At 40.3% G+C, this 72,089-nt stretch overlaps 1 protein-coding gene across 1 annotated transcript; it reads right to left on the bottom strand.

The window, feature by feature from the left end:
• Positions 1 to 20,688: 20,688 nt before the first annotated feature.
• GYPC (glycophorin C (Gerbich blood group)) lies at positions 20,689 to 51,152 on the bottom strand. Its single transcript, XM_050899802.1, has 3 exons — positions 51,090 to 51,152; positions 23,850 to 23,900; positions 20,689 to 21,429 (listed from the first exon to the last, which is right to left on the bottom strand). Exons 1-3 carry the CDS (start codon positions 51,121 to 51,123, stop codon positions 21,233 to 21,235), a joined length of 282 nt encoding a protein of 93 aa, XP_050755759.1. The 5' UTR covers positions 51,124 to 51,152; the 3' UTR covers positions 20,689 to 21,232.
• Between the last annotated feature and the right edge of the window lie 20,937 nt (positions 51,153 to 72,089).

The following is a 72,089-nucleotide window of genomic DNA, read 5'->3' on the forward strand; positions in this document are numbered from 1 at the left end:
GGTATGCAAGATGGGAGGTAATTTCATTGGGCAACTGAGTTACAAGGCAGCAGCAGAGAGGTCTTGCTGATTTATAAATTGTAAATCTATGTACTTTGCTGTGGGGACCCAGTCTTCTGCTGCCTATTAACTTACATTGTTCAATTTGCAAATAGGCAGACACATGTAAGTTATTTTGGGCATGCTGCTATCCAATTTGCATAGCAAATAGAGCCTGAGATATGCATGAAAAATTCCCTGGACAACTGCACACAAGTTTTTTTTTAAAACTTTGGTTCTGCCTTCAGACATGCAGGTGGCTAAGTGTCATCTCAAGGAATGTAGGAGATTTACAACATTCATATTAGAGATGTTTGCTCAGAAAGTAATATCCTAAGGTTGCTTTGGAGCTTGCAAATCACTTCCTCACCTTAAAGAATTTATGACACAAAGTGTGAGTTCAGTGCAAATTTGGGGAAAAACTTCATGTCCAATGTTGTAGAAGTTTTATTCCTCTTCCCACAGAGGCTGCACAGCCCTGCAAAGAATAATTTCCTTAGAGTCCCAGACCATATTCTTCTGACTTTACACTTTTTAGATGACCATGCTATGTGAATAAATGCAATCTGGAAGGATGGACATACTTCTATGGAGGTCCTGTCCTTTCCATGAGGACTTTTAAAGAGGTGTTCATCCAGATTTCCCCTATTTCACTTAATTAGTGACTCTCCACCTCCTTGTCAAGACCCCTTTATTACATTCTGACTGTCTAATTCCTTTGCTGTGGTTGCAGTTGGACAGGTGGTCTCAGATTTCCAGGGTGTGGACCACATCCTTAAGGAGAGGAACCACCCCTTGATGCACTCTGAGCAGAACAGTCTTCTCTCCTGCTGTCAATCAGCTACTGTCCCTATGGCAACCCATATGGCTACTCAACTGGAAAAGAAACACCAGGAAAATATTTATTCTTTAAGTGTCTTAAAGCAACATTAGCTACCTGAAAACAAGAACAAGCCAGTCTCTCAGAATGAAGTATCCTTGGAAGATCATAGACCTCATTGTAGTAACTTGTGCTATGTATGACGTAGCTGATGTATGACAACCTGCTGCTGGAAGAACTTCCAGCCTTCAGCCACAGGGAAGCCAAATGCTGTTCCTGGAGCCAAGCTGGCTATGGTAATAATCTGTGTGGTTCCTGGTAAATGGATCTTGCTTGCATATCAGAGAGACAACACAAGCAAGATGTACTGCAGATGAAAAGACTACAGTGCCAAAAATGACTATAGAACTTGGAAAAAAGTGAAACAAATTTCAGACCCCTGTGTCACCTCCTTTTCTAAATTTCTAACTGGGATTATTCTCTTCATTCTTCAGCTGTGAAATGAGGCCCACACTGCCTCCTTTCAGTGATTCCACTAAGTAGCACAATATCTCACTGTCAGCAAATTTTCATTAAGAATGCCTAAGTTTTCCTTTGCTCAACTTGGTTTTAATAACCTTCTCTGTCAATTCCCTCTCCAACAGTTAGGTCTGCACTTCCCAGTTTTTCTAATCTTTTCTTACAGATGTTTAGAATAATAATAATACTCCTTTAAACATTTTTTTCCCATTTAGATATATTTACTACCTGGAAAACTTACCTAGGCAGAGTTTGAGGATGTAGGACACTTGTCCAGAATTTCTAGCTATTCCAGACATATGTGTGTGCACAAATGGTCCAAACCAGCCTGTGTTTCACAGTTCCCTCCTGATTTTGTCTATTTATAGTCTGGAAATCCCAGCTTGAAATTTGGGAGTCCCGTTCATCAGGTGTAATCTCCTATATATAGTCTGTCATTGCGTTGAACCTCTTACCTGAGTAAGCAGTCCAGCTCAGATACAGCAGAATTTCTTAGCTGTGGGGTGGACCTCAAGGGTAAGCATAAGATGTCCTTAAGGCAGGGCTCTAGAAGAAGCCATTCTGTTGGCAACAATGAAACAATGTCGTGGTTTAAGCCCCGCCGGCCACAAAGCACCACACAGCCACTCACTCACTCCTCCCCCCTGGTGGGATGGGGAGGAGAAAATACAGCAAAAAAAGCTTGTGGGTCAAGACAAGGACAGGGAGGGATCACTCACCGATTATGGTCACAGGCAAAACGGACTTGATTTTGGGGAAAAATAAACCAATTTAATTTGGTAACAACCAAATCAGAGTAGGATGATGAGAAATAGAACCATATCTTAAAAACACACCTTCCCCCCACCCCTCCCTTCTTCCTGGGCTCAGCTTTGCTCCCAACACCTCTACCTCCTCCCCTCCAGTGGCGCAGGGGGATGGGAATGGGGGTCACAGTCAGTTCATCCCACATTGTCTCTGCCGCTCCTTCCACAGAGGGAGGACTCCTCGCACTCTTCCCCTGCTCCAGCGTGGGGTCCCTCTCACAGAGGTCAGCCCTCCATAAGTTTCTCCAACTCAAGTCCTTTCCATGCACTGCAGTCCTCTGCAAACTGCTCCAGCATGGGCTCTCCCATGGAGCCACAGCCTTTTCCAGGGTCCTTCACGGGCTGCAGGGGAACCTCTGCTCTGCCATTAACCCTCCATGGGCTGCAGGGGGACAGCCTGCCATCTCACCACAGGCTACAGAGGAATCTCTGCTCCAGAGCACCTCCTCCCTCTTCTTCTTCACTGACCTTGGTGTGTGCATGGTTGTTTCCTCTCACATCCCACTCCTCACTGGAGCTCCTCTTCTTCTTCTCTTCCCATCTTCTTCTTCCTCCTCACCTCCTCATTTTTTCCTGTAGTTCTTCCCCTTCTTCCTCCTCCATCTTACTCTCCCCCAAGAGTCTTTTTTTCCCCATCTTAAATATGCTATCACAGAGGCGCTACCGCCATTGCTGATTGGCTCGGCCTCGGCCAGAGGCGGGTCCGGGTTGGAGCCAGGGAAGCTTCTAGCAGCTTCTCTCAGGAGCCAGCCCTGTAGCCCCTCCCTCGCTACACAAACCCAGCACACATGACCATTTGCAGGGGGGAAAAAGGGATGCAAGTTATGGAGCTAATTTGGAGGGGGGAACTGTGAAGTATAGTATCTAGGAGAGACTGAGGCAAATATTTGCATCAGCCTCTACATTTCTGCTTTTGGTGAATTCTCAGCAACAGGACTATTTACTAATTCATCTCTTTCATCACCCTATTTGTCATTCCCATTTTCCTTCTCTACTGACTTGATTCAAGCAAACAGCGGCGTCTGAAGAGTGTGGGGAACAGCATCCGTCTTTAAAGTGATCTGCTTTTCTTTCTAAGCAACTTCTATGCCCTACCCAGGCTTTGGAGGTTCTCTTCTGTATAATGTAAAATGACACTAACTGGGCTATTTATATCACTGCAAAGTGACTACATGATGGGATAATTAGCAGTGCTATATCTGCTAGAGTGAGCGATAACACAGTAACACATTTTTGTGTTAAGCAACACAAACAAAAATGCCTGCAGGTTAAACAGTACCTGAGCAGCTGATAGGCCTCCTGCACTGTTATTTCCAGGAGGCAATATCTACTGGCTTCATTCATGCATGAGGCACGGTTGTAATGCTGGTTTTATTACCTCTTGCAGAACTTGCCTTCTATGCAGGTAAATGATTTTCGCAAGCAAGTTTGCTTTGGGCAAGTATGGGTATTCAAGACATTTTGTGAACAAGTAAGATAGTGTAGATTTGTAGATCTGCTAACTAAAACATGATCGTTGGATGAAAAAGATCACGTTTGGCCAGTCGGTTTCACACTGTTACTCCTGGATGGAGTTCAATAGCTTATGCTGTGTTTCGGCTTAGATATTAGTTGAGAAAACACAGCCAGTCTTGACCTGAAGCCATAAAAGTGTGAGTGTGATCCTTTTAGCCCACATTTAGGTAGAAAGATTCTAGCTTTGCTGATGAAAGCCTTGGCTTCTTTTAGGTATTAGCACAGCCGCAGCCGCAGAGAACAAGAACCTGTTATGCTCTGATTCAGTGTATTTCAATGGTTAATCACACTCATTAAAAAATGTTTAATATGAATTTGCTCACTTTCAATTTCCATAAATTGGCTGTTATCCCTTTCTCTGCAAGACTAAAGGACCATTTTGTATATGCTATTTTCTCTGCAGGAAGGTTACTAATGCACTAATCATGGCTGTCTCAAGTCTTCTTTGAGATAAGATCAAATTTGCTCCCCATAAATGTCTTTCTCCATCCCTTGAGCTATGTTTGTGTCTCCTCCGTACACACCCTGTAGTTTTTCAACATCCTCTTTAAAATGCCAACACCAGAACTGGACATGCCATTCCTTTATGCAGGAAATGTGCCAGCATCAGGTGAGCAGTGCCAGATGGAGAACAAAAATCATTACAGTGTTTGCCTGCTGGTGCATCCAAGGAATGAGTTTGTTCACCCATTATATCACCCTTGCAAAGTATGTTGAGTTGTTTCTTTCTTCTGAACTATAAATATGACTCACTGGTTACTAGGGTTCAGTTCCTCACTTCTTATCTTTAGATCAGTAATATTGCATTTCACTTTTAGCTAAAATGCACTTTGTTTGGATGGACCAAACTTTTGAAGCAAAATCTGTAACTGCCCTTATTGACCTTTATTCATCATGTCACCCTCTCTGATGAGGATCAATTCTATATTTACCTCCAGCTCACCTATGGGATACCCCATAGGAAGGTGGACTAGGAACTCTACAGCTCAGGCTTGTAATTCCCTGGTTCTAATGCAGAGCTGTCTCATGTGTCACGAAAAGACAAGAGAAGTCCTATTTAACCTTGGTAAAGAATAACATGATTGTGAAAAGAAACTGGAGAGTGACGTGTAGGTGAAGCATTCTGGTAATGTTCCCGTGCTGTCAGCTGGTGTGAAATATGTCACCTCCATGACTAGAATTTACCCCATCTGCAGCCTGCAGCTGCTTTGTGTTAGCAGAGATTCCTGCCACCGATTTATCTGGATTCCATAAGCAAGTCCTTCCAAAATAACAAAGACTGGGCTCAAGCCTGTTAGGTATCCATCAGGACTTTGCCTTGCAAATTATCTCAGTTCAGTCCAATGAGTTCTGACACAACAGTTCATTATCTGGGGAAGAGAACAGCTTTTCATAAAGTGGAAGCCAAATATCCATTTTTTTAATATCAAAGCTACACTTGAATACAGTCCTGAAAACCCTCTAGTGGTCTATAATAACATGAAGATTAAAATGCTGTCTGTTGCATAGAAGCCATGGATTGCAGAGTGTTATCTTCTTGAATAAAGCTGCTGCCACAAAGGTAGTGTCTTGCTGACTGTATTATGCAGAGAATAGGTGTCAAGCTTTAAAAGAGTCATTTAACAGAAGTTGAGAACAATAAGAAAAACATCTAAAGAATGTAACTTTCTGGCTAATTTACTCTCACATTTTTTGAAAGTGCAGCTGTAGTTTCCCTCATACAGGATAGGTCATGTTACCGTAGCTGTCTTAAGTAGCCACTTGGAAGGTGGACAGGGCTTCCAAGTGACAGGAGGACCACCGAGGAAGTAAATGGAAATAACTGTTGGTCATCTGTTCTGATGCAAAGACTATCAGGGCTCTGCCGAGAAACCATCAGGGACAGGTTCAGAACAAAAAAAAGGAAGTACTGCTTTATTAAATGTGCTGTTGAGCTGCATCGCTTCTTGCTTCAGCATGTCTGAGACACAAAAAGAATTATGTGAATTCAAAACATTACCCCGTAAGTTAATGGAAGAAAAAGCCTTACAATCTGAGAACACAACCACCTTTCTCTGATATAGGAAATCTCTAAATCATAAATGTTCAGAGTCTATTTTAGAGAAATTGCACCATAAGCTTCTTGTGTTCTTACATTCTTCCCTTATGTATCTGCAATTGGTAAAGATTTGGAGATGAGGTACTAGGTTACATGGACCTTTTTTCTGTCCCCGTAAAGCTCTTTTATGTTATGCTTACCTTCTTACAGAGCTACACACATTCCCTACAATAACGGAGTCAGCCTCTAACTGCTACTGCAGTTTACTGGGATATCAGTATGAGGAAGGTGAGAGAGGTTTGTTGGCCTGAATCAATTAGAGACAAAATAAATAAGCTGAAAGAAAAGCTCACTATACAGGGAACCAGACTTAATATTCACCGGTGGGAAGCAACTGCTCTAGTAGCAAAGAAATAAGGGCTGGATGCAGTCAAAAGGTTAATAGCAGGGTAGCAACATGAGAGTAGGGTAGAGAGGTATTGCCCAGCAGTGTACTTGTCCCTACAACAGACCAGAGTGTGTGAGATGTGCTGGGTATAGCTCATGTCTCAATGGGAATGGTGCAATGCTGAGATCTGACTGAGGCGGCCACACCACACCGGCTGAGGTGTGCAGTGAGAGAGAAGGACGGTGGAAGAAATTGCACCCCCTCTAAGTATTCTGGTCTGCCAGAAAACCAGCCTTACATAGAATAGCCATATAGAATTATACAGAAATATGGACCTGCTCTTCTAATTCAGAGTATCCTGTTCTCCAAGAAGAGCTATTTTTAGGTGCTCTTCACTAAACATCACTGTATTTTCACACTGCAGTTTTTCCTCTTTCAGACTTTTCTCCATACTTCATCTTTGGCTACAAATGCATTCTGAAACCCAAACAAAAAACACTCTGTTTTGCACCCCTCTAGCCAAATCAGAGGATTGACTGAAAAACTTCCTTAGAAAAGCTTCTCTCCAGCTGTGGCTATTTACTAAATAAGAGAGGATTAGCTTCTTAGTGGAAGCCGGCACAGCAAGTTAACTACACCTAGTTGCTGTGTTAGATTGCAAACCCTAGGTGACTGGTAGGATTCATGATTCTTGGATAACAGCAGTATTTTTGGGAATGAAATCCAGGTGTGCAGAGATTGAGTCAGTGTCAAGAAGCAAGTTATACTGGGAGTTCCAAGTCATTGATAAAAAGCTTCTAGTCATTGAAGCCTAAAATAGCTTTGGTAGAATATGAGTTTAGGCTGAAATGAGTTTGAGGCACTTAATGGCAAAGTGCTATTGTCAGTCTTAGTAGCAATGCATAAATAAAGTCTTTGTTATTGACCTTACTAGGCAGTAAATGTAGGCTTTCTGAGATACCTCAAATGCATAGGCTTCTATGTTCAATTTTCTGTTAGGTCTAAAGGATCTGACTGTGTATCTCTATTTCTTACTATGAACCAGTTACTGCTTCTGAAGATAGGGTTCAACTCTGACTTAAAAACTCTAATCAAGCCGGGGGTCTTCAGGCTTATTCTGTTCTCAGTTATCTCTGGGGAAATTGAGTAGCTTTATCAAAACCAGCTGATAGTATAAGAGCAGAGCGGTGGGCAGCATATGCTCTATGTAACTTTGTCTTCTAAATAACCTTCCTTGTACTGCTACTAAATCACAATATCCCTGTTCAAAGAGTATCTGAAATCACTTCCCTGCAGAGCCAAAGGAGCAGCAAAATTTAGAGTATTCTTCTGTTTTCTATTTTACTCAGTTCTGTGCTTAATTAAAAAAAAATAGAAAAAATAACCTAAATATTCAAAAATAAATGAAACTAATTTTGTGAACATTGAACCTTCACTTGCAGTTCACAGACTGAAGGAGCGGGAGAAGAAAGTTGTTCTTCCTCTTATTTTACACTTTAAGTTTAAGGGTGATGTCTTTACTTTGCAAAGTGCTTGGGTTACAGATGATGGTAGAACAAATTCTATTTTCTATTCCTAATCTTCTTGTCTGTGACTAACTCCAAATTTAACCCTCCTTACCTGCCTGCAATAATTTCTGTCTGCCATATGAAGAGGATTACCTACTCTAAGCATTATAGATCCAGCAGTCAATTCCCAGACCTCTGGGAATTCTGAGTCAGTGAACTATATTGTATGTGGCCTTTTAACATTAATAGGCAACTTACATTTTGTTGGCTTTTTAATATATATTTTTAAAAAATCAATGACTTTCCAGGAATTTTAATCAAAAGTAATTACACTTATCAAATCCATATTTTTTTTCTCGTCTGTTTCAATTTCTTGCCATTACCTTAAGCTGTTGCTGTCTGCAGAAAATGTGAGCAAAACCCTGTGCCTTCTTAAGAGAGACTCTCCAGTTTACACCCAATGCAAGATCTTGTGCAACAGATGAAAATCAAAAGTTATTTTTTTAGTCCGCTAAGACATTATATGCTTGTGATGTAGAACTTTCAAACTTTTCCCCTTGATCTGAATATTCCTGTGAGGTAACTAACTTTGGACAGGCCCATAATAGTAAAACTTTGTCAGTAAGTCTTCCTTTTCAAATGAGCAGAAAAACTTGTTTAAAGCACCTTCCATCTTTGAAAGCATTTTCCCCTTCATAAACCTTGAAGTGCTACAGCAAAGCTGGAGCTGTCTGCATACAGAAGCCTGCCTGTCACTTACGGAAAACTCAAATTTCATATATCAAGGGCTTGTGTGAAAATTGCTTTGAGTGTTAATTGCCCAAATGATTCAGCTTTATAAGAGCCTCTCTTATGTACTCAAGTATGTCTCATAGCACGCTGAGTGCCAAGCTCCAATAGAGAGCCAGCTGTGTTCTGCTCCCAGATGTTTGAAGAAGATAATTCTTGCCCATCATTTTAGTCCCCCTCCCAAAATCCTGAGAAATTTGTTTAATGAAGTAATTAATGTACAATAGTGTATTTCTTCTTTTTTTCTGTTAAAAAAATACTCTCCCTAGAACGTATGCAAGTTTGCCTTGGCTTATAATTACAGTAACACATTGTCAGATTAACTGTGCTAAGGAGATAAAACAAAAGCCATCAGTTCTGCAAAATTAAGACTCTGCCAGTGTAATTTAGAAAGGACCTGATCCCTCTGCTTTCAAAGATGCTGTTTGTTTGCTGTGTTTGAGGTAATTTTAATTCTCCAATTTACCTATTGCAACATGAATTGCTGTTGGAAACCTAACAAAAATACACTCAGTCTTAAGTCTTGTATTCAAGCCTTTTCATAACTATTCTTCATCCAGATCTGAATTTGCAACATGTTCATATATCAGATCCTTGACCAATTTGCATTGCTTAGGTTTTTTTAAGTCAAAGTAGCTACATTGAATTCAAGGGATCTGTGTTAATTTATACCAGCTGCCTGTGGGCTGAGCTGAAACCCTGGATCCAAAGAACAAGAAAACAGCCTTTTACAGGGAGATCCTGCCTGGGCTTTGCCTGTCAGTGTGCAGGTGCAGAGAATTTCAAGGAGAGGTTTTCTGTGCTATATGGCAATAAAATATTTGTGAGATCCACAGCTTGATCTTCATAGTGAGTGACTACCATCAATTCCTACTCCTATCTGACTCAGCTGTCAGAAGAGATTTCTCTCAGGCTATGTTGTAACTGAGTTTGAACAACAACAGATAGGTGCTGGGTTAATTCAGCCTGTCTTTGTGGCCAGGCTGCTCTTGAATCAGAAGTACATAGATGTATTTACACAGCACAGGTGCTAGGCAATATGAGTTCACTTTCCATGGTTCCCAAGGTACCATGGTAGAGCTCATCTGACTTCCCAGGTCCATGTGTTTGTGTGTTCATCCACCAACACAGCATTTCGAGCCTACAGATTGCTCTGGGTTTAGAGCATCTTATCCAGCTGCTGCGAGTTATGGACTCTACCCAGCATCTGTAGCCTCTTTCAGCCATTGTTAAAGTTATTGCAAAGTCCATTTTTGCTGGTTCAATCAGAGGTGATAAGACCCTCTGGAAAGCATTTTGTCTGTAGCTGATGGCACTCACAAGCTGGTGGCAGATGTTAATGTAGAGGTTATTGAGGTTGCACGCAGATCTGAGAGACGTGAGACAGTGGAGGTCCTTGTGGTAACAGTGGGATGAACCAGCTGCTCTGAAACAGAGCCACAGCCACAAAAAGCTGCACAAGTCTGGGGCAGCCGGAGTGACTCTAAACGCTTCTCCTCTTTATGAAGCTAACTGAGGCATTTGCTTGTATCTCTATCAAATGATCCATCCAAAATTAGGACATACACACCTGGGGATACAAATCATTCCCTGATCTTGTTCCCACTGGTGTTAATGGGTATAGTGGTGCAAAGCTTAACTTCCTCTATACGGGCTTAGCAAAAGACCTTAAGAAATACAATTTGTATTGCTATCTTGTCCTGTTAGCTGGAATATTCCAAACCAAATTCTGTGGTTTGCAGAGTTGTTTCAGCGAGGTGCTGTGCAGCCAGGGTATGTCGTTCAGAGTAAACGAGATGTATTGCTGTTTCACTCACCATCAGCAAGAACCTAGAAAGCACAGGCAGAAACATACAGGCAGAGACTGGCTGACTCCCAAGGTATGGAGATGTTTTTATTTCCACTTTTTTACATTCAGGTGTTGCCTGTAGGTAGAAATACTATTTGGATTAGACTAGTTTAGCAGCCACAGCAGCCAATGACATGACAACGGAATGAGCGTGTAAATGTTCTGCATCCCAGCAGCTGTGTATACCCTTCTGGTGCAGAAGGCTATGTATCTTTGGAGCGATTATTTTATTTTACTCGTATCAGGAATTTCACCAGCTAAGCTATACTGCTGTTAAAACCCCACCGCCCCCCCTCCCCCCCCACTTTCTTAAGTCCTAGGGCAAATCAAGGCACACTCAGAGGCCTTGCTTGTAGGACTAATGGAGTCCCTCATTCCTGCTTTCCTAGTTCATTGTAGACTCCGTTGCCTTTTTGGCTGGGAATGCCAACTTGGCCAAGTCACCCTGGATAACTCACCTTATAAGACATCTTGGTCTGGCTGCTTGCTTTTGTCCTTGATTTCTTTACAGACTTCCCCTATTCCAGTGTCCTTAACTGGAAGGACATGGGAAATCACAACAATCCCAATTTGCTTGAAAGTCAGTCGATCTTATGGCCCCAAGTGTTTACCAGCTGATACCTTTAGAAAGTTGTTCACCTTGGGGGCCAATAAGGCCAAGGGGCCTTATTTCCTGAGCTCTGCAGTACTGACAATGCATGTCAACTGTTTTTAACTAATAGTGGATTTTTCATATGGGAAATACTTTTAATAGGAGTGCCGGCTCCTTGTTACTCCAGAAACCACTAGAAATATAAGCCAACACTTAACTATTTCATCGTTAATTTGCTGCAAATGGATATTTCAAATACTTATTCTTTTCTTTATAATTCTCAGGAAATGCATCATTTTTATTCTGATGGGCTTTGCTAAGCAAATAAACTTGTAATGGGCAAACATAACTACCCTTTTGGGGAAGTCATTTTTCTGCTCCTTAACTCATAGAAGGCTTGTGGTGCCCCTATATTGTCTATAAGATATTGTACAGCTGAAGGGAGCCTCCTAAAAAATTATTTTCTAGCTGCAATGGGACAAAATATTCACGCCAATTTGTTGTTGGGGCAGAGAGAACTAAAATTTGTGTTTTATCAAAAAGGGATACTCGCTGAGTATATATCATGATCTAGCGGACAGAGACAAGTGGAAGTCACTTGTAGTTTTTTATAAGCTATCCCACTGCATGCTTATACCAATATGCCTCTTGTGTATTAAGTGTTCCTGACCAACTAAGGATGTGAGAAAGCACACAGTCTCAGCTGGAAGCTTTTAGTTGCTTAGCTAAATCTGGAGAAGCTTCTGCTTTTAGCTGTAGCAGTCACAGTTTTGGTCCTCTTTATGATCAATGGCTTTTAACGTACCAGCATGTATAACTGCAGAATTCTTCACCTTTGTGGAAGACAATAGAGCACCAAACTTCACTGTTAGGAATCATTGAGCTTTACCTGAGATACAGGAGATTTTTGGTTTACTTGCAGAATCCAAAGGGTTTTCTGGTTTTCTTCAGAACCAACTTTAATTAGGAAAGCCAAAGTCAGCTTTGATGACGCCAACTAAAATGAAATGAACATTCCACAAACCAACTACTAGCAACAGAGTGTACTGTGACCCAACTGCATCCTTATGCAGCCTTGCACTGATACATGATACTGTAATTTTCTCAGGCCTTCTGGAAGAATATTGGCTAAGAGTTTAGACAATATTGGCTGATAGTTAAGACTGAAGAAATACAGTCTTAAACTTGCACTCACAGCAACAAGGTGGAGAAGACAATGTTGGAAAATGTTGAAAGATTGTTACCAAATAGAAAACAAGGATATGTTCTTGCAGATAGTCTGGATAGTGACTACAGAGATCCATGTTAAATATACAATTTTAAGAAACTGTATAGCATTTTCTCAGGGGTTTAATTTTCCATAATAATACCAATAAAACAAAACAGAGCCCTTGGAAGGTGTGAACTCCTGCCTGGACTCAGAGCTAGGCAATGAATGATTATATATATTTTCCCAGCTCCGCCTTAACCCAATGCACATAGAGAGAGAGGGCAAGACCTGGGAAGACACTGCACAAGAAAAATGTTTATTAGATGAAATGACACAAACACATTCCATGAACGTTACTGCAAAGGGAAGATGAAACAAAAATATTACTTTGCCTTTGTGCAATGTTAACAAATCTTACTATACAGCACAGAACTGCTGGAAAATAAATAGGTTTAGTGAATAATGACCTCTTATTCTTCTGTTTGATTAAAAATGCTTTTTCCTCAGACTGATTATTTATTTACTCTTTATTGCAGAGAGGAGACAATTATGAGGAGTTAAGAGATGAATTTTTTTCAAAAACAATTCAAATTTGGCCAAGAAATTAGTTTACAGAAAAGGTATTGTTTGGTCCACCTCAGAACAATATTCTGGTAGTGCTTTCTTTTAAATCTTCAATGTCTTCCTGCTTTGGGTTGGAAGGCTGACCTTCTTTGGGAATGTGACCTTCACTCACAACTGTGCCATTACCTTCTTTACTGAAATACCTTACTGAATGGGGTTTGACAAAACTGTTTTGTCAAGTTATAACTTTTTTTGTACAGGAGACAAAAAAACCCCACAACCAAACCAACAACAATCCCCTCCCTCCCCTGAAGACTGGATCTATGAAAAGGTCATCCAGAATCTAATAGGAAACTTCTTGATCCTGCAGCAGGAGAGGACAAAAACTGGACTGGAGGGGTGGGGCAAAATGAAAAAATTGGGACATGTTTTCAAAGTCCATGTAACTTAAACCTCTGAGTGGGACAGTGAGTAAGCTGACTTGGTAGGTCAGATAGGGTTTAAAGTAATCCAATCCTTGGGCCTGTAATTCATTTTTCATTGCAGTCAGTGAAGCCGCAGAGATGAGAGATCTGGTTAAACTTAAACACTGCTGCCAGACGGTTTTTGGGGGGAAGAAGGGGAGAGAGGTATTGAATGCGAAGACTAAGAAAAATAATTCTTTGGGGGCTGGGCACAAGTGTCTATGACTAATTCTTGTGGCTTAACTTTTGGCAAGTGTTCAGCACCTTGCTGTTCAGGGGAATCATCTTGTTCCTGATTCTGTGCTGTGCCTTTCATTTTTCATTCTGTTTTCTTATGTCCCTGTGTCAGAAGCATCACTCATGACATGCAAAAAGAAAGACTGAGAGAGTCCTGAGCTCCCTTCATGGAACAACAGTCTTTATCCCTTTACCAGAAAACTGCGAGATGTAATAATCTCTCTGATTCTTCAACTTCTGTTCTGGTAGGTAAGTTGTGCTGCTGCTGAACAAAAGGGAAAGTCTCCATATTTCAGCTCTATAGAAGAATTTCTGAGCACAAAGCTGTATTTGTGCATAACATTACAGGAATATTAGAAAAGGTATGGAAAGCCCTGAGGGTCACACATGCATTTGTGAAACAAAAATTTATGAATGGAGAGGAAAGCAGAAATTGACAGTAAAGAATGGCAGAAAGTGTAATTTAATCGAAATACAATATAAAATCTTATTTGAGTTAAATATGACTTACAGAGGGCTTTATTAAAATGCTATTGATCACTCCATTAGGTGTTAGAATGAATAAAGGTGATTGTTCCCAGTAACCAAGAATGTGGTGTTGAGTTGCATTTTATCAGCATATCCATATGTCACATTGAGTAGGGCTTTCAAGTGAATCTGCTAGCAATCCCTTAGGGAGATTAAACATACATATTCTTTCCAAGATACTGGAAACTGAGTGACCACTCAGGTCTTCCTGGTCATTAAGCAAACATCAGAAATTAGAAAACCTCTCTACGTGTAGCCCTAGCAAGACTGGCTGCAAAAGGTTTAGGTGTTACACCTTTATTTTTTTTAAGCTGAAATAGAAATGTTAATCAAAATCTTTGCTGAGAAGCAGGTTCATTACTGCAAGATCTGGACCCTTTTCTTTCTCAGTGTAGTCAATATATCCTGTGCTGAGGCTTTAGGTTCAGCACCAATTATAGGTGTGAAGCAAATCATACGTATGTGTAAGATGTTGCTATGTGATGGCACATATTGCTGAAAACTCTTATTTTCATGTACTTCCCTTTATTTGGTATTTTTTCCTTTACTCAGCTCTTTGTTTCTGCTGTAAGCTTGTCAACTACTGCTCATCCGTAAAGGATGAATCTGGTCCCAACACACTTTCATTATTTCTCGGCAAACAGCCTATGGCCAACCTCCGTGGAATTACATGCCATGCAGTGCCACTGGTAACAGTAAAAGCCATCACAGATTTGGGCTGCTGAAGCACCTCCAATAACAGTGAATCCCATTGTCAGATGTGGCATGAAGTCAAGGTCAAATTTCCATAATGTCCTGGCTGATAATGGAGGATCCAGTGCGTAGTCTTCAGTAGTCTTACCTCTCTGCTTGTCATCCCAGCAAGAACATTGCTAATGAACCATTTGGCTATTGCTGGCCCCTAAACAGTCCTACGCATCAAAGTCCTATGGCATATGACAGGCCCATTGGAAGAGCTGTTCTTACCACAGCTTCTCCACTTATGGATATTAAAACTTAGATGATCCACTGTCCTTCTGGTACCCTCCAGGTTTTCACCATTTTGAGGCATCATTTTGACCCAATAACATATCACTTAAAGACCCACTGTTCTTTTTTTTCCATTGACAGCAATGATCTTTGAAAAAAGGGGTGGCAGTGGTAAGTTTACAATACATATTATACTAGGCATAGCCTCTGAATATTCTTTAGCTAGGGATATATTAAGATAAAAGAGAAATTGTATGGAAAGCATGAAGAACAAAGCAGAAAAATTCACATTTGGTAGCAGTTGGGTGGAAGGCAGGCCATCCGTCAGTAAATACCCATTAGATGTTTATAAGACTGTCTAGAATTTTTAAGAATACCATGCCTTAGATAATACACCAGTGTACAGGTCCACACTGGCATCCACAGGGTAACGTTTCTTCAGAGAGAATTATTGTTTGATTTCTTATTTGAAGTTTGACTCCTTCTTAGATCTATCAAAAGCTTCTCTTGCTTTTTAAATGGAAACACCAGCAGTATATCTTTTAGGGTTTGCACGCTCTATTAAGAAAAATTCTACCCTACTATTCCTTTTTGATCTACATTCTTATGAAAATAACATAATTGGCAATTCTAAAAGTTCATAGTATTTTAAAAGAGAATAAAAATATGAGAACACTCTTTTAAATGTTGAAAATGACAACTTTAATTATAAAGTTATTTGTTTCTTCATATTTTAGCTTTTTTTTTTTTCCAATTCAAATTATAGTAGATTTACACCAGCAGTGTATTAATAGCTTTGGTAAATACAAACATTATAGTCAGCTTTAACATACAATCAGCAGTAAGCTTTGAATGCTCTGTATTCTCTATTCTTGTCATAGCAATGCTGCAATTCAAATAGACTTTAATACAACGTATCAGATAATTTCTATATCATACATACAGTTTGAAACAACAGAAAAATGGTGTGAAGGCAAGAGGTTGTGCTGAAAGATCAGCACTTATAAAAGATTTCTACTTCAATTTAGTGTGTTTCTTTCGGACATGGGTGGGAATACAAATTTTTGCAGGAAGGATAAAAATAGTCAGTGAAATTCTTGTCCCACTGAATTCAGTGGGATTTTATCCCAACCACACAGGGAACAGTCATGTAGAATAAGGATTCCTCATTTCCAGTCACTGACAATATTGCCATCTTGAACTAGAGAAGGGCCTCTACTACTACAAACATTTCATTTCTTTGTAATATAGTTGGAATTTTCACTCACCGTATGTTTTTCTTTGATATCGTTAGCTTCCTTTATTAACTACCTGAACTTCCAGACACCAGAATGTGTGTTCATTGATTGTTCAGGGGTTCTTCAGTTTTCTGTCTTATATGAACTGCTGCTGTGAAGCTTCTGCATTTTCTAAACATGCAAAGCTTTCTTATGTGAAGAACTGAGAGATTTTAGAAAATGCAATAAACAGCTCTTAATACATATAACGTGAGTACTCTTTTGGTGTGTATTTACCAGCATTTTTTGATTGGACTTGCTCATGCAAGGAATTCAAACACCTCATATAATTCAAAGAAATTTGTTGTCAGCAGTTACCTTCAGCAAATACACTTTGATTTCTCCAAACAGCAATATCTATTTTTTTTGATGAAAAACTGCTCTCCATCTCTATTGGCATCTAATTACCTTCTCCTACTCTGTATCTTTTTACTGATTTACATCTTATCTCAGCGGTTCCTGTATTCTGTGAGGAATCCTTGCAGGCTGTAGCTAGTGGTGCTATCCTACTCATCCTGCAGCTATAAATGTTTCAGGACCTTGTCTGCGCTCCTTGCTGAAAGGGAACAGTCCTTTTAATTTTCCTGTCCTGGTGTTTCCCCAATGATCCCTAGATTTGATTTAAGAGAAAAATCGGTGTCGATGTTCTGAGGGATCCTATGGTACTATTTTTAATAGTCCCCCAAAGTGATTTGGTCCTGTTGTTCTAAAAAGAAAAAGAAATATATATAGTTACCTTGACTAGTGGCTAATTAAATCCTCCTCAGGACTGCCTTAATGTGCAATGGCACAGTGGACCTCAGGAAAACCTGGAATGATAGAGGCCAAGCCCCAGAAAAAAATGCGTACCAGGTCCAGTAATAGGTGGCCAGATACACATTTGGGACTCACTGCTTTTCAACAGAATTACTCTGCTGAGCTGTAATGCTGCTACAGGGGCTGACACTGGCAAGCAGTCATTTTTGTGCAGGGGAGGACTGTACACGTATGCTCCAAAAATTAGAAGAAATTGAGTTCCAGATGTTAAGGCAGTATGGTAGAATATTGAATCTGTGAAGACTGTTTTCAAAGATTGACAAGAAGAGATGGTTTAAAAGGAGATTCATTTCCCTTTGCAAACAATGATTTTTTTCAGTGAGAGAATTTGAAAGCTCCATAGACCCACTCTTAAAGCTCACCAATGTCATCAGAAATACTGCGTTTAACTCTTCTCATTTCCATGTATCTTTAAAAAATGTCTTGTGTTCCTACAAGATCATATTTATCTTCTCTCTTCCAACTCCAGCAAATATTGGTCATTTTTATGCACAGCCTTCCTGTACATCATTGAAAAATGACTTATACTTCTAAATGTGGACCTGTGGCTTTCTATGCAAAGTGGGATTCAACAAGCTTTCAAGGGCATTAAGGCATCAGGACAAAACCAGGTTGCTTGAGGGATCATCATACTGCTCCCTTGTTCAGTGAACACTGGAGATTTATAGCACTAAATTTAAATAACTACAGAGCTTGCAGTGCTATTTTTAGACCTGTTTTCTGTGAAAATGTGGCATATGTGATCACTCCGTAAATCAGTCTCAGATCAGGTTGGTCAAGTTTGATCAAATTTGACACAGGATTGGCAATCCGAAGCTAAAACTTTTTTGAAAATTGGTTCATGGCTGGCAGAGAGGGACAGAGTGTCTTCATTGATAAAAATAGATAAATGAATACATAAGTAAACGGCCAATGCTTTGCCATAGGGAAGGCAGTAGGGATCCAGATGGGAGCCTGGGGGACTGCAAGCAAGAATGGCAGTCATGGTTGGGGTGATGGGGCATCAGAGAGCTGCAGGACAACAGGACACAGCAGTGGAGGGACCTGGGATAAAAGTATGTGGGGGAAAAATAAACTGTTTCCTTAATTCTCCTATTCAGGAAGCAAATTGTAAAAATCATTTAATCATCAGTGATGAAAAGCTATGGCTCCCAACTGAGACGTCTTGGCGTTGTACATAATGTTTGTTTTAGCACAGCGTGTTGCTTGCAGAAGAATGTTTTGCTAATTAGTTCTAAAAGTTATAGGAAGTTTGTAATGCACTCCTTTTACAACTAAATTGAATGACTCAAGACAGTAGAGTTATTGTATGAGTAAAAAATAGCAGGATGAGGCCATTAGAGTCTGCCAGTTGTAAGATGTCGTGAACTTTCTTCATTACAAAGCAAAATTTGTCCTGAAAAAAAAAAAAACAACCAGAAAATCTCCACAAACCATCTCTTCTCTATGTTCAGTGTGCTTGAGTCATTTCTAAATACGCAAAGCCCTGGAACCCAAAAGGACACTGTAAAAAAATAAACTAACTGAAACCATAGCTCTTGCCAGTGTCACTGCTCTGCAAATATTCAAAAAGTGGCTCATTATCGATAGGGAAGCTGTTGCTGTACGCTTGGACTATTTGTCAGCCTAGATGAATAGGGAAAATGTGATAAATAGATTTAATTAAGCTACTAAGAAGGGATACAGTCAAAGATCAGTAGTTGCATTCAGTTCAGATTTAGGGGAAGCAATGACACGAAGTCTGGTGTTGACTGAACTGGTAAGAATTGGCTGAGCTCCACTGCACTCATGTTGTACCACCAGAAAATCTGGCCTCTATAGTTCCAGTGGGGACAGTTAGTCTGTCTCAGTCCACCTCATAATTAAAAAACTCACACACATCCCAAAAGAGACACTAATTCAGGTTCTCCTGTGAATCAGGTATGACACAGTTGTCTAATTATAATCAGCAGGCTCAAGTTGCAAAAAACAGAATTTCATGACTGAGGAGGGAGGCAGGAATTTATTCCTCATGTCCCTCACACCTTTCTCTAAAGTAGATTTTCTTTGACAGCCAAACTAACATTACATGATTCCGAGTATATGAAAGGGGACAAAAGGCTGGTAGTCCTCTATAGACCCTGCTAGCACTGGAGGAAAGTTTTTTGGTGTTCCTACACCTTGTGTGGGAGATGCAACAGAGCTGCAGTCACCCCATTTACCCTCTCCTCCGAGGAAATATTTACATTTTTATGGAACTGGAGGGTCAGGGGTCTTCAGTTTTACAAACTCAGTCTTACAGATAAGATTAGTGAATTTTTCCAACATTTCTCCTAGAAAAATAAAACCAGATTCCTTTTTCAAAAGTAGTAAAAAGATTAAAATAGTAATGTATCTTAGAAGGAAACAGTCAGGTGCATAATATCAAAGTATTTGAGCTCTGCTAGTACTGGGTTTTGTGCATTTTATACTGCACTGGCCACAGAATACAATGTGGTTGTGCAATGGTATGTTACAAAAAATATCTTAAGCATTTAGTAAATTTGATATTCTTTGATTAAAATGCAAACACACGGGGAGTTAAGATTCAAAACTAAAGGCATCAGGATTCTAAGAATAATTCAGAGTCCATCTCCTTCAGGTACTGAGAAAAGACTGAGATTGTGATTGAAAGACAAAAATATCCCATTTCTTCACTTGGGTCCTCAGAGTCTCTTCTTGTTCAGATCTGTCTTCTCTTACAGCATTTTTGTGACCAATGTTGATAATGAATACTGGAGTCCAGGAGATTTCCAAGCTTTGGTGCCAAGAAGCGAGCACAAGTGATCAGGAACAATGTCTTGAAAGCACAGTTGTAGATAACTTTATATATATGTACACACATATATAGATCAAAACACAGGAAAAAACATACCGAGTTGAGCAGAGCTCATCAGTGTCTTATTTGTTATCGTGTATTTCTCCCCCTCTATTTTCAGTAGTCCAGGGCACCATCGCAGCTGGGGATGAGCAGATGCAGAGAACAATTATCCTATTTCCAGAGCTAATTGTCGGCTTCGATTAGGAAGCCAACTTACTGGGGTAAAGAAACTCATCACCGTTGATTCTTAGGTGAGGAATAAGATCTTTTCATGTGACCCACCATGACTAATCTATTTATTTATTTATAATAAAGCATCAATGGTCTGTGTAATTCTCTTATCTAGCACAATGCAAAGGATATACAGAGGCCATACAGAGGGAGACATCAATACAAGTGAGTGCGATCCAGATGAACAAGCTTCTTTGCAGGGGCAGTCTTGTTGTTGCATTTGTATAAGATTTATCAGTATCTGCACCAGAACTGAATTCCTCTCCCTGCAAAAATCCAAAATCCTGCTGGCAGGCGTTCAAGAGAATTTTCCAATGCAAAATGAATAAATAAATAAATACTCAAGCAAAAATATCTTACATGAAAAAATCTAGCAGAGCTCCATTGTTTCAAAAGGCCTCCTCAAACCAAGATGCCTTACCTTTTAATATCTATCTATTTATGCATGCGTGCAGGGAACCTACCAACTAATTGGAATCATATTTGTAAGTCTACTGACTATTATATACTACATTGTAAATTCCAACATTTTGCAGTTCTCAAGCTGCCATGCAAAGCAAGTTAGAAATAAACCCTTCATTCTTATATTTTCCATGTTTTCCAACAGTTTTATTTCTTTGAAGTGTCTTTGATTTTTATATATATAAAATTCAAAAAATTAAAAAAAAAAAGCCCTATCTAAATCCCCAAACAAACAAAACAAACTCCCCTGTGCCACTAAAACTGCACATTTAAGGGGAGGGGGGAGATACCTGGGCTACAAAGCTATTTTTGTTCCAGCTACATCAGCTTTATCTAGTTTAATGTTTGTTCTGTGACCATTTGAAATTCAATTTCAGTCAGCTCTGTATCATATCAGCATAGGATGCATCATTAACTCTAAGAGGATGTTTTCCATTGGCATCTGCTATTTTCACCAAATGTCAAGGCTTGACATTTGCTATCTTTATCTGTTTTTGATGTATCACTCATACTGAGATTTTGTTTCTTCTTATCTGATATTGATTTCAACTGTGACCAGCTGTGTTGCTAATAAAATCAACAGGCAAGTATCTGGCATTTAGTTCTTCACCGGCAGAGGAAAAGAAACAACCCAGTGACAAAAAAAGTAGAGAGATACTTTTCGGTTAGGATGCTTGCCTGTATCCTCATATTATCCGTCTCCTAGCACTTCTGTTGATGTAGCATTTCTGATTGATTCCGTTGGGGAAGTCTCCATGGAAAATCTTGCCTCTCAAATGAAATATTCCTTTTTGCTCTCATCCACTGCTTCCTGGAGAGCAGGGTCATTTTTCAAAGCAGCATCTGCACTTTCGGCAAACTCAGTTCCTTTTGCCTCATTGGTGTGGTAGGTGCCCTTATGCCTGTACATGTACCGGACCATCACCACCAGCAGGCAAATGAGTACAAATACCACTGCAGCAATCACACCTAGAGGAAAGAGACCAATTAAATGTATTGCCAGTAATAACATACGAGCAATATCTCACAGCCAGACATCACGACTTGAATTACTTGATAGGGAAAAGCCCACGTGTCATAAGATGTTCGCATGTTGCAGTGGCCAGAGTCAGAACAGAGTCTGACACTGCAAAAAACAAGATGGGATATAGATGCTGCAGGAATGCAGGTTAAATTCTCACTAGCTTTCTTTCAAATCAATGGCTTGATTTGATTGAAGTCGTTGGAGCCAAAAGTTCATTACAAAATGAGGAGAAATAAGCGAACATAAAGGAAAACCAATAGGTTTCTTTCATCCTTCTGGTAACATATACCAGGGGAGTTTGCAGGCAACCCGACCCTGCCTCCACAAGTGTACTCAATTTCAGGAGAAGTACAGGGCACTGAATATTTCTTAGGAGACATTCAACAAATAGCAGGAGCCATGTGACTGTAGCACTGCTCTGTATTTGCAAGCTGCCATTTCATGCTGTGCTCTAATTAAGAAAGTCTGATTGTAATGAATGTGGAAGTGACACCTGGGAGGAGGAAGGGATTCTGGGTAGATCCTGCCTGTCTCCTGGACTAAGGCTAATTACTAGCAATGTGTTGACTGGACAAAAATTTCCATAGGTAACCCAAATGTAGATAGGAATAAATGGTGAACGGAAGCACTCCTAGTGAAGGAAAGTAAATTCAAGTTCCAGGAGTGGCTGTGTGTCCTTGCTTCCCAGAGCCCTTTCCTTCTTTTCCTTTCCTACTGTGAAAGGTAGAAGTCCATAAAAGAGAGGCACATCTGACAAGTTCATTGTTAAAAAATTACAAGCTATATCCCCTTCCTCCCAGATCAGATTGTTCACTTAAGAATCCTGAAAATAAAAGAAGTATTTTGAAGTTTATTAAACTTGTGTGATTTTTATTTTTTTTAACACTTTTTGCATACAACTGGGATGTGCTTGCAAACACTTCAGCTGTGATTCTGTACAAGTACATGATACTGAGCTGATTCTATACTCACATGACTCCAGGAGTAAACCAAACATTGAAGAAATACATAATAAAAAGCACCAGAACAGGACATTCCTAGGAAAATCCCATATGTGGAGTGTGAAGCTGCTGTGAGGATGCAACAGGTAGGAATTAATCTGACTCACTGGAGGCATCTACAGTTCAGGAGGCTCCATCTGAGTTACTCCCCTTGGGCTTCCTCTACTGTCAGTGGACGGTGTGTGTGTGGGGTGATTCCTCTTCTAGAACTGAATTCCTGTTTTTGGTCAGATGAATTGCTCCCTGGAAATGCCTACTGTTCTGCAGGGACAATGAGGGGTATGTAGACAGTATCTCCCTTCTGTCCCCTGTCTTCAAGATATGTGGCAGGAGTGGGTATCTCCAAAGCTTTAGATTTATCAGCATCAGTAAACTGAGTGGAGATACCCTGTTGGCATGAAAACAGGGAAATGGACAGAATATTAGCAGGGTAAATAAAAATGGTAACTCTGTCTTGAAAAATATGCCTGCAACATTATCCTGCAGATTTTCTGGTGCCTGGTTCTGGAAAGGGAAGTTACTGCTAGCAGAAATGAAATTGCTTATACAAAGAACTTTAGGTTTACAATAATATCATAGTTGCAGTGGGGGCTTCATCAAATTTTAGGACCTCACTGGTATCCCTTGACACAAGAGGCTTTAATAGGCTTTGGATGTAGCACAATATTAATAAGCCTAAGGGACTAAGTACAAATCAATTTACCTGCTACTTGCTCATAGAAAGCTGAAATTAAAGTTACGGGAGATGGGACCTGAGGGAAATATAGCAGAACCTCACCAATTTGCACTAATGATTGGTATACCCCCTTGTGAATGACTGGAATTAGTACGTTAGCATGGAAATGAACAAACACAATAAAAATACAAAGACAGGTTCCCTCCGTGAACATAGCTTTGCTCATTTATTCTGACAACTGTATTTAGTTTAAATGCATGAGAGAGCTTCAATGGAACACCAGGAAATGCACTGTGGTATATTCTGTAAAAATAAAAGGTCAGCTGGTATGAGCTAGCATGGCTCAAATCAAAGGTGCTATACCAGTTCTGTATTAAACGACAATCTTGGCCCAGTGAATAATGAAGAATATCAGAGGCTGACTTTGCTGCTGGACTGTTAGGTATTTTGTCCTAAAATGAGGAATGGATGGGGGTGGCACTGCTCACTATATGGTTTATGCTCGTTATCTCATCTCGTTATCTTGCCAATAGCCCCTCTGGGAGCAGATTTCCCACTGGCCTAATTAACTCTAATTGTGCTGCTCCTGTTGTCTTGTCAGCAAAGTAGGGGTTTTGAAAAACGCAAGAAATCAACCAACCCGCTGTTTTAATTCTAATGGTGCTGCTTAGTATGGTCTGCTACTTACCTCCAATAACAGCCACATCTGCTCCAGCTGTGGGGCTCTCGATGTCTCCATCTATAAATAGATTAGAACACACAAAAGTTAATTAAAGAAAAAGGAATTAGATCATATGTAATAGCAGTGACTGTACTGCTGGTGCTGTATTATTTTAACCTCTGAAACTCAGAACTTAAACAAGATCTCTTGTTAGCAAAAGACATTTATGAAACTTCTCATTAGAGTTAGCTGTACTGTAACAGTTTTCTGTCACCATAACACTGGAAAATAAATAGCTAGCACATTATGCAAACTATCATGGCCCTCAGGGAAACACCTACTGTTTATTATGAGCACTTACCTGTAACATCCTCCAGTGAATGATTAAATTAAGAGCATTTAGGTACTGTGATTACTCTCAGAAAGGTAGTTTTGGGGAAAAAATGTTGGTGCCTATTTATTTTCCCAATTATGGCTCTTCAGAGTATGGTCTGGATCTTGATTTGATGCAAATTAATCTGGCTCTATTGATTTCAATTAGTATTTATTTATCTGTAATATCCTGTTCTTAATCTTAGCATTTGTTTTCTTTTAAACCTACATTTGGAATCAAGGCAAGCCTGTTATGTGTGTGGTATAAAACACAGTCCCCACTTAGAGTAAGTCTGAATTCAGTGCTGATAAATCAAATTATGTTCTTTACTGGATTATAATTTATAAAAAAACATAACTTTGCAATTTAAATGCAAAAGAGAAGTACCTGACCATGTCTTTTTAAGAAGTAAGAAATTGGTCTAAAAAGTTGTAAGCTGCTGAAAGAGAGGTTAGAATCTGAATTACATTTTTATCTTAATTATAGCATTTACTAAGAATATCCAAAACAACTAATGAATAGCCAAAGTGTTTTAAAGGGGAGAGGAAAAAAAATCCTAAAAAACGGTGAAGAGTTTTCTCTCCTTATTATTTGATATAGACCTTAAGTGAAAGTAAATTCATGTAGGCAAGCATTTCTTCACTAGCTTTCCCTTAGTTAATCAGGGTACAATTCTGATCTTGTTTTCTGCTCCTTATTTCATGCTTTATATCAGCCCACTTAGTCCTGAATTATGTGGATGTCTGAGAAGATGATGGACTCCTGGAGTTTTTCCACACCAGGTTTATGACAGGACACTCTTTTCTTTGTTTATTATTGCACTATTTATACAATTCTAAATGATATTGGTTTCCGAACAAGGCAAATAGCTTTATGTGAGGTCTTTGTTTATTTCCCTTTGGTAAATACAGTGGATAGAAAAGTTCTCTGGAAAAGGTAAAAATGCTAATTCCAAATCCTTCCATAAATTCACCAGTGGCACTATGGCTGATACCTGGCTGTCCTTTTGCTAAATCTGTCATATATGATGCAAGGATAAGACACTATCAGCAGCTTTCTCCTTACTCATGTCCAGTCTCTTACATCAAATTGCAATAAACTGAGGAGAGCTGAAATTATAAAGATCCCCCTCTTGCCAAACATGGGAGATGCTTTTTCTAGAAAGTAGGAGTACTTTCCTCTCCCCCAGAGATCCTTCTTACATTTTCTTCTAGCTATACACTGATGGAAAGATTGAGCACTCCTTGTGTAATTTAAAAACTCTAATTATGTCTACGTCCATTCAAAACCCGTGTGCCTCAGAAGAGATTAATTGTGTCAAGGTCAAACTGTTCTGTATTTCTTTATATACCAAATATACGCTGCATGCCAAAAAAGCAGGCTCCTCTACAGCAATCAAATACTTGAAGGTGTGAATTCTAAAGTGCTTCCCTAGCCACACAGCTTGCTTCTAAACATTAATTCCAGATCAAATCATTATCCCTTTAATTACAAAAAGGTATGCGAGTATCTCTCTGCTCTTTCCTGTCGTTCCCAGGTGCCTCAGATTCAGATAACAAGCAGGTGCCTTATCTCTAGTACTTGCCACCACAGTGCTTTTTGATAATGGATTACAGTATCATCACTTTGCAGAAAAGTTTTCATTTCCATACTGTACTTCCTAAGTTTTCAGAATAACTCTGGACCCATCTTGAGCTATCATGTAGTCGGCACTGCTCTGTTAAGCTGACGATGCTGTGCCGTTCAGCAACCAGCTAACACCGTGATGTGGCTTCACTCACCACAGTTCCCATTTTACTGCAAGCACGAGAGTCTGACTTTTCCTTTGTGTATCAACTTTTGACCACGGAATGGGCCTGCTGCCCTCCCAGATGGCCTTTTGCTGCATCATCCAGAGTGCCAGGACACTGCAGCTACCACCAATGACCAGAAGTTTCCAGGATCTGCTCCCCAGATCAGTTTTGGAGCAATGATGATGGAGGGGAGAGAGGGACCCCCAATGCCTGTCTCACAGTCTCTGAAATTTCCCTTTGTCCAAAAATAGCTATATGTGGTTCATGGCAATATCACAGTATTGCTAGGTGGGGGAGAAGGTATCAGTGTCATTCAAGATTCAAGCAGTATCACCCTTCATGAAACATGACTGAGGAAAATGCAAGTCATGTGCTCATGAAATGAGGCCGTCTTGCCAGAGCAGGAGTGAGACAACAGCCACTCTTCAGACGGGAAACCATGCTTGGCCAGGAACCTCAGCATGGTCTCTCTAAACTTCAGCTCAGTCTATTACTGTAGGACTGAATCTTCACTTTCTGAGGCAGAAAAGATACCCAATGTACTGGAGGAATTTTTAGCTGAGCAATGGCTGTAGGCTTTGGCCTCCTTGTATCTTCTTTATTCCGCTCTTCTTCGCATGCAGAGCACTCAGAGGTCTGTGTTTCAGTAACTGCTGTTGCACCTGTTTTGGTTATTGTCCTTTGTTTCAAGAACATCTTTTGTGTTATCTGCTGCTAAATTGTCCTTGCAAAACTTCCTCTCGCTGTTATACTGGCCCTTGTCAATAGCTACAATCTGGTCCAGAAAGTGTTTAGACAGTGTTGTTATTTAGTGCTATTGGTTACCATGACACGCAGAAATCAAAAGATTGTGGGAAAACTTGTTTTTCATAAAACCTCTGGCCATCAGAATGAGTTGGCTAAATCAAGAATAGAACATACAAATCAAGCTGCCTGTTGTTAGAAAGTATGTTTCTCAAAGCCAGAAAGAAGGGAAAGAAATGCCGCTGTGCCATGACCTGAAATTCATCAAATTCCAGTTCTGCCCATAAACTTACAGATAAGGAATTTTGCAATAGAACAACAATTGCTACCTGTCTGATTCTCATCAATCAAATCATGCTGAGAAGGCAGCAGCCTCTGGAAGCCCAGGAATATTTCTGACTTAAATACTGCAAGCGGATCTCTGGCTTTGCGCTTCAAAGGTGAAAAGCCAGTACAACTAGCTTTTATGTTAATGTAGCCAGTGGTGAGTTTTTCCTGCTAAATTTGTTGGTAAATTTGTTAAACCATCTCCTCCAGGTGTGATTTTCCAATAAAGCTTGACTTTATTAATTTTGATAGTTTTTTTCTGATTTAAACTGATCCCATTCCATTTTGGCTGAGGAGCACTTGTTTGAAGGAGGCAGGTCCAGCAGTGAAAATGTTTGTTTGAGGTTCAGCACTCTCCTTGTTTTGCTATGCATTTCTCCTGGCAGTTGTAATGGTTTCTTTTGTTCTTTAAATTACAAATCTGAATCACTAAAAGCCATAAGTCACTTCCTGCTCAAAAATTATGACACTGGCTTTAAAATAATTTAAAACTTTTTTATTTGCCCTTTCATACCTGAGCTTCATTCAAGTCTTACTTTCCAGCCCTTCTCTGCAATACCAAAGACAAAATGCACTTTGTAGATGAAAACTGAAGTTTTGGCATGATTTTGTGACACCAGGAAACAGGTCTTTAAGGAAAACACAAAGTATTATGAGAATCCTGATAAAGATGCAAGACTTATCAGTGAGCTACTTTAGAAGTGTAACCATGTTAAGACATCCAAACTGACAAGCCATTCAACTTACATGGTGATGGGAAGGGGTATATTTGTTCCCAAAATACTTTCTCCCATCCAGTATAGAAAGCACAGATTTTAGATCCTGCTGCTTGCAGAAAACAATGTGCTTCTGTGGCTACTGTCAGTGACACATGGGATAAACCTGCAGAGAGGTTCAAACTTTCTGATTTTTCAGGCGTTGTTTTCGCCTGCTAAAGGAGTTTCCAGAAAAAAATCCGGTACTTGCACCCTTAGTGGTTTTGCAGTCAGCACTGTAGTTAGCAATTTAAGTAAGTACCTACATTTGCTTGTTATGGATTTACACATGGAAAAGGCATGAAAGGAAAACTGTGCCTGCAAAGGGATCCCCATTTGGTGCATTTGATATGAATGCATGGGAATCATCCTACAGGATAGATCTAATCTACTGGCGCAAACTACCACATCTCTGCTGTGTAATCCACAAGGGCAATTTGATGGGATAACATAGAACTTACCCCAAACTTCTCAGTGTCTCTCTCATTTCCTAAGATAAAGCTCCAAACTAAAGCTGGACAAGTGCTTACTTCTAAGTAGTGTTGAATATAGAAAGAAAAGCTCGAGATTACAGCTCACGTTGTCACAATTTCCTTGCAGCTGTGGGTGATACTGCTGTTTTGGAGTGAGTCAAGCTGAGTGAGTATACAGATATCTATGTGTGATAAGCAGCTTTTACAACAGTTTTCAAAGCCACTCAACAGCAGTCAGGCAGCACTGCTCCTGCCTTTCTGGATTTTCCTACCCACAACCTTGTGCTTTTGATTCTTAGCAACCTAAGCCATCTCTTATCATGATGCTCCATTGCTGCCTTCTTGTGGTTACAATCTCAGACGAAGCCTTGGCTGCTAAATTACACTCAAGTAGGTCTCTAAGTGCTTTCTTGGGCAACCCATTTTCTCTCTTGATGTGCCTGTTCATTGCATAAGAAGTGCTTGAAATTCATTCAATGCCTGTGAATGATGAGTTGAGCTCCTTAGGGCAGTCTTTTCCTTCTTAGGGCTTTCCTAGGTGTGCAGACTAGGAAACGCACTGTAAGATTTCATCTTTAATCAGCTCACCTAACCACCTTATGAAAAACACTGCTGCTAGTGGGACTTTTCCAGGTGAGGAACAACCCAACCTTATCTCAGTATATCCATGGACGTGCTTTGCAGAACCACCCCAAATATTGACTGTGTTGTTGCAGGAAGCGGTGTGTAAGCAGTCTGTAGGCTGAAATGTGTCAGAATTCAACTATTAAATGTTTAATGGTTTTGTCTTAAATATTAGTAGTATCTATCTGTGCAGTTCCAGTAAACAAGGGAGATGTTCAAACTGAGTAACATCCAGTTCGTGATTCAGGCCAGATATAAATGTAATTCAGAGATGGATTTTGCCTCTGTATTGATTATTGTTTCATACATTCATACATTTGAAAGAGAGCTTTAAGTATAACTGGAGACTAATGAAATACGGTTTACTTAGTAACACAGAGTCTGGTTTTTTTTTTATTGTCTATTTTTTGGGTTGTGTCAATTGACCTAGCACAACATACCATACCAATTTTGTCTTATTTTAAAAAAGTTATAATTTTAAAAGAAGACTGCCTTTTTATGTAAAGAATTTACATGGGGTTTCAAAAACACTCATCACTGATCTAATTGCTTCCACTGAAGACAATAGCAAGGTATTTGATTGGGTTTTGTAAAATATTATAAACTGAGAGTATTGAGGAATCTACAGAGTCTACCAGGAAGCTTTTGCAATTGTTAAAAACCTTTACTATAATTTTTGCAATTTTTTATTTTTTAATATTATGTATATAAAAATTTATTTATTATAACTGTTCTTTTCCCAGGGGCTTTTTTTGTTCTTTGTATGCTCTTCTGCAGTCATCATTCCTTTTGACTGTAAAAGCAGGTCTTAATGTGTCCCTATTGCCATCACTGAGGCAAGACTTTTCTTACCACACATTTAGTATGGAACAACTAATGAAGTCTTAACATCTCCATTGTTTATGCAACTGTGGTATGTCCTTCTTGCCCTTTGGTTTATGTTTGTGCCTTGCCAACACATTGCATTCATGAGAAAATCATTAATCTATTAACCTTAGCATACTGATTTAATTTACAAGCTCTAGTTAGAACTGGTTCACTGCAGCTGCATGTGTAAAAATGAGTTGAACCAACTTCTGAAAACTTCATGTTAAAAATATGTTAATTGCTCAAGCTGCTCTCTGGCCTGTGTTATGATATTAGATGCATCACACTGAGGCCTTTATGGATAAAAAAAAGAATGTCATTACCTATTTTAATATTTGCCAGTAAGTGTGCGGTGCCCTGCCAGCGCTGGCATCTCTTATCCCAAAGGGTCATCTGCCTGAACCCATCAATTTGACACATTCTGCTGAAAAAGCCATCACCATCTCCCATTAGATAATGAAACACATCAAGGCTGTTCTTTCAAAATTAAGGAACAGTTTCTCATCTGTCAGTCTGGACAAGAGACAGAATAATTTGGCTTCCATTTATATACTAAATTATTATAAGGACAATAATGGTGACATACAACAACAACCACATGATCTTTTAGGTAAGTAAATGGACTGTGCTCCAAACGTAAGGTAAATCATGCAGATTAAAAATATCTACAAAATTAAAATACGCTGGGCCCAATCCTCTTGCTATCCTAGCTAGCAAGTACTTTGTCATTAATTCTGAGAAGACAAAATCCAGTCTTATTCAATTAACATAAAGGTCTGTTCAAGACTTTTCACACTTTTTAATACAGTGAGGATAAAAAGGCATTATCAAATTAGTTTAATTAGATTAGGATTGCCACATAATTTTAGCAGTTCACATTTGATTCTGGTATACAGTGTCAGCAAAATATTTCTGTACCATTATAGAATGTTATAAAGTAAATAAGAGAAAATATGTTTTCCAATGTTTGAGGGAGTAATGGTTTCGCTCACTCAGTTTTTCCTTCTTTTGGGAAGTTGAATTGAACTTGGGTCTTAGGGAAAATCAGAGATGGACAGATACACTAAAAGTCAACTTGTCAAAAAATAATCATATGATATCCCTTAATGATAAGAGGGAGAAGGAGAAAATGTTCATGAAATTTGGGAAATTATTTTAGGTGAAAAATAATAAGGATATTTTAAAACTGAACAGATATTCTGTATTTTGAAACAAAAATTTTAACTAACAAAATAAAGAAGAGAAGAAAATTGTGTTTTAAAGGATTACATAATCTAAACAAAATACAGATTTTTTTAGTTCAATCAAATTTTTCTGTTTATCCCCAAGAAGAACTGAAAAAAACCCAAATTCCCCTTTCAGTTCAAACCACATACTTTTTTTTTTTTTTTATTTGCACTTACTAGGGACATACTTTAAAGTACTTTAGCTCCTTAGCTTAGGGTGGCTGAATACCAACCACCAATTCTGATGGCAGTTAAGCACAGTGCATCCAGTAAGAGCATTAAAATGGCAATGCCCCCTTAGAAGTACTATAAATGTTACAACCTTAAAGCTCCCATACAGCACAGTACTTGAGAGAGAGCTTATTGTAGGCCCCTGTGTCCCCTCTGGTAACAGATATTTAATGTGTCCCATGTATTCACACTGATGTATATATACAGTAAAAAATTAACCGAGAAATTCAGATGGATCTCTCTGCTGCTTATAGCATCAGGAGGGACGAGAGGGTTTCAGGGTTGGCAGAAGAAACCCAGAGCAGAGGAGAAGTTAGAGAAAGGAGCTGCCTCCCTGGCACTGGAGCTCCTTAGCAAGTGGGCAATGAAGCTCACAAAAGGATGCTGTGGAAATCTTCTCTGTAGAGATGGGATGTGGGAAGCCACCAAGGTCCACTCAGTGGTGGTCGTGCTGCTCATGTATAGTGGCCAGTTTTTGGTGTGCTCCTATGGGAAAGCTGCTTGATGTCCGAAGACCAAATGCTGCCTTCTTATCATACAAAGGGTGCATGAAGCATGTGGACCTGGAAGAAGGTCTAATCTTTTTCAAAAAATGCTGCATGTGGCAACTTGCAAGTTGTGCCCTGTTTTGTCTGCCTCGTGCTTATAGTCATATCACTGCAAAAAGTTCCTTACTTTTCCATGGAAATATGTTAATGTAACCAGGCCATCATTTACATTTTTTCTCCACAGCCATCAAAGTTGGCTTACGCTCCAAATGTACATCTTGCTCAGGAAGATAAATTGACCTGGTATTGCTTCATTAAAGAAGGAGTGACAAATGGGGTATGAATCAATCCATAAGGTACAGTCCATGATCAGGCTGTTTTCCTGCATGTGTCCCTCCTCCTCCCACCTACCCCCTCTTCCACAGACCAGAGTACTCTTTTTGAGGGCTTTTTAGTTGGGAAGGTTTTGAAAGAAACACTAAATATCCAGTGAATCTGCCAAATAACTTCTGCTTGACTTTTCTCCAAAGTCAACAATTTCAAGCTCTAGTCATTTTTGCTGAATCAAAATGGGAACAAAACAGCAGTTTGCTCATTCACTGAGATCAAAGCTGAATGGAAAGGAGTCGCTGGCTTAATTGATTAACCATTCCAAATGCTGCAAATGATCATAGGTAATCAAAGGAGCTGACTATGGCTATAGTGAAAGCCCATCTGACAACCTGTAACAGATACTTAACTTCTTGTAATTCTTGAGAAACAGTGCATGAAAAAAGCACGCCTTGCTGACCTAAACTTTGCATGTTAGAAACATAAGCATAAAAATTTGAGCCAGAACCTTTCAGTGGGAAGTCAGAGGCCAAGAGGTCTTGGAGGACACAGTAACGCCTTCCCAGCCCCTTGTGTAATTTGTTATATGATGCAGTAAGACAATTTAACTGCTAAGCTGCTTGTAATGATTTACCAAGATGTGCTTTTAATTTGTACCTAACAGGTCTACCAGCCTCAGTCCTGACTCTCAGGCCTTTTTATTGTGTCATCAGAGGATAAGGTGATCTCTGTGTTTCTTAAAGTTGCTGTGCTTGATTTTATGACTTAATAACTTCTTAAGATCAGGTTTTAGTTTACATTTGAAACATACACTTTTTATGGATGTGGCACTGTTCAAGACAAACATTAGTTAAAATTAGTCGCCCTAACGAAGACAAACTGAACTGTTTGTTAGCATTTGAAATATTTCCATCAAATACATTCGGTAGCATTTTTGTGCTGATTTTACCTGTTCCTGCTGTGTGCCTGACTGTCCTTGTAACCTTTACAAGTTTTGACTCCATTATTCAACTCCAACTGTTTTTAAAGGAAGAACAGGCAAAGATAAGCACTTTGCCTCAATTTTCATGAAAACTGTAGGCTGGAGAGAAAAGGGAGACTAGAGTAGTCCAGCAGTGAAGGAAAGGCAGTGAGGACTCAGCAATTTTAAGTTCTGTTTAGCAGCAGCCAGTTCTCCATTCACCACGTGCTTTCCAGTCATCGTGCACATCATAGGTTCAGAGGAGCTGCAGCAAGGTGCTTCCCCTCCCCACAGGGAGCTGCTGTGGGAGGGAGACAGTGTATGCTGAGGGTGGGATTTAGGGGGCAGAGACATAAATCCAAAAGCAAGAGTGTTTCACTGATTCTGTTGCTGGCAGAAAACTTGTTTTAATGAACACTGACATGCAAGGAAAGAAACATAGCCATTATTCTATTAAGGCTGATAAATGTCTGTTTCTTGTTTTGAGATGAAAAAGCTTGAGCTTGTGCTTAAATTACAGGTGATATGATGAAATTACAGGTGATGTCATCTAGAAATCACCTGGAACCTGGCAAAAGCCTGCAGTTATGCACAAAGATATTATCCTGACTATTCAAAGAATGTAGTGCCAGGCTACTATCCTTAGAAAAGTATAATCATTTTCCCAACATGGACAGGTTTCTTCCTTTATGTCTCATTCCCACCACCAATATTTTGTAGCAAAGCAGTCTGACAGGTGACAATTCTTGGAAACAGGAGCTCTCTGTGCTCCATCCCCTAGCTTATTTGATATGAATTGTATTCAGCTACATCCAGCTCATACACCAGTGCTTGCCTAAGGCACTGTCTACTAAGCATTGCAAGTGGAAATGTCAGGATGTTTAGCATATGCTCTTCAGGGACACAGAGATCTTTCCTGGAGCACTGACGAGGTTAATATTATTAATGGAGATATCTGTAGTGGAAACAATCTTCCAAATGCTTTAAATATTGAGCATATTAAACAAAGAAAATAAAACATATTGAAACACTTTAGAAACTTGCAAGGCAAATAGTAGCTCAGGGCAACAACATTTCTCATTTTCCAAGGATTCTGCAATGAATATGCAGATTTCTTTTGCATATCTGCTCCATTTAAAAAGACAAAACCCATTTTATTATCTGAAAAGCATTTACGTATCAGTCCAAGCTGTCTGAATTGAGTTGAGCAATTTTAGCAAAACTTCTTTACCATCTATCATTCATCTGAGCAATTCTAGACAGATTGTGCAATAATTATTAAAAAGAGGGAAAAAAAAGTCTCACTTGTCTATTATTTTTGGACAGTTGTCTGGCATTATTTGACAAATAGCATACTGAACGCATTAAAAGAGCTGACCATGAAAAAAACCTTCACTGAAGTCATATACTGAATGTTTTTCAGCGCAGGACTTATATTGTTGTGAGATTCATTAACAACTCATTACCAATGTTCCTCTCTCCTAATGAAATGTGAACAGTAAGTACCATGTAGGTGGAGAGCTAATAACCAGCCTGGCAAGACGTCTGACTACTGGAAAGGAGTCTATGTGATCTAAACTGTCTCCACAGGTGCTGCAGAGAGGACACTAGTTGGCAGTTGGCCTAGATGATTGTTGTAGGTCCCTTCCAACTGGAACTATTCTATTCTATTCTATTCTATTCTATTCTATTCTATTCTATTCTGACATGCCTTCTTGCAAGGAGATCCATTCAGCTCCAACAGAGGTGTGATGAGTCCTGGGGGATGGGATGGGAATTTCTCTTCCCATCAACCAAGCAGCAAACCTAGAAGACTAGCTTAGATTAGAAGCCTAGTTTTCTGGAGTCCATAATTACAGAAAACAAATCCCAACCATTACTGTTAGTATTGCTTAATCATCCCTTTCCAAAGCCTGTGCTGAGGGCTTACCTTTTCTATAAGGTAGTCAGAGCCTTTTTTGCAGAGCTTTCAACATGCATTAGTCAGAAGGGCTAGATCTCTCCTACAGGTGCTTAAATAGTGTCTTACACTCTGCTCTTGCCTGTTAAGTTGCAGTCATGTTTATGGAAGCAATCTTATCGTGCCAAAATTTGATGCTACTACATTCCTAACTAGAAAAGAACTCCATTTAGTTTAGTCTCCTAATAAGGAGTCCTTTTTGGGTTACTGCTCACTTGAATGGCTCTCTGTAGACAAATGTTGACTTTCAAACAACTTGGAGAATGATAATAATTTCTGAGGCTTCTGCTGCTCTTTCAAATCTGGTTGAAACTGGTCAGTGGATCCAAAAGTTCTTGATGGGAAGTGACAGATGGATGAACAGATGATTAAGCAGACAGACAGCAGGAACACATAAGACTCATTTCATTAGGAAATTGGACTGAAAACAGAAGTAGTAGTGGGTACTTGGATAATATTCATATTTTGGTCACCAATTTAAAAAATGCCATGTTTTTGCAACCATTTCAAAGCTTGTAGACGATGGCCTTAGTGGTTTAAACAGCAAAGGAAAAACCAAAGGGACACTGCTGAGATTTTTTTCAGCTCCTTTTTTGGTCAGAATGCTACATTTTTATAGTTTGGGCTATATTTTAAACCTTTAAAGCCAGATTCGGCTTGGACAGCCCTGGTAATTTCAATGGAGGATTAATGTGTGTCATTAAGCAAAGAAATATGGTCTAGTACTTTTCAATAGCAACAAATGCTTTGAACTTCTCTGATCAACGTATTTTTGACTTACTGTAAAGCCTTTGAGCTGCTCCTTTCCTAAATGTATGAAATATACATGCAGGAAAGCTGAGAGTGAATTGTTGTGATTTGAGCTGGCTGCTACATTCCGGCAGAAAAGGGCATTCTTGTTCCTAACCCTTTTCCTTTCACGCTAATCCAGCAGAAAACCAGCCCACCAAAAGGAAAGAGGTGGGGGGTATTTACTTATTGGCAAACTGATCCAAGTCACCATGTGGTCTGACTGTCCATCGATCTGTTAACAGGGAGGGGTTTGCTAGGTGCAGACAGAGAGGGCAAAAAGTAGGTATGCTCTTTTGGGCGGGTGAAGTACATTATAAATCTGCACTCAGAAAAAACAAGTTCCCCAAAAGAGAAGCATATGGAGAAAAACAGCTGGATAAAGCTGGAGATTTCCTTGCTAGATTGCTCTGAACAGAACAGAAAACTCCAGTTTTCACAGCCAAGTGACTCCTTTGAAATACAGTAGCTCTAGAAGGCGATGGACAAAGTTGGGCTTGGTATTCCCTGTGTCAGAACATATTGGAACGCACTAAGAAGTAAAGGTCCTCTCTCAGCTGTCAAAATAGGAACCCTAGGGCAGAGCTGTTACTCTGTACCTCCCTCCCTGCCTGGAGGCATGCTGCTCTTCCACAGCTGAATCAGCAGCAAACACGCTCTGCGGCCAAGCAGCAGCAGTCACTGCTGTCCCATTTACACTTATATCAAAGCAGGGCACTGTTCCAACACACAAAGTGAAATACCAAGTGGTATACATATAAGGCGGGATTTGCAAAAACTCTCTCTGTTAAACTGCTTCTGCTCCCTTTGAAGTTGGTGGCAGATCTCCCACGCATTCCAGCTGCTCAGTTGGGCCAATAGTGAAAGCTTTTAAAAAACCCATTTTAAGAATATTAGAAACATGACAGAACCAAGGATTCATCGTCAAGATCATCATACATAGCCTCTGTCCATCCTCTCTGTTTTCCAACTTCCCAGTTTAATTCACCAGTTGATGCTGCCTAACAGGCTGCAAAAATCTGCCTTATCAAGCAGTCATGAGAGAGCCTGTAAATTTCTCAAAGCCCTTTCATAGCATACCCAAACTATTTACCATTGCCTCTAGAGAAGTCTGCTTTGGAACAGTATCATAAGGTCAAGTTATCCCACTGAAACACCTATTAGTATAAAGAGAACAAAAAAAAAAAAAAAGAAAAATGAACAAACCAACAGCACTAGCACAGCCCTGGAAAATATGAAGTCATAAGTAGAGTTCAGCCAGAGCAGACTCCCATTAAACTTTGTTTAAGAGCCAAGTTCCACCCTGAGATATGTGTGAGCTGCAGTTTTTTTCAGGGGGAGCTGTGCTGTACTTCATGTTGGGGCAAGGCTTGGACACAAGTATGTATCTGTTACAAGTCAGAGAGGAGTAAAGCCCACTTCCCTTTTGCATTTTTTGGTTCCGTCTGCATAGATGGAATAGAAAACTGAAAGAAGTGGATAAAACAGCCCACACTTTTACAGGGCCTGTCTGTCAAATTTAATTCCTTCTTCCACAAGACCTGAATGCCTGTGTTTCTAAATCCACTTAGCTACTTTCATGAGACGTGGTAGCCTTTCCCCGTGCCCTTGCCACCCCCACGAGAGTTAAACACACAGGCAGAAGCTCTAAGGCTTGTCTTTCTAGCTTCTTTGCTCTTTGCAGTCCCTTTAGGAGACAGTCAGCAAGGAGTGTTCCCTAGGATATGCACATGCTTTATAAAGAAGGGACATACACAGCAGTCTGGCTTTACTTCCTTAAAGCCTTCCACTGAACATTTTTGTCTGACAAGTAGGAGCTCCGCTGAATGAGGAGGAAAGAAGGAGTGGCAGAGACTTTCCTTATCCTGCTTGCGTTCCTAGAGAGGGGCTAGGCATGTCGGCACCCTTGTGCTGTACTGAGTTGCGTGCCTAGCTTCAGGCAACAGCCTTTATCGTTGCTGGGGCCGGCTCTCGCTGCACAGCTGGCTGTTAGAGGGGACAAAAGGATAAAGTCATGGCCATATGCATTTCTGTGTGGCTCCTGGAGGCACTGTTGTTACCTGGGGGAACAAGGCAGAGGAGTGCCTTGCTCCCTGACAGGAGCTGTGCCTTCAGTAACGCTGAGCTCCCAAGGTTGAATTCCTTCAACTACAAGCTAAAAGAGCTCATTCAAGAAGAGGGAAGAGGGGGAGGTAAGGCTCAGTCCTGCCAAGCGCTGAGTCTGGATGTGAGCAGGAGGTTAAAGTATTTCATATGAGAAACTCTGGTAAATGCAAAAGCTTTTATATCCCAAGGCAACCCTTTAAACACTGAAATACTAACTATGGCTCAAGAATATCCCATGCCTTAGATCCCTAGATGGTTGCCCTGTGCTTTAACTCTCCATTAGGCATCTGCTACTGGCTCTAACAGGGAAGACGGACCATCAGCTCCATGCTTACTACAGCACTTTCATGGGCAGAGCTGAAAAAGCGTTTAAGTCCTGGTTAGACAAGAACACCCAGCACCATCAGGATCAAACCTACCTTGGCAATCACTTGTCATGGATACTGTAGCAGAGAGGAAGAGGTGACGGTGTCCCTGGGAAAGAGTCTCCTTTTCTTAATACTGGTGTAACCTAACAGCCAGCTGGTGAGGGCCAAGGGAAACACACAGGCAGCTCTGGTAATGCCACAATATTGCTTCATTGTGCAATGGCAGTGAAACAAAGGATGGGAAAAATCGGTATCAAATCCCACTAGCTGGAAGATGGATTAGAAATATCCCAGCAAGGATGGGGAATGGGACAGACAGCTATGTGTGCCCTGGGAGTCTGGAGAGATGATACAGCCCTCGGCCACAGCTGGCGTGCCATAGCTTTGTGCCTGTCAAGGGACTGATTTTGCATTTCTTGCTACATCTCCCCTCACCCAGGATTATGTTCAGTGTGAGGGAGAAGTATCCTCTTAGGGATATGGATGCTCATGCCCACAGACAGTAAGCTGTTACCTTAATGTGCCAAATAGTGGCAAACAAAATCAATTGCAAAGCTGGACACCCACATTTATCAGTATCTCCCTGGCAGACTTCCTTCAGCCACCCACAAGTCCTGGACCTTGCTGTGTGCTGCAGGCAGCAGGGCATGACCGAGGAGGGTTGATCCCTTAGGGTTTGAGAGCCTCTTCTCAGGTGTGAGCTGTGAAGGAAATCACTTAAGTGGAAAACGGCATGTGCTAGATGTTCCAGTTTCCAAGCCTATTTTACTCATTCAATGAGGAAAATACACCCCTCTCCTCTGGAATGAATCACAGACACAATCTTTAATTACAGGACATGTGCTCCCCTCCCTCCCAATGACTGCTGCAATTTCATATCTGACAAAAATAGGCACTCAGGCCTCCAAAGGGAGTAGTTTGTATTTTCCCCTCTGGCCATCTCCAGCAGCTGCTGGACTCTGCAAGGTCCTGGGACTAGGCTGCACCACGTTTGAAAGGGAGGAAGATTTACCCAGTGATTTGGTACTCAGGTCACTTAAAAACAGCACAGTGGAAGCAGAGACATGGAAGTCATGCTCCCATCTGCTCTGCTACCGGCCTCTGGAGAAAACAGGACACAGGATACACTTCCTGCCTGGGGAAGGCTTGTAGCAGCCCGGGAGAGAAGGCACATCTTTTCCTTAAAAGAAATGCAAGTCATGGAGAGGAATAGGGAGAAAAAGTCCAGGCTGCATTTTATCTTAAAAACAGTGTCATGCAGTTGTACCTCCTCTTGCTTTCCCTCCCTGTGTTTAAAGCTGATCCTCACTTATTTAGCAATGACACATTTTAAACAGTTTTATCCGTCTCTGCCACCCCATTGTTGCTCCAGTCAGTTGTGAACCTTCTGACACAAGTCAGATGCTATTGAAAGGTTTCATTCATCGCAAGCAAAGGAAATCAGAGGAGGTACCCCAAGACGAGAAGGGCTTGGCTCATGTTCTGTTTCCAGCTCACAAATGGTTATGTCCCCAGGATGCAGAGATTAAACATCTCACATAGAACGTGGGAGGAGGAAGAAGAGTCTTTGTCTGAGATTCACAGATTTTAATGGATTCCAGAAGGGGAAATCTTTTACCGAGGAGCAACAGCAAAGTTCAGAGAAATGCAAAAGCATTTATCTCCCCAGTCGCATTCCTGCCTGCCAAAAGCGAGAGGGGTGATTTACTCCTCCTTGGTACAAGGAGTCCCTTATGGACCATTAATCCACAGGGAGAATGAGCTCAGGAGACACAGACATCTTTTCTTAATGTGCAAGAACCTTGAATCAGCAGGAAGTATTCTTCTTTGGGAGCATACAGGACCAATTTATCTTTATTTGCTCCCCACTACCCCCTGCCTTTAATAGTGGTTCCTACAAGAGCTCTAGTTACCACTGATAAATCACTTTGCCTTCATTAAAATCTGTGGTGATAGTAGATGAGGCTGCCGTGAGCTAAATCAAGGTATTTGAAGCAGAATAATATTAAAAAGTGAAGATCTGAAATCAGCAAATTCTGATCTGAAGTCCAATGAAATCAATACGAGCAATCTCAAGTTCCAGGGTACAAGTATCTCAACACCACTGCCTTCGGCAATGCAACGACAACTTGCAGTGAGTAAGGCATTTCCTGAGAAGCTCTGCAGAAACGTGAAGGAAACAGAAATGGTCAACTATTTGTTTACATGCCAGGACCTCAGCTGATGAAGCTTTCTGTTCGCAGCTAGAGCTGATCAGAAAACATGCAGCAAAAGTTATCGTAGGAAAGGGGTTAGATCTGGTGGACACCTCTTGTTATTAGGTTCTCATTTCTTTAGGAGTAATAAAAAGAAAAATAGTCTCATTTTGTCTCACTTCGACTCTCTGAAACCACCTGAAAATATTTCCACAATGCTTCAGTTGCTAAGTGAGGAACATTAAAGACTGGTTATATCTATTCACAATACGCATACATTTACAAAATGCCACTAGTCTGTAGTGGATGGCATTTTATACTCTCTACCTTGGCGAAAAAATGTGCAGCAGAGAACTACGATTCTGTATTCAAATCTCCCAAGAAGCACTCATTCCATGCTCAGATTTGCCGGGTTCCACATAAGTCTGGTAAATCCACATAGTTATTGCTGTAAATGACTTACAAGATCAAAAACATGCCAGAAAGAGAAAACCCAAAGCTGGCTGGTGTCCTTGGGTTATATGCTCTCCTGTGTGTCTGTGTGTGCACGCAGCATCCTTTATTTTTGTTCTTTGTCAAACGTTGTGACACAGACTTAGGCTTTGACAAGTTGAAAAGTATGAAGATTAGAACAATCATGTTTACATGTATTACCACCTGCTACTTCATTTCTTCCCTGGTGCTTAGATGTTCAGGCATGTGGCTTTGAAACACACTACCTTAAATGCACTTAAAAACTCTGCTGGATTTCCAGCTTGCTTTGATCTCCACAGTCTAGAGACTATCTCAGAGAATACAAATAAATAAGTTTAGGAGAAAAATATTTTCAAGGAGAAAACCCTAAAGTCCTTCCAACTTGGTATGCTTTGCCAGTTGATGTCAAACCTAAGGTTGTTTTTTGCATTTTATCTTTATGCTTCAGGAGGCCTAAATCTTTGCCCAGAATGAGCAACTTGATGAGGTAACTTGGGAAGACGGATGTGGTTAGTGCCCTTATCATGAGCACCGAAGTGGCAAATAATTGTTTGGTGACTTTTGTTTAGAAAGGAGATGGAAGGAGAGATGATTTCTGTCCTGAGGAATTTACAGACTAAACAGAACAAAAAGGATACATTTATGCAACGGAGAAGACTATTTTGTTAAGAAGGAATGGGAAGGATGTGAAAGGAAAGATGGTAAGAGCTTGCTATTAATCATGAGTAGGAAGGAGACATCGACTGGAGAGCTGGAAACTGAGGAAAGACTTGGCTAACCCAGGCTATGAGCAAACCAGCTTCTTTCTGGGGCTGTATACCACCATCTTTTCCATTTCTTGCCACACGAAGTCACCATGCATCAGTGCCTTGGTGGTAATGGCTTGGACTTGAATTAATCCCCTGTACAGCAAGTAAGTAGACTTGAGAACTGGGTTCTTGGGTCAGGGTGTGGGATGGTTAACTTGAGAAGGAGGGAGCATAAACTGGGGAGATATGGTGAGGTGAGTAGGCAAGTAAGCAGCATGGGAGAGGTGTTTGGAGGGACCAGATCCATCCAGCTCTACATAAGTTGAGATAGAAGGTGATTTTTCATTTTTTTAAGAATAATCAAGGATCCTGACAGTAACCGTTGCTTGAGCTCTAGGTATGGAGTAGACACCTCAGTGGGAGACGGGAAAGTGCCAAAGGCAATCAATAAGGTTTCAGAAGAACTGGTCCCTGTCCGTTAGGTAGACACAGCCTGCACAAGAAGGACTTACAAAGCACCCTTCTCCTCCCTGATCTGGTGATCTTCTTGGCCATGTTGATGTTAGCAGAAGCCATTCAGTCCACTTTTCCTCATGACTGGAGCAGGGACAGGATTAGTAATAGGAAAAGCAATAGGGTGTGTAGCGCACACTGAGTGGTTTTGAAGAAGAGTGAGAAAACTGTGAGTTCCCCTTTTTCCAAAGCAAAGGGGAAGCTGGAACGGAAGCATGGCTCTCAACGGCAGTTTTGTTTCCTGGTCTGCTCTGCTCAACACCTTATGCAGGGTTTTCTGTAGAGATGCAGCCTAATCCTGTGTATATCCCCCTGTTTCCACCAAGGGCTTAATTGCCATTAGTAACTGGTAGTATAGGCTTCTTTAAACTAAAAAAGTCCCAATGAATTAAGTGAGGGGAAAACTGGATTTCTATGCAACAGAGTCCAAAAATCAAAGTCCACTGATAAAAGTATGGAAATTCAAGAGAGACAGACAATAACAAATTCTCCCAATCATGTGAACCAGGATGTAAAAAGTGTGTCCCAGGTTGTAAATAAAAATCCCTATGTGATGACAGGAAAGATCTGGAGGGGGAAGGTGTTGTTTCATAGCAAGCTGTGAAGATGAGAGAGCAAAGAGAAACCAATGGAGAAGAGAAGAAGGAAGAAGATGGAAGAGGGGGTGACTCCCAAAGGAAACAAGGCCTCAGCCCAGAGGATGACAGGGGAAGATTTATGTCTTCCTTGCCTGTGCTTTTCTTCCTTCCCACTGCCAGGACTGTGAAAGGTCCTTGAAAGAAGGGAGGAAATGGCATTTAACAACTGGGACCTGTGTGTCTCTCCTATGTTGAGATATGAGCACTTACCTGTGGGCTGAGAAAGGGACAGACAGGAAGGGCTAGGAGGTGCAGAGGTTATCTGAACTAGGCAACGTGAGAGGGCAAGTGTGAGAGAGAGGTAATGATAGAGACTTGTCCGCTCTCTGAGAGCATCCTTGCATCACAGATACATCAAGAATTTAATTTTCTGCTCTCTGTACTGGACAGGACAGGGACTGTGCTCATGATACCTGAATGAACCATCAATAGTTAGAAGAACGACCTCTGCTAGCTCGTGAGTGCTGGTTATTAAACCTCAGGAAATAACAGACTCTACTGAAAATGTAATTTCATAATAAATTGGTAATTTTCTAGCCCTAATACATGCTAAGAAAACCTTGAAAGCAGAATTCAATAATATACCCATATAGATCCCAGAAGATACAGATCAAATATAAAAATCCAGAGTGTCATTTTAAACATACTTCAGAATTTTTGAAAACATACACATTTCCTGAATTCTTGGACGATCACATTTTTATGGTAACTCTTCACAATCCACTAGAAATATTCTTTCCCTCTACTCATTCATACATGTAACTCTTTAAACACCTGTGGTTAATTGATTTGCAGGCTATTTGTTTTACCTAAGGATTATTTGGTTTAGCTAAAGTTGGTCATCAAGAGCTGCTTTTTCATCCCTTGTTAAGTGACTGAAATTTTTGAAACGTCCAATTAGCAGAGAAGCATCTTGCTTTTGTCTTTGTAAGAATGCTTTTTCAAAGAAAACAAGCTTATTTTTCTTGTGTACAGAGAACAAATTTGCCTACACAAAAGGATCAAGTTAACGTGGAATAACAATTCTGTGAAAGCTATTCCAGTATAAATTCATTTTCCCATAACTGTTTGAGGTGGACACATAATTACATAATGTGATTGAATTGATTCTTGAATAAGTATTCTCTTTCCAAAGGAGGGTAGTTATTCTTTAAAGAATAACTTTTGTTTCAGCATGAATATGCTAAAATGATCAGTTTTTCTAGAAAACTGTCCTGAAGATGCAACTACCAAATTCTCCCAGCACAGATGAACTACTAGAGGAACACAAACCTGACCAAATCTCCTGCCTGCTTGAGGTTTAAACTTGCACCATTCACTGCCTGAAGAAGAGCGCAGACTTGGCCTTTCCTAATCTGGGTTGTCCCCTTTTAAATAGCTTGATCCATATGGAACATCTACTTCCTCCTTGTTTCTTAAGTCATTATCATTGCTTTTCTCTGGATCTTTGCTTATGTGGACATGGGTCCTGTAATAGTCTCCAAGATGGATTCAGGCAAATACTGTAGATGCTTAAATTCAAAACATGGAGTGATTCAGTGTCTACACCATCATGAGCTGCCAGGCTCTGACTGCATATGCAGTCAGCAGAGAGACACCTGAATCTGGCATCTGCAAGGGATAGTTTGCATAAGGCCATTTTGCTAATGTTTTGCTATATCATATAAAAAGGATACTTTGTAATGTTTTCCAACTTCTTATATATAGCCCAAATCATCTTCTTTGCTTTCTTTCTTGTTACTGAGTTTATGCCTCTGGTAAGCCTTCAAAAATCTAGTCATTTTTTCTGCTACTTTTGAATGTATTTATCATATAAAAAGGGAAACATAAGCTTGTGGGTATTGGTCTGTCAATAGAGATGTGGTCAGGGAAATAAAACTCTCCATACCCAGAAGTCTGACTAGTGAAAAGCCATATAAGTAGTGAAAAGGGTGGTGTGTATACATATGTATGTCTGTGTATATGTATGCATACAGATGTAAAGTATATTATATATACATACACTCTGTGTGTGTATATATGTACATATATAAAGAATTCAAACCCATTTTCTAGGTTTGATGTTACTAAAATAGTCTCTGTTTGCAAATCTAAACACCTACACATATGTAAAGACTTGATAGCTGATTCTGCATTGCTGGGACCTTGTCACACATGCTCTTTATAATGTGGACTGCCTCATAAAACTAGACATTTTAAACATGTAGTCCCCAGTAAAATAGGCATTTATCACTCACGATAACATGGAGCTGTCTCACGGTGTGTTCAAAAGGCCCCCTGCAACTTACTGATAAAAAGCTTAACTCCATTTCATGGCTTATCTGAAGAAGAAAGAGGTAGACCCTCATGAAATAACTGAATTTATTTTTCTTTCTAGGATGAAAAAGAAAGGGAGAGGGAAGGAAAAAAAAAATCACTTTAGAACTTCAATGCAGTAGAACAAGTTTAACCCGTTGAGATTTTAAGTGAAGTTTTCTGCTTCATCAGGAAGAACCCTGTGGTGAAACATATGTCAGAAGAGAAGAAGATATGAGAAACTGGCCTCATTTGCAGATGAGAAGATTAATTAAGAGGAAAATCACTTAGCCAGATGTCTCATTGGTGAAACTACACGTGCAAGGTACATCGGCAATAAGGGAGCAGCATAGCACAGACAGTGCATTTGATTTCCATGCTAACATTGAAGAGATAGGAATTTGGTATGAATTAGATCATGCTGACTCTTGGAGAAATGGAGGAGTACAGATCTTATTTCAGCTACAAATTATAAGCTGCATGTCTGTTGTTATAACATTGCAGTATTGTTACTTGATGCAGTTGAGTTATGGGTTACAAATAAATTACCCAGAGAAGACAGTCCTTTTCTCCATTCGTGTTCATAAATTGTTGGCAAACCAAACCTGATTTCTCCAAGTGCCACTTTTCTTCATTCGCCAAGTAGTTTTTCAGAATGCTGAGCAGCTGGCGAATTTTTCATCAACTCTTTACTGGGCAACACTGTCAAATTCATTTGACTTAGGAACTTAAGTCTTTCAGAAGTAGGTAAAACACAGTCTGTCTGCTGTCCAAATACTTGCCCAGCTAAAGTGTTCATGTATTCTTGTTACTGCAGCATCTGGGTGTCCCCCAATTTTTCATGCATGTCCTATCACAACTTGATGTGAAGCAAAACAAATGTAAACAAAGATCCTACTAGTGCCAAACGCCGTGTTTAAAAGTTTTCTGATCTTTCTGTGGGAAACAAGTAGGCCAGTTGCTAAATGAATTCTGAGCTACGTTTTATTCTTAAGCATGCATTACAAAATTAGAGAGTGGGAAGCAAAGAGCTGTTGCCCCAGTGGATCTACTGGAGTCAATACTAACTCCTACCTCCTGGCTGCTATAAATGCCTTCGCATAGCCAAAAGCTGCCTCCCCAGCAGCGCCCCTGGAAAGCAGTCATTTCTCTCCTACCTGTAATCTGTCCTCTCTATGTAGTCTACCAGCCTTTTGAAGAAAGGGTGCCTGTACAGCACCTAGCACAATCAGATCCCTCTGTTGGCTTGAATTTCTCTATGCTATAGGAATACTAATCCCTCCCCAACAATAGAGACAGGCACTCCACAGAGCAGACACACAAACAGACTTTCATTAGAGAATGCAGTCCCGAAAGCCTGTTCTACAAAAGGCTTTGCTGATTGGACTCAGTCATTTCAACAGTGATGGATACAGGGTATATTCCACAAGAGCCCTGAAAGAAAGGTGCAGCAGTATTAGCAATGAGATGCAGACACAGCACAATTCTGTAATACTAATAGGTTTAAGCACATAACCAGCCATAACCTGAATCTTTAACATCTACTGTGTAAATCAGTGGCTTTTTTTTTCTCTGCCCCCCCCCCCCTTTTTTTTTTTTGTGAAAAGCAGCGCCCAGAAGTGCTGAGAACTGTGTATTTTAAAAAAAGGCAGACTCCTATTTGGGTGGACATCTCCCTCCATTCCCTCCAGCTTAGGTAGCGGTTTGCCAACATTTCTGCTGTTAATTACTGAAACTTCAGCTGCATTCTGAGCCTTTCAATTTGCAAATGGTCACATCAACATCTCAGGCAATGAGAGTGTCAGGGAGAGCCCTGGGGTATAAAGCCAAATTTTCCAATTCATATGCACAGTGGTAGGAGACAAATATACAAGCAGAGGCATTCAATTTACATAAATGCTTGTGGGACACGTTTTGAGAATTCTGTGCTAAAAATGAGAGGTTATTATAATCTATAGGTTTCCTTGCTTACAAATGCTCACAGGTTTACCAGTGAAGACCAAAATTTTCATAATCAATAGCCTCCATTTTTGTTTATTAGTTACTGTCACAGACAAGCGCTTCTGTTGATTAAGGGCAATGAAATCAAATCTATTGCCAAGGCAGTGAATAACATGATTAAAAGTCTACAGGGATCCTATGCAGCTTTTCACAGGCCCTGTATGAAAGGTAAGTGGTATTGCTCCATGAACATTTAAAGGACCAGTTTGCAGCCCCAAAATATACCTCATAATGAGTTAAAGACAGGGCAAGGCTGTTCTCAGAACCAGACTTGCCATTCACAGCTGTAAGTCGCTTTGCCTTTATCAGGGGCCACCTTTGCCAAGCTCTCAGCCTCTCTGGAGGGGACAGCCCACACATACTTGACTCTTTTTGCTGGAAGCCCTAGCTGTCATTGCGGCAGGTGGAGAAGCTAGGCACGATGGAGCTGAGACCTCCTGCTCGTTGGATGGAGGCAGCACCAGGGTCTGCTCCCCCTGAGCAGGGCAGGGCTTGCACCTGGGCTACTGCTGAACTACAGCTGGCAATGCAGATGGAAAGCATACAGCTCCCAAGGCTTGCTTTGCTTCACCCTGTTCCTGACTCTCTTCCTCTCTCTGCAGCTGGGGCAGAGGTCCAGTCTTACCTCCTGGTTTCCTTTTGGGCCAATTCTTCTACATAGCACAGACCACACTGCTTCCCTACCCATCCAGAAGGAAGACCTTATCTGCTGGTAGGTGATGAGGAAGAGAAGCCTCCACAAACTGCTCTCCTTAACCACTAATTCCTTTGACAGCTGGCATTTGGAGTATAAGAGGCCCCAGATAAAACATTCCCAGCATGCCGAGTACAGATTAAATCCTGTAAGGTGCAGAGCACCTTCTCCAAGGGGATGAACACCTTTGACCCCCAAAGATGGCTTTGCATAGATCACTGCCTCCCCAGACTGAACCTTCGACCCGGTGACGTTTATTTGCGTGAGTCCTTCACCTCATCTGAGCTGTCCCATTGCAGTCTAAAAGGAAGAGGGCAAAAGCTGCAGTCTGAACAGAGATTGCCAAACCTGTGGAATTCCTCAGATTTTGTAATACATCAGGCAGTTACTGCCTGTACATCTGAGCAGAGGTGGGAGGAAGCAAATTTATAGAAGCGCTGCATTTAAAAATCAGGAAGTTCACATTCCTGCAGTCAGGTTAGGTCCCTTTTATATCATAAGAAGAAGAAGAAGTGGGAAAAAAATGAAACTGGAGATATATTCACAGCACAATATTGTATTGAATCCGAGCCAACGAAATTCAAGCCCAACTCCATTTTTGGCTTTGGTAGCAGACTTCTTTACTTAGGTATTCCATTTTATTCTAGCCACACACAAGTGTCCATTAACAATGAAGGATGGAGTAAATATACACACACTGCCTAACATCAGCAGTCTGAATTACTGGCTCCCTTGCTTCTCTGTTGAGTATACAGAGAGCCCACTCAGAACGATGGGATATCTGAGCCAGACATGGGAAATGCCCAAGGTCAGATGGTGTGGCATCCCCATATAGAGGCAGAACACATTTGCAGGGTTCAGAGAGTTGAATATTTTAAATCTGAAACAGTAGTCTGCTCCCACCTGGATTGCCAGGATTAGACTGTATTTATAGAATGAATAAAAATTCCTTATCAGCCGTGAGCAAATACAAGGAGATAAGCAAAGAACATGAGCAATTAGGTAACTTAACACTGTTCAGTTTACATCAGTAGGCAGCTGCTCTGTGGTCTCACCTGCAGGTACTCAGGAAAGAATTAATATGTTCAGTATAGTCAAAGGGTTTTGCTGATTCCTCATGCATTTTCACACCCATTTCGAAGATTTTCACTATGGTTATGAAGCAAATTTGTTTTCCCAGTTACTCTGCCTTTCTGGCAAACATCTGCTGTCCATGCTGTGCAGTGCCTGTCAATACACTTATCTTTCAATATCTTGTTTCTTGCAAAAATTGCTGGAATTTTACTAAGAAATAAGACCCTTTTCCCCAAGACCTACCCCCAAAACCTCAGCCATTATAAAAAAAATGCACCATACTTGCATTATACAGGAATATAATACTATCAGGCTTCCCTCTAATTTAATTTTGTTCTTAATCTGTAAATTCGATCCGTGTAATTTAAAAAAAAAAAAAAAGACAGAATGAAACAAAATACAGGAACATCCTGGCTGAATCAGTAAGGGAAATTATGAGGGCAAATAAAGAATAGTCACTATTTTTCAGTCAGAATACTTCTTCTAGCCAGATTGCAAGCCATTTATTTTCACTGGCAATCATATGATCTTAAAATGATTCAAGCTGAGAATTCCTGCCTAGATTTTTGCAAAAACAAGAGAACCTGATGCATCAGCCTTTTTTCATTATGAACAGACAAAAGGCCCCATGGGGTACTAATTCCTCATCCAGATCCACCCTAGGGCCTTCTGTGGGGTCCTCTGACAACCTGGGTCTGTCAGAGAAGTGACTCGTAATGTATTCAGGACTGTAGAGCTGGTCCTGGACTTGTCACCTGGCCAAGCCTGTCACTAAAGATACAAGATTGGGTCTGGGCCCTTGTTGATATTGCACAGTGAGTAAAATGCACCTCAATGAGTCATGACCACGCTCCTGCACGCACTTGGAGAACAGCAATAGCAGTAATTTACTCAAACTTTTCCAAACCCGAACTCTCAGAATCCTGAATTAGCCTGCATGTTTCTTTCCTATCAATAATAGAAAACAAGCTGTAATAGAAACAATAGAAAACAAGCTATAATATTCTAAACTGCTGAATAAAATAGAATAAAATATAATATAAAGCCAGCATCTAATCTTTCTTGTTGGTTAGAACTTGCAAAAAGGACTAAAGGGTAAATAGAAATTGCTGGTTGGGATTCCAGAGATGCTGCTCACTGTGTCATTTCTGCTGGATCAGCCTGCTTCATTCAAAGCTTGGGAATCATCATCAGTGTCAACATCCATACAGAACAAATATTCTTGCAGCAATCTCTGGATTAAATCCTGAATCGCAGGCAGTTCCCAGCAGTGCCATCTGTACTTTCTGCCTTCATTGCTGATACCATGGTACAATAAGCAATTCTGCTATTGGCAGTTTGTTTATTAAAAATAATACAAAACTACTGTCTTGAATTAAACCAGGAAAGATTATACTAAAGCCATAGAAGAGATACGGAGCTATTGCAGCACCAAAAACTCAGAGTTTTCCCATTGATTTTCTCAGCTTATCAAATCAGAATCCACCCCCTTCCCCTCTCCTTTCTTTTTAATACTGTCCCAAAATGAACACTACCATGCTGCAGCTGAGCCTCTGTGCTCGCTTGACTGTTCGGGCCAAATTCTCTCTTTTCAAATTTACTGAAATATGCAGAGTTACGCCAGCAGAGAACTTGCCCTCCTGTACCCTCTCTCGCTGAAAAACTAATTTGCTTGTCCTTAAGACCACGTTTCTAAATTTCCAGGAGCCGAAATGCATTGTGGCTTTAAATATAGACTGTCAGTTTGTGGCTTGCGTCTCATATTACACACAGACAGCTTGAGACTCTAAACACAAGTTGGGCAGCACCATTAATATCTTAGAAAAGCGTCAGTACGCTTTCAAAATGCTCTGTATTTTCATTCCTGAAGGCGGGGGGAGGGAAAAACATTCACTTGAAACTTATCTAAGCCAGGGTTTAGGCAGAAACGTTACTAACTTTGCTCAGTCCTACTCAGGAGCCAGAGTTTGCAGAGCCCGTTTCAGTTCTTCACACACACGCGCGCGCACAAACACAAAGAATAGAAAAGGAAAACAGTTTCATCACAACTTTTTTTTCTTCAAGATTAGTCTCAGGCATTCTTTTTTTCTCCACCCCCCCCTCCATGAAACGCATTAGACAATCTTTTCCTTAAGTGGCAGACTGATAAATCCACTCTTACTGTAATGGGGGGGGGGGGGGGGGGGGGGGGGGGGGGGGGGGGGAATAAGGGTACTCACGTGGTTGAGATGTCGTATTGTTTTGGTAACTCATAATTTACGCCTTTGAAAAATGCCTTATTTGTGTTGACAGTCTCTCTTCCCTGCTCAGAACCGACGGCGGGATTGAACAGAACAGCTGGAAGAGCCCAGGAAAATGCTCCTCTTGTTCGGGCTCTCCTTGCCTGGCTCCTGACCTCTTTACAACTGGAAAAGGAAACAGCACATGTGTCATTCTCTTTTGCCTGTGTAGCTCACATGAGCGGGGAGGGGCACCCATTTGCAGATAGCAGTAACTGTATTCAAGTTTTGCAAGTTGGATGTATTCCACCCCTTTGCTTTTACTAGCCAGCAACCAGTGGAAAGAAAGTGCTTTTTTCATTCTTAGCCAAATCTAGACGCACCTATTAGGTTCACTTCCCAAACCACTACCCACCACTGTTGATATTATTTCTTTTAAGTGCAAAACTTGCTGTTGACTCCCTTCCCAAAATGCTTATCATCAGTGGGTGAGACTGAAAGTAGGGCTTTCAATTTTGATTGCCCAGCAGCATCCTTAACACTCACAGTCTAACTGATTCTGTCCTTTTAACGGGTGAAAATTGAGAATGACATTTACTGGGTCAGAGTAGTTACGTCAGCGTGTAGCATGAATCTACACTGCACTCAGAACAAGGAGGAACCTGTGGCTGTGGCACAGGCTGAGGCACAGGTAACTCTAGTCCTGGCTCTGACACAGGCTTCTTATGACACCTTGGGCAAAGCATTTAATCTCTGCCTCAGTTTGCCATCTGTAGAATAAAGATGATATAACTGATTTCCTCCCAGTCTTGGTATTTTTATTTTAATCTGCAGGCAGGCATTGTTTATAAATAGGATACATTTATTGGTCTGCATGGGTTAATTTACTCATACTCCGCAGCAAGTTTTTCAGCCTGGACTAGGCTACCAGCTCCCTCGTTTATATTGCTACCATTTAAAGTTATCTGTTTGGCCAGCGGCATGCTATACTGCAATCAGCAGTATGTAGTTGTTGTAAGTGTGCATACAGTCAGTCTGTGGTTCACATGGGCTAGGACTTCTAGGTCATGCCAAAATACAAGTAATTTATAACGCATATGTCTTAGACACTAAGAAGAATGGGCAAAGTTTCCATTTTCCTGGTCTCTGTGAGTCAGGATAAATTAACCGCCTGCCTGTGACAGCAAAAACACAGTAACCATCGGAATGGGAGTGGAAAAAAACAGAGTCATGAAATTCAGGCTGATACTCATCCTGTTTTGCAAAACTGTCACAGGATATTTCTTTGAAATCATCTCAGTGACCTACAAGAAATCAATGCTGCAAACTTGGTTCACAGTATTTATTTAACAGCTATGGGATGGAAACAACAGTGACTTATTTACATGCCAAAGACAAATAACAACTTGTTTGTGAGCATGGATACACTAAACGACTTTGGTCAGCATTTTCCACACTCTGGGCTCGTGGTAGAGAGCCCTGGAACATTTAGTGATAGACAGAGCAAAGCAAGGCACAAAACAAAGAGGGAAAAATAAGAGCAAAAACTCCTGACGTTGCTCCACTGGCTTCAACTCTATAGCGCAACATTGATTTACACCAGATAGCTTCTCTATGAAAATACTGATGGGCATGTTATCTATAACTTCTTCTTCTATATTTGAAGCACAATGTGCACAGGTAAAATCGGGGCTTTCTGTCCTGGGGCATGAGAATTGTTGTCATGCAAAGTTATTACATTTAAATCTTTCATCATCCTGATCCCTGAGAAATTTCAGAACTGCTGTCGAGAAAAGACTTCTCAGCTGCTGCAGCTGAACTGAAGGATGGAAGGTATTGATGCCTTCATTATGTTAGTGCCAGTGGTCTAGACCGTTCCCAGGAGTTTTGTGGTGGGCTACTCAAAATGGCATACACGCACCCAAGTGGGCTGCCCTAAACTGAGCCCAGTTAGCTCCTAGTGCTTAACCCCTTTGCATCTGTGCAACGCTTCCTGCATCAGTCTTTGTTCTTATTGAGGCTACTCTCCTACCACCAAAATCACTGAGAGAGTTATACCCAAGTTTACATAAGAGGATTCTGGCAGAACCAAGCCCACATGGGAAAGTCCCCTTTAACACCTTGATATCTTCACTTTTCTTAGGACTTCTTTCTTTTCTTATTGAATAGACTGGGATTCCCAGGAAATCAGAAAGCCATTTCCCAAGGCTGTTGCTTGCCCTCAAGCAGGCCATTAAAGACACTCTCCCTGACCTTTCCCACTCATCATTAATGGGAAATATGTGAGGTTGAAAAGGGAAGTGAGCATGACAGCTCCATGCAGCCCAGCACGCTTCCGGAGGAGCCTGAGACTGGGCTGCAAAACAAAGAGCAGCCCAGTGCTCTCTGCCTGCCCTGGCCCTCAGCCGACTGCCCCCAGGGGACAGGAGGCACCAAAGGAACCCAGAGCAAAAGATGGGAGTGGAGTGGTGGTGGGGAAAATACGTGATTAATCGTTAATTTCCAGCTTGTCTGAACTCACTCCTAAACTTTAAATACAGCAGTTGCTTCTGGCAAAAAAGCCCCCCCAAAAGGCAAAAGGGTGAAGATAACAGAAGGGTAGCTGAAAGCATTTTTTATCTAAGAGCTGTGGCATTTGTACAGGATCCACCGGATCTGTGGGATAACGCAGGTATGCTGGGAAGTGTGTGTGTCAGCCGTGTGGCTTTCATCAGCCAGTTACTTGATCTTCTGGGGCCACCATGTTCCCATTAACCTACAGAAGTATCAGTTTCCTGCCCTGGTGAATACTTTTGTACCTCCAACCTTTGAAAGCTCAGAGTGTTTTTTTCTGAGCAAGGAAATCAAAATTCCCTTTATGTCCCAGTAGTGTTTTCAGATGTGACAGTCCTTTGAGGTCCAAGAGTGTTAGCTCAGAAGTGGGACCTCTTTTGCCTCTGACACTGCAACTTATCCTACTCGTCCTAAGCACAGCTATGTAATGAATTCATAGTCAGGCCCACACGGTTGTTCTCTTTGATACTATCTTGCTGCAAGATAAATGATATTTCACAGTCATTCAGGCTTGGCAAGCCAATGCCGTGTGCTGCAGCTGTTGTTCCCAACAGGAAGGGAGGGTTTAGGCTGCACTCGAAGGAAAATAAATAAATAAGCCAAAGGAAAAAGTGTCTCTTTAGGAAGTTATGCCTGACAACAATAGGACATCAGACTAGAAATCCCTGTCTTCACTGGATTTTCATGACAACACATAATGCAAAATCTGTAATCTCAGCCTGTAAAAAATGTGGCAAGATTGAAAGAGGCTGAGTGGAAAACTCAATAATATCCTTCGTTGTCCACCCTGTGGAGCCTCCCAGCCTCAGAGAGGGTGTTTTGATCCACCACCTACACCTTTGAGGAGAGGATGTAGCAGCGGCTGAAGCAATTCTTGCCTGGTTGTGAGTTCAAGATGGGCCTCATGCCTGTACTGACAGCCACATTTGCATGAGCCAGTGGTGTGTCCCACCAGGCCACGTGCCATGGTCACCTGGCCAGCTGGCATGAGAAATGATGTTGGCTTTCTCCTCTCCTCTGCTGGCTACACACTTCAGGCTGTCTTAAACATGCCAGGCTGGTGAGCTATGTGTGTTTGGGATGGATCCCAAACTTCGAAGACTTTCTGCAGGTCAAGGAGAGATATAGCTATGGTGCAGCAGAAGCTAGGCTGAATCCTGAAGGAGGGATACTTCGTATGAGAGATGCTTCAGGAAACCATTTGGCTCTGGACACCCTGTGACATACCATTTTCTACTGATTACCTTCCTTTTCATCTCTGGAAAGAATAATAGTGTATTTATTTGTTACCTTGTGCGGTAGGGTCTCCCCCCAACTTCAGTCCTCTTGTTTGCTTCCTATTTCCCATTTATTTTTGTGCTAAGAGAGTGGGGATTACTGGCCATAGACTACCCATCCCCTGTGTGGGCCAACTCAGGTCTGGTGTAACGCCACAGAGAATGAAACCTTTGTGACCATGCAAAAGGGATCAAAGTAGCCTTATTACCCAGGATGGACTATGATGCTAGTATAACTCATGTTTTATGTGGTACCTATGCGGCCAGTGACTGTAAGTGCAACTGGCTTTTGAAATCCTTGGGGCACAGAGCAGGAATTTTCTGTCTGCAGTCATAACAGTAATTGTTACTGAACAATTCTTCACCCTCACATAAGGCCAAAAGAGAAGGATTTACTCTGGAGATAAGAGATCAGCTCTCCTTCCTACTTTGTGTCTCAGGCATACGTCTTTATTTTTACCACCCCTCTGACTTCTGCTTGAACCTTTGGGATATATTCCTATCCCTGGAACACAGCATAGTTATCTGCTTTGCCTTATCTCACAACTATTTGCACTTAAAGGATGTAGTGTGCCTGTTTGTGTTAAAGGCATCCCCACTTAGGCTATTAGTTTATTGGGGGCAAGTTCTTTTCCGTTTGTGTCTGTAAAGTATCTGTGTTCTCAGGTGAACCTCCAGTGTCACTAGAATGCAAATCCTTCTCAAAAGATGCCATCACTCTGTGAAATGGAAATATAAGGAGAGTCTACATCTTCTCTACAGCCCTGTGCTTGGCATTCCATGAACTGTAGTTCATTTAATGACACCATGGAGGGAAAACGGGTAAGGTCGAGAGCTCAGTGGACAAAGTGTTGCGGGTTCTCTGTGACTATCTATAATGTTGTCATGTCCAAAGATCAGACAGAATGCCTTAGAGCCACTGATTCCTGCTGCCTTTCTAATCTAATATCCAACACCACTGAAAAGCACATCATCGGCTTGTACTCTAGATCAGTCAACAGGATGTTGACATGCTGTTTGATAGTGCACGTTTGGGACAGTGGTAACATAAGCTGGGCAGACGTGGAGGAGGTGAATCATACTATCAGCTCTTGCTGAGTTCAAGAAATCTGAGAGCAGGCTTTGGTACATGGATTTCTCATAACAAAAGAACTAAAAGATAAATAAAGTTAATCATGCTGAACTTTAAAACAAAAGGGAAGACTTGCTCACACAAAACAGAATTAAACACTGGAAGTTATTGTTCCTAGGGGATCTGGTGTAGTTAGACCTTCAGTTTGACTGAAAACAGTCATTCTTGTTTACATAGTTGGAACTGTATTATCTGTAGCATAATTTCAATAAGTTGGTTTTTTCTAGGTCACTGCATAACTCCAAAATGGCCAGAAAATTGAAAGTCAAGAGTCCTGATGCCTGTGGAGCCTGATGTGTTTTGTTACCCAAGTGTTAAACTATGCTTTCACTGCTAGTTAAGTACAGGTGAAAATCTTCTCAAAGGTTGCTTGTCCGTCACCTGGACTGTCCTTGTGTAACATGAGCTATGGGCTTGTCTCAGCCTGAGCTCTCTGAGAGGTTGGATCCTGAGCTCTCTTGTACTTTAGCAAGGGCTTCAGCCTCTTTTCTACCCTTTCTAGTCTGGATGGATCAGGCATAGATGGGACACATCCAAAGTTGAGATCTTTCTAATCACAGTGTGAATGCTTTGACCAAAGCAGTAGCTGGGATATGTCCAACAAAGGTGTTGGATAACTGTGTGTGCTTTAAATCCATTCCTGAGTCTGCTTCCCATGTTGCAGCAACATGGAGCCAAACAGACCCAGTCAGATTGGCAGATGATATTTCCTGAAATATAATAACACTGAGGTATTTGCTCTCATTTTTAGCTTGCATGTACTATCCTCTCTGGAGAAAAAGGCATCAGATTAAGACTACTTTCTTCTATAAGTGCAAAAGCAAAAAGCTCTTGTTTCTCTTCTCTTCTGTACCTCTGGTCAATCCACAACAGTCAGGCTTTATGCAGGACTGCAGGCTAAATTTACTCAAAGGTACTTATCCTACCAAATTAATGCTGTCCTGGTAATTTTTACAAGCACACTTTATAATAACTGTGCTACATATCTTCCTCATCATATTGATATTGTAACAGTCTTCACTTTGGTTATGAGACTGCTTTCCATAGCCTTGGATCAACTATAAAATCAGAGATACTTCAGTGCAGAGTATAGTGTGTCAACCCACTATCTGAGCACAAAGCTGGCATGTGATAAAGGCATAGTTACATTGAATGAAACTAGGGCACCATGAGGATGTCTGTGATGACCCCAAGACCCTGTCGCTTAGCACTGCTCCTATCACTGCTTTAAAAATAACTCCACAAAATTCCTAGCCCAAGGGAGGCTTGAACTTCATTTTTCTCATGAGTCATGTGATTTTAGTTGTTTTTATTTTAAAACAAACTTAAACTCACATAGTTTTTTCTTTCATTCTGCAACTTGTCTGAGAAATCATGAAGATGTTTGTGTTTACTGACTTAGTCAAGTTGTTTTCTTTGTTAAGTGATTAATTAAATAACTAGAAGACGTAGTCAGCAATCCTAATGGAGTGCATTAGAATCACACCAATAACTCAGCACTGCAGCTGGAGGAAAGGGCTGACAAGCAGTTAGCCCAGATCTAGGTCCTCCCAAGCTCCCTCAGAGTGTGTTCTCCTCTGATCCCTGGATGTAGTGTTTGCAAATCCTTAGGCTCTTGGAGACCATTCCCAAAGTGGCAAGTGGTTACCATATCCTGCATGCAGGGCATCCCTTAGGACCACAAAGATGAAGTTTGGGAGCTCCCACAGCAATTAATACTTTTATGCTTGTAGTGTTGGGTTTTGGGTTTTTTTGGTTGGTGGTTTGTTTTTTCTTTTTTTGTTTTGTTTTGGTTTTTTTTGTTTTAAATCTTATTCTAAATAATTCCTAAATCAATAGGCATAGGATCCAGGGAGCCCTGGCTAAAATCCTGGTGTAAACTTACAGCTACAGTAGAAATAATTTTTCCTTATCTGCCTACTGGTGTACTCTAAGGAAAAAGCATTTTTTGACCCCTGCCATACGAACACGTGTGTCTTCCCGGTGCAGTCATGTGACTGGACTTACTAACATCCTGCAGACAGTTCCTCCCATTGCTTTCAACAGACTATTCACAGGAATGAAGCAGATGAGAAAGTGACTGTAAAACCAGAGCTCCAGGGAGGACTCTCAAAGCCAAACCCAAGCATTAGACATGTGATTTCCCACTGTCTTTTAGCGAGACAGAAGTGAATGCCTTATTTTTCCTTTTAATTTTAACGGAAATACACCCACCCCTGCTTAATGGGTAGTTTGTAGTTCTCTCAAATAGTAAAATATTAATCTCACTGAAGTGAGATTCTTAAGCCACTGATAACAAATTTGTTTTACAAACTTTGTACAGGGAGTGGGAGAGAAAGAGTTCCCCAAGTGCAACTAAATGCACTGGATGTGGCTGTCCTTGAGGTCCACTCCCCAGTGAGTCCAGCCAAAATAGGATATGGTCTTAAACCCAGCTAATCTGCTGTTCCTTTTATTTGTGCTAAGTAAGTTTTTATACAAAAATGGGTATAGCTGTCTGCTGTGATGGGAGTAAAAATTTAGAATGGTCTATTCTAATAATAAATTGCACACTGATCATTTTTTTTACTGCAGCAAAGGCAATTCAGCTGTATCTGATTGGCACTACTTCAAGATTTTTGACGTTCAGCAGGAGAAGAATATACAGCTGCAAAAACCAAAACAAAGCAAAAACCTCTCAAACTGCACATGCTGGAATGGCAAAAAGCCCAACCAACAGCTTACCAGACCCACTCACAACTAATCAGGCACTAGGACACACAATGAATGCTTTTGCTGACTAAATTATACAATGAGTTTTGTTTTGTTTTAATGCAGAGTCCAAATGTTTCACTCTGGATAAAATGTCACAGGCTTCCTTGAAACTTATTTAAAGACATGTATGAACGTGGTTGAAAATTTCAGCTGTCAATTCTGCAACGCTCCTGCAGATCTACTTTTTATCGTCCCTGTGTTCCTGTTGGACATGATAGGCATTAAACTGCAAGGAAAAGGCGAGATGCTGAAAGAGAGTGTGTAGAGATTACCCCTTTCTTGTAGTGAGCTGCAAGCAAACTCTACTGATATATACATACTTTACTATGAAATCTGCAATGCTTTATTTGGAAATAGGTTTCTTCCTTATTAAATCAAAGAGCTGCCCGGGAAGTTATAAGTCAGGACAATAAACATAACAGGAAAAATATCTGAATAATCTAAACATATCTTTTCTCTACCAGGTAGATATTAATATGAATTTTGGCTTGTGAAGTCAAACTGAAAGGATGTGGCAGGGAGAGTTCAGGAATGGAATTCGTTTAAATCAGGAAGTTTTGGGAAAGATCTTAGTTCAGAAATCTCTAGGATCACTGGATCTTGTCAGTTTTTTTCAAACACTGAAAAAAGAGCTGGAGCAATTCTGTGTAGCACCAATGCTACACTGCTGATTCGTCTCTGGGAGCTCAAATCTGTATTAGGAAAGCACTGAAGAATGCCCTTATGGCTACCTTGATTTAAGAAAACACAAAGCATGCTCTTAATTTTAAGCACATGCTTAGGTCTCTTTCCAAGTTGAAAGCATGCTTAAAGATTTTCCTGATTACTGAAGGCTTCCTATAAATATTCATATATGGACACTTCCTCTAGCACATCACCCAAATTAAATTTCCTAATTATACTCAGACTCTACGATGAGGCAGTCTATTGAAGAAACTTTTTAAAGATAAGGGGTTAGTGTAATTTCATGTAACTTCAGTGATTGGATATTAGTCACACAATCTATTCTAGTCTTCTGCATTCCCTCCGGAGTCAAAGGAGGAGGTAGAGGTTTCCAGAAGGTGATTCATTCTGTGGCTAAAATTAGGCGCGATGAACTACATCACATCCAATAATTTTGTCTCCCCCATAAGGAAAAAAACAACACCCTTCTTTGCTGAGATCCAGATATAAAGGATGTTGCAGCATTTTTAGGAATATTTCAATTTGCTATTTCTATTCTGGTACCATTTCATACCCCTCACAGAGGCCATCCCTCTTGTACTTAGCAAATACAAATGGACAGAATCCCTGTCTTTACCATGTAAAAGTGCTGGTATGCTTTGGAATAGTGGGCAATCAAATCCTCATTTAGTAAGTGTAACTGATTATATGCACCATGTAGCATGAATAAACACTCAGTGTTAATTAACACTCTATCAATATTCCATCATTTGAAATTTCACCTGCTATCATCTTTTGTTGTTTTCTTTTTTTAACTTCAAAAAATAATTGCAGATATCCTCTGAAATGTCCTGCTGTGGTGGGTTGACCCTGGCTGGATGCCAGGTGCCCACCAAAGCCGCTCTGTCACTCCCCCTCCTCAGCTGGACAGGGGAGAGAAAATATAATGAAAGGCTCATGGGTCGAGATAAGGACAGGGAGAGATCACTCAGCAGTTACCATCATGGGCAAAATAGACTCGACTTGGGGGAAAAAAATTAATTTAATTTATTACCAATCAAATCAGAGTAGGATAATGAGAAAATAAAAACTAAATCTTAAAACACCTTCCCCTCACCCCTTCCTTCTTCCCAGGCACAACTTCACTCCCAATTTTCTTTACCTCCTCCCCAGCAGCGGCACAGGAGGATGGTGAATGGGGGTTGTGGTCAGTTCATCACATGTTGTCTCTGCCGCTCCTTCCTCCTCACACTCTTCTGCTGCTCCAGCGTGGGGTCCCTCCCATGGAAGACAGTCCTCCACAAACTTCTCCAACGTGAGTCCTTCCCATGGGCTGCAGTTCTTCATGAACTGCTCCAGCATGAGTCCCTTCCATGGGGTGCAGTCCTTCAGGAACAGGAGCCGGCTGGCATTGGCTCTATTGGACATACATAGGGGAATCTTTTAGCAGCTTCTCACAGAAGCCACCCCTGTAGCCCCCCTGCTACCAAAACCTTGCCACACAAACGCAATATACCTGCTTATAGTTTAAATAAATTTAAATAAATTGGTGTTATTGCATATTATACATAATGCCATAAAAGCTTTATTTGCTTGAAAAGTACAGTAATTACAGCCAAATAAATTTTGACTTATTTTGATTCTTTTACTGTTAGTTAATTTTTTTTTACATCAATTCAAATCCTAACCTTTCTCTGAAAACAGCTACTGGTTTGGAGTCACTGTAGTCCTTGTTAATATTTGCATCATTGAGAATGGTTGCTCTCAGCTTTAATGCATTCAGAAATTTACTCAGCAATATTGTATTATTAGTACTGAGTTAGTAGATATTTAGAATACAACTTTAGATATGGTTTTTGATAGTGAGATGCAGGTACACAAGTTCTAATAAAAGAGTAGGTTTTTTTTCAAATGAAGCAGTTAACTTGTACTAAAGAAGAGTAACTGCAAATACTTAGTAAGTTATCCCTCTGTTCATCATATATTGGCTTTAAGACCATCTTCTTGCAAGTTTAGAACTCAGAATAACCCCTAGAAAACAGAATTTCACTAGCTACCATTAAATAATACTTTTTTTCTGTAGTACCTTCAAAGTTTTGGTATTTTGCTGTATGTAATAGCCTAAAATAATTAATCTTTGGGCTGTAAGATCATACATTTGACATCTGTACAAATATTGCTGTGTACTTTTTGTAGGTGCAGAAATAAAGGAGAGAAAGAGGAACTTAAATATATCTAGGGGATTTGGGCCAAATTCCCATATAAGTGATTTAGCTTAGAGTATCTCAGCTAAAATATAAAATGAAAAATAAAATGGTAGTGTCTTGCTAGTATCTGATCTCACTGAACAGAGTGCCCAGATATCATCTATGTATAAAGCCATTGTGGCTCACAGTGGTTATGATGATGTTTTGTCCTCCTAAGGTATTCAAAATGTGCAATTCATGTGAAAAAAATCAGAAACACCTCCACCAAGTAATGTTGTTTTTCTCTTGTATTATCATATACTTTTTTTGCTGCTAGCCCTGACCTGTTAATCTTCCCAACTAACTTATCCTAAATCACTGGTGATCCAGCACAACTGCCCTGCTGTCAGTCCAGCCCAGACATGGAGTGTGTTAACAGCTGCATCCAGTTAGCTGTACCTCGTAACAAATTAGCTGTGCATGTATATGAGCAATCTAACTCTGTTGTTATCATATCAGTTAACATTTTTATATTGTCCACTAAAGTCAGCATTGACTTAGTAGTCAATGCAACGGCAAATTGAATGGCCATGGGCAATACCTAGACATTAATTCCACAGACACCAAAAAAAGAGGAGTACTTATGCTTATAGTCAGCTTTTAAATAGTGTCAGGTCAGTGTCTTTCAAGTTTTGGAAGGTATGTGGGCAGATTCTGTAATTCTATTCATGGATTTATCCTAATAGCAGAAGGAAGACTGAATGTTTCTAGCAATTCTCCATGCTCTGCTAGTGAGATGATATTGCAAAATTGCAGTTTGCTGGCAGACAGCTAAAAATTATTTGGATTCCTTAGAGGAACAGAAGATCACCTAGAATGTACTGACAGAAAAGGTTGGAAATGTTGAGTTTTTTGATCACTGGGAAAAAAAAAAGATTTAAAAGCATCCTGCACTGCAAATATTATCTAGAAAGAGAAACACACCTATAATATTGAGATATGGAGGGCTTTTGTCCATGTAGAAGTCACATTAGTTTAACATAAATCAGGTAAAAATCTCATGTCGTTTACATTCTTAAAGTAAAAATGTGGACAAATCTGTCAGACTAAAAATTATATCAACATAGTCACTGCATGTCCACTTTACTCTTAACTGATGTCTTTGCCACAGATAGTCATTGATAACTCTTGACTTTTTTTTACCTCTCGGCTCTGCCGAGAAGTTATCTTTCATTGGGGTCATGGCATAGCAATGTGGTTAGAGCTCATTGTGGACAAGTGAGATCACTGATTTCATGCTCCCAGGGTAAAAAGCCCCTAGGAGCACTCCAGGTTTCTGGGTAGGCAGTCTGGCCACTAAATGATTTAGGTTCTTCCTCACTTTTTCACTATCAGGCATTGGTTTTGAATAGTGCATTTGTCATTGTGAATGCAGAATATTTGCTATACAGGACTTATTTGGGTTCATGTTTGGACTTCCCCTGTGCCCCACTGTTTCTGTGATGTGAGGTCCATGTGGGAACCCACTGAGTGTGAGAGGGTCTGACCACCCCAAGGAGAAACGGAGGTTACATGTTGAAGCAGAGAAGGAGGAGTACTTCTCTTAGGCATGCTAACTTGCCTTTTGGTGTCATTTAATTTTCCTCCATTGACTGTACAGGGACTTTTGCTCCCTTACATAGACTGTGTGAATTCCCGGGGAAGGTCATTTAACTGCTTGAAGCTAAAAGTATCCTTTCACTTCTAAAAAAATCTCATCAGCTGCAGATTTTTGTAAAAAGTCTGAGATGAACAACCAATGGCTGATCTCACCTCTTCTGGAAACTGTGATGGCGTGAGCTAACTTCTGTGGTCTTGTCAACATTTTGGAAAACAAGAAGAAGCATCAGGGAGGAGCTTTTTCTTTTCCATTTTGAAAGCATGGAAGATAGGCATCTTTAAGTATATTGGGTTTATGATTCATACAAGGCCAAGGCCTTGCTGCAGAAATACATCTGTTTAGCTTATCAGAAAGAAGATCAAGAGGTAATATGATTATTGCTTGCAAGTATCTCCATGGGAAGGAAAAAACAGGTACTAAAAAGGGTTTTGAATTTAGTGGAGTAAAGTTTAATGAGAGTTAACAATTGTGCATTTACTCTGTAACAATACAAATGCGAAAAAAAGACACAATTTTTTAACAATCAAGATTTGGAACAAAGTACTGAGAAAAAGTATGAATTTTTCTATTTCTTGAGATCTTACAGACACCTTGCTGGAAGATTTATGAGTCAAACAGAAGTTATTAGTTCAATATCACTCTGTGGCCTGAGTGGCCTTGAAGATATTAATCTGTGAATCAGCCAATGAAAATCTATGGCCTGTAAAGGGCAGAGTATCTGATGACATGATTGTGATGTCTCTTCTGTCCCTACAGGCCATAGGCTGATGAAACCATCTGTATTAGCTCACTCCAGAGTTTGCTGTTGTAGCATTGCTCAAGAAATACACTGTAAAACCACCTCCTTGGTTCTGCCTATATGTCTGTATGAGTAGACTTGAGACCTACAAATTAAGTCACGAGCACAGAGGGTGGGGAGTGTCACCAAGCGAGCTATCAGTGTGACATTTTAAAGCTGCTGGCTGACTGCAGAGTGATATGCAAGCATATACATGAAGCATATGGGGAGGCAGGAGACATATATCAGAGACAGCAGCTGGCATATCAGGTCCAGGACAGCTTCTACTGGGAAAAGAAAATAGATTGCAATTCCAGGCAGAGTGTCTTAACTCTTCTCTCCTTGCGTATGGAGATTTTTATTTCTTGTATTTGTACAATCCCAATAATTTATTTCCAAGGTTAGTCCTTTTACTGTATGTTACTTCTGGTCTTAATGTCCTGAAGCACGACTTATTTTCTGTTATCGCACTGTAAAAGCAGGATAAACCTATTGGATTTGCTCTCGGTACTTTGAGCTCAAAAGAGCAGAGTAACTTCAGATTTATCACTATGTAACTGAGAGTCATATTAGGTGTTAAATTTAATATAACCCTTCCCTGCACAAGAGAGAGGGCCAAATTCTCTGCTGATGTAAAACGATAGAGCTCAGTTGGAAATAAAAGAGATTCTGACCTGGGGTTCAGAATACTTAAAAACTACCCAGAGAGAACAATTCAACAGGAGGATATATTGTTTTCTACTTTATTCCATTACTTCAGCACAACTACTTTTCTCAGCATGAACCCAAGTCATCAAAGTTTCTCACTGTAGAGTCGTTCACTACAGGCTTTCTCTGCTATCCTGCTGTGGACGTTTGTGCGATGCCATGAGCTCTCTTGCACCTGCAGTTACAGCTTCTAAACAGATTGGTGTCCCCTGGAAATCATGAAACATTTGTCCTTGCGATGTAACCTCTTCTTCCTTGGTGTGACAAAATGTGCTCTACCAAAAATAACCTGTTTCTTGTTACTTTCCCAAAATGCTCTCAAAAGGATGTGGCATTACCAACAAATGTTATGCTGACAAAACATATGGCAAACAAAGGGGTCAAGGATGGTTTGGCGCATGAAAGTGAGAAATAGGAGGTGATCATATGATTTAGTAAAAGGTAACAAGATAAAAAGTAATAGTAGTTGAAGTATTGTAGTATGTAGTATTGTAGTAAACAATAAGAAATTAGGTAATATTGAAGAACAAAGATGAAGTGAGGAAGAGGTCCAGAAAAAGGAGTGGGAAAGAAATTCTCCTTTCTTTTAGAAACAGGCAAAGGAGGAGCAGAGAGAGACGATGACTATTCTGTCCAGAGTAAGGATGCAATAAGGTAAACCAAGCTCACTCTGAATGAGATGGTCTGTCTGTCTCTCTCGTTCAGGGTGTCAGGAAGAAGGGTAGGCATGCCAATACTGTGTGGAGCTCTTCTAGAAAGGAAAGCAGCCCTGGCAAAGCTCTGTACTTCCACAGCTGTATTACTTCTGGACATAGTGCTACTAAATAAGCTAGCTTTTCATGGCACACCCTCCTTGCACAAAGTAGGCATTTTCAACGTCCCCTCTAAAAGGTCATCCATGAGGTTCAAACTGGTCATCCTCCTGAGCACGGTTCAAGTACGTGAACCACAAAGGCAGCCATCGTCTTGTTTAATGTAAACAGAAAGCCAGTTTTGTCTTGGAGCCAAACTTTATGGATAGTCATGCGCTCAGCCAACTCCCCACTATCTCAAATACCTCTCAGCAGTGAGAACTGGGATCCTTCTTCTCTGGTCTGACTCCAAGGAATGCAAAATATACTTTTTTTTTTCCCCTCCTCCTTTTTGTTTATAACTTTTGCAGTTCATACTCTGTGTCTGGTCTGTCTTGCAAATTGTTGTCACCTCAAGTTTCAACACTGTCAGAAACGCTTATCTCATTAGAAGGGCTGGAAAAGCAGTGCAATAAAGTAAAATTAAATTGCTACTGTAGCTTGAGTATTAGTGACAATGTAGGAAAATGATAGCAACAAGAATGGCTGAGGAAGTTTTACAGCTCCCCAATGCCTAACACTGTAGCAACTATTCAAAAGAAGTGTTATTTCTTTTTGATGTTTGCTTTTAATATCTGCTCTTTTTTTGGCACCAGATTCCTCCAAACCATGTATTAATGTTGCTTCCTTTTATGCTTTGTGAAGTCCTCAGGAGTCCTCAGGTTTTCTAACGTCTGGATGCATCTGTTTTCAAAGCTGAGGGCACCTGTTACTAAATTCACTCATTTTGAACTATATAATGTGCAATTCTACTGAAGTTTCTGGAAGGAGCTTGTATCAAAGTGGTGCCATGTGCCCCAGGACGGGGCTGCAGGCTCTAGAAGCAAATGCCACCCTCTTGGAAAACTCTTTGTAGTATAGTGCAGATGATGATTTGCCAGTAGGCTTCAAAGATTGGTGTTGTATGTACGCATTTCACCAGAAGGGGAATATATCCTTGGGAGACAATGAGGAAAAAGATGGAGATCAATGCAGATGAACTGTCACTGGAAGCATTTTGACAGAAAGGAGACTTCCAAACCAGCAATATCAATGACGAATCTTGGTATTACTTCTCCAGACTGCTGCTGGTGGATGCCTTCACTAGAAAAAGGTTGCTTTGTTGAGGTCAGGGCAGATATTTTATTATTCCTTTACATAGAGGAACCTGTTATAGTTTTTCATATATAGTTGTGCCATTGCTTATCTAAGTGTCCCAATAAAAACTGTCTTGGCAAAAAGCTTGAATCATAATTTGCCTTTTGAAATGTCTTTGATTCCTACTTTTCCTATGATAAATATTTTTCATGTTTTTAAAACTCTTGGGTCTTGATAATGCTATACCAAACAGTTAGAAATTCCTGTAATTCCTGTCTGTGCAGAAATATCTGAAGACAAAAGAAACAAATAACAAGACCCCAAATCACTGAAAACTTTGAGGGTAAGATTGTGTCTGTAAAAATGGCAAAAATTCATCATCTTGTCTGTGAGGTTTGCTGATACAATAGTCAATTAGGATATAACATGCAAATGAAGTGAATGTAATTACACACTTTATGTATGCAAAAGAATAGTTGTATATGTACATCAGTCACCCAACTATTTCACCTACTTTTCTGCATATGTAGGTCCAACACATCACATTCACAGTGGGACCAAGTTCTAGTTCTGGGAGACTTGTTCTTTCTTGTGGTATCATAATCTAGAGGCCAGAAGAGCAGCCAGCATCTTTCAGCATGTATTATGCAGTTCAACCCTTCTAAGTGCTGAAGACTGCCTGCTCATATCTCACCTGATTGGCTGCAAATTAATCAAGTCCGGAGTCATAGACTGTCGTAGCTTAGCACCGTGATAATAGCCATTAAAATTTACAAAAGCTGAAGGCTCTGCTTAGTGCCCTTTAATAGAGTAGAATATACAGCCACTTGATATGGAACAATGTTAAATATCCAGTGAGAAAGACACACAAAGGAAATGTCCCAAAACAAAAGGAGTGCTGAAGCTTTTTTTTATATTTCTTCTGGGTTCTCTAATGTGTTGTCCATTCAGTGAAGTAAGCTGAGTGCTTGCTGCCTGCTTTCAGGATGTCCTTGGAAATGAGAGACCATCTCATTGTTTTTTCCTGTTGAAGTAGACAAACTTTAAAAACAGCAGATCTTTGCTTCCTGTACTTTTTTTGGAGATGATCCATGAAAGGAAGGACCAATATTTAAGTGGATTCCCAGAGACAAACCAGCTTGGTCACTCTAAAGAGCTGCACTTTCCCTTAAGTGAAATGGTAGTGAAATCACCTTGCAGTTTTCTTCCTAAATTCAACATGTTTATTCTCCTGAGCTTTTTGGAGCCTTTCCCTGTTTCAGACAATAAGCCTGTTCTTCCTCTATCCATTCATCTATCATTGTCTGTTAGTTATTGAGGCCTGGCTCGGTGTTGCATGCTGTTAATGGTTCTGTATACATGTAACACAAAAATATTGAGTAGGATGTAGTTATCTTATTGCTTGTTCAGAGCCTCACCAGTTCCTTTAAAAGAAAGTGAGGGATTTTGCTTAATCGAGGGCTTGTTTGTCTGCTTTCTTCTGATGTATTGCCATATACTTTCTGAAATCTGGGAAATCTGTCTCATCATCAGCTTGTTATTCCCCAGCTAGCAAGTACCATTTGCAATTATCTGATATTTTAATTGTTTCAACTGGTACACTTAAGGTTTGGCTTCTCCAAACTGAGCATCTGATCCTGCATATCCTGACCAAATCTCATTTTTTCCAAAGAGCTGCCATTAATTGTACTAATCCAGAATCAAGCCTAAGAAAAGGATGGAAAAATAACGACAGGCCCCTTGCTTTTTCTAGATCGTCATGCTGTGTTTACCAGCAATGATTTCTGTGTACTTGCAATGCTTAAATGTTACATCTTTGGACTTCTGCATACTAAGCCCCTGGTCCTTTTCCCTGCCTTCACTGATCTTGTTCGCCACTTGTCTATGCATAGTGATGTATGAAAGATCCTGCTGAAATCCATGTAAGTCACATCCACTCCCCTGCACTTCCAAAGATGCTGTATTATGCCTTCAAAGCCATGCATTATGTTATTTTCAAGTGATGTACTCTTAAAGATCCTTGCCTGATAAATGCCTTCACTTTCCTGATAACACATTACTTGAACTTATGTTAGCAACTCAGAAGGTTGCTTCTTAGAAAAAAAGTTAGTCATGTGAACTTATAATTAATGTTTTGTCCTCTGTGACCCAGTTTTGAAAGTTGGAATAGTTGCATTATCCAACTGGCTCTCACCCCTCTGCTGACATTTAGCACAAAGGGAAGGGGCTTGAGCCCTTAATACAGCCTCCAGGTCCCAGGGAATGGTGGCACTTCCAGGGGTAATGTTTATTCCCATCAGGTCAAGAAAGAAAAGTACGACAAGACATGACAATAACCTGGACACAACTTTTGTTTCTGTCTGTGGATTGTCTGGGATATGTCAGCTCCAAGCTTTCTGCTGAGATTCTTTTTTTCCAAGTTTGAATATGTGCAATATTGACAAATACACCAATCATATTGATTCCATTTATGACTGAGGGAAAGCAATAGGTGTTTCCAGGCCATGATTCATCTAATCCTTTTTAAACGTAATTTAGGCTGTGACAAATTGCAAGTGAGAAATTCCTATTTCTGTCCACACTCTGTAAAAGGAGTCTAGACTACCTACTTTAGATATGGATGCTAACCCTGAAGACTTTACAAGTTAGGTGATGTGCATCTCATCTGTGATGTGACTCTCACCATCTGTGTCTATATTGCTAATTGCTTTTTGGCAATAGATATAATAATATAGACTAAATCTACATTAGATGCTGCAGTAGGTGGTCTGAACATGGTCTGGAAATGTTAGCTAGGATTTGCAAGTATATATACGCAAATATATTAGGCACAATAAAACCACAGTGACTGGCACTTTACAATAAAAAAAAGTTTTTACTGAATTAGGTGTCTTTGAATAGTCTAGACTTCGTTTCTTTATTCTGCTCAGTTTTATTAATGTATCTGGACTAGATTTTTGGTTTGATTTTTTTCTCCCCCCAAGTAGTATGTCCCCATAATCTGTGAATAACAAGACAGGGGGAATCTGGCATGGCTGAACAAACATTTTTCTGCATCCAGGAAGAAGGAAATGACTGGGTTCATCATCGGTGGGACAATACTAGGAAGCTATTTATGTTCTTTAATAGGAAGATGTATTTTCTCAGGCCCCAGGAAAAATGAGGTGATGCTTTGTGCACTTTGTATCAGCCTAGCAGCAAAGTGAAGAAGCAGGAGAAATTAGGTCCAGCAGACTTGTGGGCAGGCATTGAGGAACACTGAACAGTCAAACCTCATAGGGCATTTTTCTGTTCCTGTCTTCTGTCCTCAGTTGTGAAAAAAATGGGATAGTGGGGAAGGGATACACAGGGACTCTGTGAGACTGCAAAAGAAAGTTGAGGGAGGGAGGCTGATATGATGAAACTGATATCCAGTGGGTATCAACTGAGAGAAAAAGTAGTGATTCAGTGATTCCATCCTCAAACAGAATAATATTTTGCATGTAATTCTGCAGGCCTATAGCCCAAATCTTTTAACTTTTTCATTAATAACCTGCCTGATGCAACAGAAATCATGTTTATTAGAACTGTAGAGTGTAACCTGGGAGGGACTTGCAAAGACACTGGAGAAGAAGATAAGAATTCAAACTAATTCTTGTATGTTGGCAACATGTTTGGGAAAAATCTAGGATGACATAATATAAAAATAAAAAGTATGAGACACCAGAGTGAGAAAGGAAAAATCAAGTGCACAAACAGAAGATGGGGAATAGGTAGCAGTTCTTCAAACAGTTGAAGAGTTATAACAGTTGAACAAGTCATGTCATGTTCATGATGTCATGGGAAAAGCAAACATAAGCAGGAGTATCACCTGTAAAATACAGAAAGTTATCTGAGCTTTGACAAGGCTTTAGATGAACTACGTGTATAGCTTTCTACACTACACTGCAGAAAAGATATGAACCATCTGAAGAGAGTTCAGAGGAGATCGAGTGAATGATCATTGCTCTAGTAAACATGACCTGCGATAAAATGTTGGGAGAAAAAAATGGTGGTTTAGGCCCCTGGCCTAAAGAAAAGATGCCTGAGTGCAGAAATGATCACAAATATGCAAATACATATAAAGCTGCTGTTTTCCATGGTTGCAGAGCCACGACAAGAAGTAACAGGACCAAAATGCAGTTCCAGTCTAAAGGGCTATATAGTCACTTGATAATGACAATACTATGTGATGTGAGATCCCATATTACACCAGCCAGTGTTCATGGAGAAGAAAAGGGCTCCTTAGTCCACTACTAGTTCCATACCTAGGTTCTGTTCTAAACATTTTATTGCTTTGGCTTAATTTGGGCCTGAAATAATGTTTCTATTCTAACCCAACATATAGAATGGTAGAAAGAGAAGAAGATAATAATAGGAAAAATTACAATGTGAGGAGAAAGTCTAAACAATCTTAGATGAAGACAGAAAAAATACTCTTTTCAGCATGAACGTTTTTTCATTTGCATATTTGTTTAAAAGAAATAATTTCTCCCAGCTGCCAGTTTGAAGGTTTAAAAAGACTTGAACACTCAGTTCTCAAACTGGGTAGCATCAAAGGAATTAATTAATTCCACTTGGTTAATTAATTTGGTTTGATGGACTTCAACATTGCAAGGCAGGGTGGCATATTACATTAGATTCCCCAGATATGTTTTAAGTAATAATAATGATAATAACACAAATCTTGTGTTTCTTTTTAAGTACTTGTAGAGAGTATTTTAAAGGCTTAATTTAGAAGTGGGCATTTCTCTTTCCAGCTAATGTAGCTTGCATTAGTTTTTTCTGGAGTTTGGAGTGTGAAACTGGGAACTATCACAAACTGTTCAAAATGAGAGCCTGTCTCTGGGAGGTGAGGTAGATCATATAAGCACTTATTTTGAAGAATGTCTCCATGTCAGCAGGAGCTCTGGGTTTTGTATTTGCATTGAGAAGAAAACACAATGCAACCAAAATAGAAAGATAGCAAAAATCCCTGGGAAAAAGCCTGATTATCTTAGGCCTTGGTATTTAAAAGCACATCAGAATATTTTCCTGCCCTTTTTTCATCTCTTGCTTTCTTATCTCTGACTCATTCTGTACCATATAACATCTTCCAAATTATTATTATTATGGATATTATTATTGCTATTATTAGTACTATTACTATTTGCCCCATCTCTTCTCTTTGTACTTGAACTGGAAGCCGTAACTTTTAGCATGGTGAGACCCAAATACAAGGAGCTAAAACAGAGTAAGAACAGCAGCTGGAATCATCTCCGTGAGAAAGGAAGGGAAGGGGTCAGGATGATGTCCTGGGATCCCTAACACTTGCACTGGCTTCTTCCTCTCCTCTTATACTCC

Source organism: Gymnogyps californianus, chromosome 7 (genome assembly GCF_018139145.2).
Source record: "Gymnogyps californianus isolate 813 chromosome 7, ASM1813914v2, whole genome shotgun sequence".
Classification (NCBI taxonomy): Eukaryota; Metazoa; Chordata; class Aves; order Accipitriformes; family Cathartidae; genus Gymnogyps; species Gymnogyps californianus.

What these genes read in the sequence shown, in the direction of transcription:
- GYPC (XM_050899802.1), bottom strand. Translation starts at nt 51,123, where the DNA reads ATGAGTTACCAAAACAATACGACATCTCAACCAC. An exon ending in CAATACGACATCTCAACCAC is followed by an intron (nt 23,901 to 51,089) that starts GTGAGTACCCTT and finishes ATCTATTTATAG; the next exon opens with ATGGAGACATCGAGAGCCCC. An exon ending in AGATGTGGCTGTTATTGGAG is followed by an intron (nt 21,430 to 23,849) that starts GTAAGTAGCAGA and finishes TCTTTCCTCTAG; the next exon opens with GTGTGATTGCTGCAGTGGTA.